At 36.8% G+C, this 58,807-nt stretch overlaps 5 protein-coding genes, 1 long non-coding RNA gene, 1 other non-coding gene and 1 pseudogene across 7 annotated transcripts; 5 read left to right on the top strand and 3 right to left on the bottom strand.

The window, feature by feature from the left end:
• Positions 1 to 208: 208 nt before the first annotated feature.
• Positions 209 to 13,532, top strand: LOC146159092 (uncharacterized). Its single transcript, XM_083384859.1, has 10 exons — positions 209 to 396; positions 1,094 to 1,215; positions 2,136 to 2,243; positions 3,235 to 3,357; positions 4,091 to 4,268; positions 4,663 to 4,765; positions 5,395 to 5,519; positions 6,565 to 6,669; positions 7,576 to 7,678; positions 13,398 to 13,532. Exons 1-10 carry the CDS (start codon positions 209 to 211, stop codon positions 13,530 to 13,532), a joined length of 1,290 nt encoding a protein of 429 aa, XP_083240985.1.
• On the bottom strand, positions 9,213 to 11,077 carry LOC146159093 (uncharacterized). Its single transcript, XR_014494735.1, has 4 exons — positions 10,940 to 11,077; positions 10,607 to 10,669; positions 9,936 to 10,046; positions 9,213 to 9,719 (listed from the first exon to the last, which is right to left on the bottom strand). It is a non-coding gene; the product is annotated as an uncharacterized LOC146159093 (long non-coding RNA).
• Positions 13,533 to 16,456: 2,924 nt separating the features above from the next.
• On the top strand, positions 16,457 to 17,572 carry LOC146159091 (transmembrane protein 230-like). The gene is made up of 2 exons (XM_083385581.1): positions 16,457 to 16,715; positions 17,420 to 17,572. The coding sequence occupies exons 1-2, from the start codon at positions 16,498 to 16,500 to the stop codon at positions 17,553 to 17,555; spliced, it is 354 nt and encodes a 117-aa protein (XP_083241707.1). The 5' UTR covers positions 16,457 to 16,497; the 3' UTR covers positions 17,556 to 17,572.
• Positions 17,573 to 17,677: 105 nt separating this feature from the next.
• On the top strand, positions 17,678 to 19,520 carry LOC146159090 (p53 and DNA damage-regulated protein 1-like). Its single transcript, XM_083385591.1, has 2 exons — positions 17,678 to 17,901; positions 19,281 to 19,520. Exons 1-2 carry the CDS (start codon positions 17,683 to 17,685, stop codon positions 19,458 to 19,460), a joined length of 399 nt encoding a protein of 132 aa, XP_083241717.1. The 5' UTR covers positions 17,678 to 17,682; the 3' UTR covers positions 19,461 to 19,520.
• A 917-nt stretch (positions 19,521 to 20,437) lies between these two features.
• Positions 20,438 to 33,217, bottom strand: LOC146159088 (mitofusin-2-like). The gene is made up of 15 exons (XM_083385906.1): positions 32,989 to 33,217; positions 32,681 to 32,758; positions 32,195 to 32,458; positions 31,853 to 31,956; positions 30,964 to 31,135; positions 30,389 to 30,527; positions 29,353 to 29,534; positions 28,741 to 28,813; positions 27,032 to 27,235; positions 25,506 to 25,670; positions 24,721 to 24,886; positions 23,436 to 23,527; positions 23,045 to 23,185; positions 22,081 to 22,286; positions 20,438 to 21,127 (listed from the first exon to the last, which is right to left on the bottom strand). Exons 1-15 carry the CDS (start codon positions 33,157 to 33,159, stop codon positions 20,894 to 20,896), a joined length of 2,391 nt encoding a protein of 796 aa, XP_083242032.1. The 5' UTR covers positions 33,160 to 33,217; the 3' UTR covers positions 20,438 to 20,893.
• On the top strand, positions 21,407 to 21,481 carry Trnaa-ggc (transfer RNA alanine (anticodon GGC)). Its single transcript has one exon. It is a non-coding gene; the product is annotated as a tRNA-Ala (tRNA).
• A 6,821-nt stretch (positions 33,218 to 40,038) lies between the features above and the next one.
• On the bottom strand, positions 40,039 to 40,689 carry LOC146159087 (uncharacterized; annotated as a pseudogene).
• Positions 40,690 to 42,848: 2,159 nt separating this feature from the next.
• On the top strand, positions 42,849 to 49,563 carry LOC146159086 (transmembrane protein 53-A-like). Its single transcript, XM_083384858.1, has 6 exons — positions 42,849 to 42,854; positions 43,309 to 43,381; positions 47,129 to 47,272; positions 47,902 to 48,047; positions 48,735 to 48,941; positions 49,294 to 49,563. The coding sequence occupies exons 1-6, from the start codon at positions 42,849 to 42,851 to the stop codon at positions 49,561 to 49,563; spliced, it is 846 nt and encodes a 281-aa protein (XP_083240984.1).
• The last annotated feature ends 9,244 nt before the right edge of the window (positions 49,564 to 58,807 follow it).

Here is a 58,807-nt window from a genome sequence, read left to right as displayed (position 1 = left end):
TAAAACATCATCAAAACTAAATTTAACCCTGTAATATTGACCCCTGGGCTAAATATCTCACCTAAAATTAACAGCCACCTCCCACAAGCCTACGTTTTTACACGTATAATGGTGCAAATTCGTTTAATCTTTAAACGGTGATTGTTAATAAAAGCCTGGGTATATTCCAGTTGACTTTTTTAAGCGTTAAAATAACAACCGGCGAGATATGTTTGCCTTGTTGGTCGCGTTTTGTCTGTTCGGAATCGGGCTTGCCAACTCGGTCAGTCCCTTTCCAACCTTCATGTACGACATTGAGCTTGTGAGCGAACCGGCCTTTTGCAGTTTGGTTGAGAAGCGAGGTGAAAACGGAGAGCTGTCCATCGATCTTGCATATTCCTCCTTTACCGGCGACACGTAAGTAAAAGAAGAACGGGTAACGACAATTCACGATTTTTTTTTCTTGGACCGGTAACCCAATGAATTTGTAGAGTTTCCAAAACGTACAAAAATATGTATTTTACAGTTTGTTTTGTTGGTTTAAGCTGTCCTGATGCGTTTGATAACGGCGAAGTTGCACCTTAAGTTTGGAAAGCGTGCTTTACGAGACTAAATAATCCGACATTTAAATTAGGGTTCGGATTGGACGTTCACGGTCGTTTGAGAAATATTTAATAGTTTTTATTTAGTTGCCGATTTTTTAAGGAATTTAGCCGTAAAAAACATAATCGACGTATGTCAACATGCGAAAAATAATGTTTTTAAAAATTGCCGTAAAAACAAAAACCCGGGATTATTAATTAATTCTGAGTTCGCATAGCTTTGTCAAAAACAAAAACTATTGAAGATTTGTTAAAATTTAAATCTTCTTGCAATTTGCATACCCAGGATGATGAACAGCTAGGAACTGAAACCACAATCACTTCATTAAAAAATCGTTGTTTTTTAAAGATACTGATAATGATTATTTTAAGGCGTTGTATATTTTGCAAAAAAAAACATCTCATAAACTTACGGATTTAAATAAGGTTTCATACTATAGCCTTGAGACTAGCTGCCTATCGATTCGCATTGGTATATTTTCGATGCTTGACATTTGCATCTTATTTCGCAGTTCTAGTAAAGACACGGTCTACCAGGTGGAAGGAGTGAACGACTTTCTGGACAAAAATTCATTTCAACCAAAGTTGTTGACCGACGAACTTCAGTGGCCAAACGAGGTCACCCAGGTTCCAGGTAAGTAGGAAACTACCTAACGAAATGTTCAACAAGACGGCGGCGGAAAAAAAGTGATAACGTCACCAGATTTAAACCGTGAAGTAATAGTCTAACATGATGGTGTAAATGCCACCGGGACATTTTAAAGTCTAAATTAGTGATTCCCAAACTGTGTGCCGTGGCACACTACCTTAAGAAATTATCAAGTGTGCCGCGAAACTTTTTGCAATTTTGGGAAAAATTCTATCACAAAAAGTCATACAGGCACGCATTTTAGACTTCAATACGGTCTATTCGTTACAAACTAATAATATTGAGACATTTACATATAGCTTGTCGTGTGTTAAGGCCAGTTGTGAAGTTACCATATTAATGTTCTGTTGAAAGTGTGGCGCGAAATATTTAAGATTTTTTTATTGTGCCGCAACCTAAAAAAGTTTTAGAAACACTGGCCTAAATAAGAAATTTAGCCTCAATTTAAAGCCTTTGTCGCCATTTACTTGAGGGGAGGGGAGTTAGTTTTTTAATTTTTGTTTTTATAATTTTTTTCAGCAAAAAAATTGAGCCACGTTGTGAACCAGGAATAAACTTTTAGCCCGAGTGGTTCTCAAACCTTTTTCTCTTGCGAAAATTTTGGAAAACTTTGTTAGACTTGCGACGCACCGAGCAATGGGAAGTTTACTAAATCTGGTTACAATAATGTTGGTATAAGTTATTATAGTTTGAAGAAAGCGCTTAACCTTTCTTCTCCGCACCGCATTCCTGATTTAGTGTATGGCTGTTCGACTGGATACAGATGTTTTCATTCGGAGAAGTTAAGCAAGCCAACTATTGAATGGTACGAAAACTTTCGATGCCTTAAAAAACGCTTGGAAACGCTCAGAAAAAGTTACACTTAAAAATGATCATTTCAGACACTAATGCTTGTACTTTTTCAGATGGCTTGTTTGATGTGCGTACTTGGGCCGTGGCCAGCTCATTTTTTCTTCCCGGAAAAGACAACGGATCGATCTCGTTACTGGACATGTCTCCGGGTGGCTCAACCGGTAAGAAATATTTTACGTAGTGTAAAAACAGAATCGGATTTGTTGTTTGATACATTTCTCCTTCTCTCAGCCAACTTTCATACTTACAAAATAGACTCCCAGTTAGATTCGTTTTCCTTTTCAATCATTCCACGGTATTTTACCCTTGTAAATTGGGGAAGAGCCAGGCCCTGCATTACGAGCCTTTGTCAATTTTGTTCCGTTGGCTCATCAGTGTGATCACTTCCACAAGAGTTAGCGTCCTGTTTATTTTTGTGACGTTTTACGTTTTGGATTAGTAATTTTCCGTGCTGACTTTTTGAAAACCAGGCTTATACTCTGATACCGTTCTGCTTTACGTGTTTCCAACCTTAAGCTAATAATATCCATGACGGCTTTAAATAGAGCAAAGGCCCCTTCCTAAATTATGCATATTTTACCAATTTTTGGACATTTATCTGAATCACTTGGAATAAAGCAAAGTTCCCTTTTCAGTGATTTTATTTGTTTTAAACAGTTTTGCGCTTTTACGCCTAAATGCTGTTCTCGGCGCAGTATACGTTTTTCTTAAGAAAATATACGCTTACACTGTGCTTAACGATCTGGATATAAAGTCGCAAAGACGTAGGCTACTCCAATTGGCTTAGGTGAGGGTGTACCCATGTTCGCAGTAGGTCTCCGAGGTGAACAGCCTCTGGCCAAGTAAATACTCTAGTTAAAGGAAGTCTGCAAATTAGAACTCTATAACTTCGGGAAAAGGATTGGCTTTAAGGGCCGGGTCTGCTTTAATCTGTGGGCGTGAACCTGGACCTGTGTCGATTGAGGCTCGTGGACCGTCGCAAATACTCGGGCCTCGGATCACACAACGTTTATATAAACCTTTGATAGCTTTAAGTTAAATGTTTGCCATGTGCGCACGCTATAAACAAAAAAAAAACAGGTTGGCAATTTACGCAAGTCTCCTGACTATTATACGTACACGAGTTATAGGATAATTCAAACTTTTCCGCAGACCCCGTGCACATTTCGCCGTTCGAAGACAACCAGAACTGGTTTTACCATCGCGTCGAGTGGATGGACATGAACGGCGACGGACACCTGGATGCAGTCACAGCGAGAGCATACGGCACTGGAGGTGAGAAATGTGAATTCGTTTTATTCGTTGTCTGTAACTCTTGCCTTACGAATGTATACAGTAGGGCAGTGGTCGGTTTTATTAAGTTCAATAATTCCTAGTTAGGAGCATTTTTTTTGCGGAAAAACAAGCTTAAAGTTCGCATTGAAAAAATTTGTAATCAATTTCCTCGACTGAACATTTGCTGTTGTTCTTTAAGGCCGGTCCGCGACAATTTTTTTTTCTTTTAAACCGGTCCGCATTGCAAAAAAGTTCCGACGCCTGCAGTAAGGGGTAGGCAATTATTTTTGAGTAAGGCACATGAGAAACAGGAAATATCTTGGATACGGATTAAACGAGGATCTGAAGTACATATAAATATCAAATGTGTCATTTAAATTAACTGAAGGTGTAAATATCCTTGTTAAGCTGGTTATAGTAGGAATAGGTGAGGATGTCTTACAAGTGTAATTCATTAAATAAAACATTCTGAAAGCATAAAAAGGAAAGATTATAACTCACTTTTAAACAAAAATTTTATGAAGAATGAGCCGCAGGGCAATACAAAGGCCACACAAGTAGGCTTCAAAGATTTATTGATTCGAACAAAAAAACGTCACATAGAAAATGCGAAAACGAGAGTGGGGTGACACATAAACTATTGTGTGCGATCAAATATAAAAAAAACAGGCAGAGGCTAAAAAAGGATCTCCGAAGTACACGTAGGTCACAGCACTGTTTATTTCACTTACAGCGGCCGCAGAAGAGGCTGAGCTTGTTTGGCTCGAAAATCCAGGCCTTAAGACGCTATCGGAAGCCTGGAACTTGCACATCATTCACCAGGGGAAGGTGGACATCGCGTTCCGTATCCACAAAATGGAGATGCCAGACGGCAGCTTATCGCCAGTCATAATTAGCACCGGATTTTGGTGGTGAGTATACATGAAGTGTAATGCTGCAAAGGCATTTGCTAATGGCGGTTTTCAAAGTGCTATATTATGCTATTATTAAAAAACTCGGTAAAGCTAAGATACCAGCAAAATTTAGCATAGCACACCAATACGCTCAGGCGTAAAGAGCAACTTTTTTTTCACAAAAAATTTAAAATAAATAAACCAATTTTTGCGTTTTAACAGTTGGCCAACCAATGAATTGTGTTTACTTGGAATGACGTTGAAAATAGACACCAAAACTGACTACTAATATTCTGTCGCCACTTTACAATTGTAACTTTAAATGCCGTTGGAGGGGCAAAAACATTGGTCGGTTAAAAACCTATTTAATGGCTTTGAATAAACATACTTGACTCGCATGTGGCATATACAGTAAAGAGCTAGCCGTTATCTGGAGTTCAACCAACAACTGGCAAGATACGTCATCCATACAGTACTTGGTCGTCGATACTTTTGGATGGTACTTTGACTTGGAGGTGACATTTTTCATTTTTCTTAGGCTTCATACACGTGTCAAGCTTTTAACAAAATTTAGAACAATCTTTATATAACTTTGACCTTTTCTTGCTAATTTTCTACCTTCTGCTTAATAGTGCAGACGTTTTTAGATTTTTCGAAAATTAGCTTCAGCAGGTCAGTATGGGTTTTAATTTTTTTTTTAGAACGCTGCACGATTTTGCGTGTCATCCTTGCGCATGATACTCTTCTCTGCTTTGGTTATGGGTTTATATTGATAAAATTAAACGCAAAACTACAAGGGGCAATCAAGTTGTTTAAACGGTATTTAGACCAAAAATGCAGCTGCTATATGTTGTACAGTACAAAAAACGAACTTATTCATGGGGATTATATTTTTAATATTTTTTGACTTTTAAATATATATGCGCATTACCAACTTTAACGGAAACACCTTAATTTGAATAACATTTTGAGACTGTCGCACACCGTTGACAGTTTAAAACTCACGCATGCTAACACTACCTTTAATGTTTCCCAATATCCAATTTAGTAAAGCTATACAACCACCTAATTTGAATTTACATTTTCACACAAATCCGGCCTATGCATGCTGAAATCTATGTTCATCATTTTGTTTTCTCTTAAGATTTTTGACTTGAACATGGACGGATCGCTGGACATTCTGTGCACCACCTGGAGTCAGCTTGGTGACCCCGGCGCGCTCTTGGCCTACGAGATCCCTAAGGATTGGCAGACCGAAAAGTGGCCAATGTAAGTTATAGCCTACACAGGGTAATGTTGCGAACAAAAGAAGGGAGTATTCTAAAAATATAGTAGTCAAGCGCCGAAAAGCTTAAAAACAGAGGCTTTTTAAGGAGTGTTGAGGCAGCCGATCGCAAATGGTTTCGCGCGAGGTTTTTTGGTTTGTTGTTTTTTGACGGTCGATGCTTTTTGTTTCGTTGTGTTAGTACGAAACGCGAATATTAAGAGTTAATATGTATTTAAAAGTTGACACGTTGATAACGAATCGCTCAATCAAATAATTCGACAGTCTTCAAGCAAGGTATGGCCCCATTGCCGGTGTTGGCATGCTTTGTGGCTCATTATAAAATATATTCAACCTTTTTTATAATAACGACACATCGACATTGATTAATTCAATAAAAAAACAAATCAAGCAGAAAATCAATGGTAGCCTATAGTCAAATCATGTAAAATAGGATAATATTGATCCAGCGATTACTAAAATGGCGGTTTGTTTACGAAATTTTGCATTAAAACATGAATAACGTTTCGTTAATGACGCAAAACTCAAAAGGTTATAAAATTATAAACCCCGCCATTTTGTAGTAATTACAAATTGAAAATGTATACGTGGCCCTAAGACAGGAAAGGAGTCATCTGAAAATCCGGGGTAATCCAGGGTAAGCCCATCATGTGCTCGTACACACAATATGACACAAATGATAGTCTTACATAAAATTTCAAATTGTCAATGCGTCACCATTCGTTTATATATAAATTGACGGAGAATTTTACCAAGCTATCATAGTGCGCACACCATTATCGTTTAAATCTAACGACAACAAACATCAAATTTCCACAGCGAAGTTTGCCAGAACGAGGCGTTACGTAGCGAGAAATTTTTCCTGAGTTTTCGGAAAACACAAATGTATGTCTTGCGCCAGACTAAGCCACCTTAATCCCCAAACTTTCTAGTTAGTTTGAGTGTTTTGTAACGCATTAATTTTTGCGCATCTTTACTTAGAAAAGCAATATTTAGTTGATTTCGAAATCATATGGAACTTGTTTTCAGGCACGTTCTGGAGGACAACTACCGGTCGTGGAGAATTCCAGGTTTCGGCTCCCCCGGAACCGCACAAGCTTTTTGGCCGACGGTCACAATGCAACTCGAAGGAATGTAAGATGAAGTGCTTACCAGTGTTGTAATGAATACATAAGTCACTGTTTTCAATTGACTTGGCTTGACTTAAGTCATTTGGACAATGACTTGGGTTAAATTAAAGTGCTCTCCTCATTAAGCATTATTCACTGTAAAATTGGGTTACTTATGCTAAGTTTGCTTGCAATGTGTTGTGTTTTGTCTTATTTTGGAGTTACGTTAGTGCTCATTCAGACTAGTTAACCAATTTTACTAGTTCGACGTTTAGTTTTGATGACAAGAACTTGACTTGTTATTATTTAAGACTTAAGTTCTATAAAAAATGACTTGACCTGAACTTGATTTTTTTGACTAGACGTGGACTTACGGAATTTCAAAAAGGACTTATTTACAGCAATGGTATTTCCTGACCGATAAAAATAGTAGTAGTCTATAAGTGTGCATGCTTTGTTTCCGGTAAAAATAATGGAAAATGCATGAACAACTATATAGGCTACAAGCGAGATGCCTTTAGTGGAGAAAATGGCAATCATGATCCAACAACGACAAATAAACTTTTCTTATGCCGGTATGTTTTTACCAATCTAAGTGAGGCGAAAATCCTTCGATGACCCTTTTGTACATTTTTACTGTTCAAAGACACTAATAAATAAATAAATATATATATATATATATGTTTGTGTCTAATTTAAGGCAGACTGTAATAAAAATCGCATATACGGTGATTAAAAAATATTAAGTTTTTTTCGTTACTGTGCAATGAGTAGATTTTTCTTAAATTAATAATACGTAAGTAAAAAAATATTGAAACACCCTCAAACAGCCGTTTATATCGTAATTTGTTTTTTTCTGTAAACTTCCCCGCAATATTATCAGACGTATCAATTTTACGTCACCGCAATTCCACCTTTTTCTTTCTAAAAGGAAGCCATACATAATGGTGACTGGAGACGACGATGGCAAAGTTTTCGTGGTGACTCCTGATGATGATGCAGACAAAACTAATTGGAGCTACACATCAACCATGGTATACATACAAGGGTCCGAAAATGACGGGCCCCGAGGCAATTTTGAGTTGCTCGACCTTTTAAGCTAGTTGCAAACAAAATTGTAAAACATAACTAGCAAAAAGAGGCGGATTTTGTTTGAGGGAAGGGCATCATTTTTTGTTAGTAATGACGTCACTGAGTTACGTCGTAATGTGACGCATTAAACAAAATAATGTAAAAAACAAAAATACTCTTATTCTGTTTAATGGGCCATGTTCTAATGTCCAATCCCTTTGCCATCCAAAGCAGTGATTCTGCTTTTGAAGGTGAATTTATAAAAACAAACAGTATATGAAGCTAGTAAGATTCGCAACGTAAATTGCGCCCAAAAAATAAAAAATAACCTTTAAAACTATCAGTTTTTTATTTATTTTACTTTGCCTAATTGAAAATAATAATGACGTTATTAGGTGTCGCGCTCCTATGTGGTGTAAAATATGTCTTAAAAAAATCATAAAAAAAAATCCTTATGTCTTAACGCAATTCCTCATTTTCTATATTAAAAACATTTGCTTGCCTTGATTGGTATTCAAATACTTGCTATGCGAAATCAAAGTCTCATGTTGTTGCCAGCGACGATCCACTTATTGCCACGGCAATGACTGGAACTGCTAATTGGCTTGGGCAACTGGTGAATTGGAACTGCTATATACTGTAAACAAACAACATATTTCTTTATTTCAAAACAACTTTAAGACACTGCTATATGGCGAACGCAACACCAAATTTAACCGCATCCACCGACAAAATGTCACCCCACGACGACTCAATTTAAACAAACAGGACATTTGGCCACAGATTGAGGCAATACGTTGTTTGATTTAACAACTAAAGTCTAAACCAACCTATCACGAAAAACTTACAAAATACAGGGTAAATTAATGGTGAAAATAACGGCCCAAATAGACGTTAAAAGCGACATGCTTTGTCATATACGGATCTGTTCGTAAGTTTCTTGGTGAAAATAACGGCCCAAAAGACGTTAAAAGCAAATAAAGCATGCCGCTTAAAAGCGTGCTCACGTCTATTTGGGCCGTTATTTTCACCATTAAACTTATGAACAGATCCGTATATAGTGTTACAGGGTAAATTAGAACGAAAGTCGCACTTATTTTAACCGCTACTGGTTTTTGACATACATTACACTGTTAGCAAAATTGGGTATTCAATACCCAAAATCATTGGGTACTTTTTTGTCAAACAGGGTACGCTCGTGGGGATTCCCAATAAATATTTCTGGGTAATTAATACCCAAAATACCTTGGTACCACTGATATCTACCTAATCTAAATTATTGGGTATCACATTATTTTACCTAAATTACATGGGTAACATAAGCCTGTACCTAATTTAATTTCCTGGGTACGCTCGTGGGGATTCCCAATAAATATTTTTGGGTATCGCATTGTTCCACCCAAATGGTATTCTTAGGTAATATTAGGTTGTACCCACTTCACCTTTCTGGGTACGCTCGTGGGGATTCCCAATAATTATTTTTTGGTATCGCTTTGTTCCACCCAAATGCTATATTGGGTAATTTTAGTTCGTGCCATACATAATATTCAAGGTACATTTGTCGAGAAATTCAACATTGTTGGGTAGAAAAATAATTCACCCAAATAATTTTGCGTTCACCACAATTTCTAAGAAGCAAATAAGAAAGTGTATTAGAAAGAACACTGTTGTAACAAATGGAACTCGACAAATAAAAATACAAAAGAAAAAACAACATAAGGAAAAATACTTTAAAATTACAATGAAAATAGCATTATTTTGCAAACAATAATTATAATCAACGTATCACTAACATTTAAGAACGTTTCACCAAAAAGACTATAAAAAATGAAGGGCTAAACGTACATGTGGGGACATCACTCATATTAAACACACAATGGTATATACAGAAGTGGGGTTAGATTTTTACAACAGTAGTTTTTTTCTGCACTGACAAACACTGCTATAAATGGTTATTTGGGAGTCCTGGACAGCCCTCGTAACATGATATGTGGTTGTCTTTTTCTACAAAAACAAAATATGTCCTTCACTTAATGCAAACTAAGTTTTGTGTTCCTTCTCAAAAGCCATTAGACAAATATATTCTACTAATCTAAACATATATGAATTATAAAATAAGTAATGTTAACAGTATCAATTTTAGGCAACATTAGTCTTTATTGTTTGGAGTTATTTTATTGTATATTATCACTTAACAGGAACTATAAACATATTTCTTACCAGGAGAACAGTTCTTTGTTTTTCAATGGCGTTTGGTTAATTTGCTTCACCTGGCCAGATACGGTCCGTTGTTAAGCATAGTGGACACTGCTGATAATAATCCTTGCTTGTCTGTAAAAAAACACATTAAGTTAAAAACAAATTATAGTGCCGTAGTCTGTATGTGCCTATACTTTAAAATAATATCACTTACTACATGCATATTTGTGTTTTTATACTTAAAATTAGGAATGTCTAATACAAGAAAATTTAGGCAAAATGTACCGGGATCTGATCCAATACCAAATTACGTCATTACTATATTAAAATGAGCAAAACAAATTTATAAGTGCATTTACAGGAAAGACTCTTTAGTGATTTTTAATGTAAAATTTTCTCAGAAATTTAACTTCAAATTAGAAAACACTACAGTGGATTGAAAAACATGGCAAAGTGCATAAATTAATATGATGAGAAGTACCGATACTAATGGAATTTGGTTTATCAGTAACCTATAGTTCCAATAAGTGCAATAGTTAATGTTACAAAACTATTTAGGTAAACAAAATTGCCTCATGTAAAGCATTTTACTATATAAAGCACACTTGTACAAATAAAGGTAATATCTAAAAACAACATTGACAATTATTACCATATAAAATAGCAAAATATTGCAAATATTAATTTTGTACCTCTAATGGCTTTTTGTAACTCTTATCCACTGAGACAACTTCATTTTTTGCAGTTTGGGATTGCTGAAAGATGAAAATAAAAACTAAAATAAATGATTTAACAAAAGAGAAATTGTCTTTTTATTTGGATAAGGGTGGGTCAAATAGTATTATATTAATTATTTATTAACATTGCTTAACCTACAAGTTTTTGGTGTGAACTTGACTGGGTCCAACAATAAGATCACCAAAAAAGGTAAAGTAGTAAATATCAGTGGGGTATATTTTCTTGTTTCTTTTTCAACAAAAGTGTTGACGTATAAATTAAATAAAAACAGTAATGTTTTAACTTACCATAAAAGGCTTGACCTAGACATATCCACCTTCCTTTTCTTTTTTATCCTAATCTTTTTAAAGTTGAGAACACGATAACTGCAACTGGCTGATGTTTATCACACTTCTCACATACACATAACTTATGTGGTTCGCAAATTAACTTTTAGACGCGCGCTTGCGGCTTGGCGAGACAAAGGCGTTTTTAGACGCGCGCTTGGCGAAAGAATGCCTCTCGCTTAACGGAGTGTGACGTCTCGCGCCGACTTTCAAAATTTAAAATCGACGCACCAATTTGCCGTTATTTAAATATTTGTACACCTAATAAGCGTTATAACAAACTGGAGTATTTAATGTATGTTAGGCTCTAAGCTTCTGAACTAACTCATAACGGTATGCCTAATAGATCAATAAGTGAAATAGGACGTTATGGTCCGCCGATTTTTCATCTTAAAACAGACGCATTAATCACTGTCATAACTAGTTATATTTCTAACATAACCACTATTGAACAAGTTTTGTGTTGATCATTACGATGAACAATAAAATGTATGATCCATTAATTTGTTTTTTATACCCGGTGCTAAACTTTACCCAAGTTTGTTTTGGGTTAAATCTATGAATACCCAAAGTTCCCAAACCCAATTATGTGAACATTCCTTACCCAACATTCTACCGATATTATTTGGGTGCATGTTGACTATACCCAACTTATTTATTTTGGGTACAAATCTCGGCTCTGAATTTGGGTATAAAATCCTACTACCCAATAATATATTTTTCTTTAATTGGGTAGCATGTTTTTTTACCCAAGAAAAAATCAAAATTATATTGAGTAATTCTACTTGGGTTGTTTTTTAGGGTACCCAAATTATTTTGCCATTTTTCGGGGTAAACTCATGTACTACCCAAACTGAATGAAGTAACCATTATTTTTTTCCACGCCCTTTATGTATAGTATCCCCATTTGGTTCATTTGAGGAATTTGTTTGTCCAAAATTTAGGTTAGAATCCTTGAAACAGTCTGCTTGTGTGTATTTAATTTTTAGGAAGTCATAAGTACCCAATTTGTTAATTAGGTATTTGTTAACTTTACCCAATTCACCGATTTTTGTGTATTTAAGTTGACTTGATTTTGTAAATAAACCAAACTGTACGTTTTAAAATTTGCTTTGGAGTCTTGTTTTATGCTAAGCTGAAACCACTGTTTTTAGGAAGTTAAGAGTACCCATTTTGTTAATTAGGTATTTGTTAACCGTACCCAATTCACCGATTTTGGGTACATGCGTTTTGGGTATAAAAGCTCATACCTAATTCTTTTAGGGTGTTATGATTACCCAATTCGAGAAATTGGAATTGGGTACTTGTGATTAATACCCAATTTTCCTGTTTTGGGTAGAAACGTTCCATGAATAATTGGGTATGAAATCTTACTACCCAAAAAAACATTTTCTTCCAATTGGGTAGCATGTTTTTTACCCAACAAAAAAGGGAAATTTCTTATGAAAAACACGCTACCCAATTCTACTTGGGTAAGTTTTAAGGGTACCCAAATATTTTGGCCCTGTTTCGGGGTAAACTGTTGCACTACCCAAAACTTTTTCAATGAAGTACCCAATATTTTTAACAGTGTAGATTGCCGACAAAAAATCCTCTACAAAAATTAAATCTAAGTAAATAACTCAATTTGTCAAGTGTTTTCGCAACAAAGTCATTTGCCCTGAAAAACTCCTCTTAAGATATAGTATCCTGGTAGCAACAATTTATGAATACACGCAGACCACCCCATCCGTCAGAAATCAGTGCAGTTCTAAGCAAAAAGGTCTACGACAATCAGTGCATTCAAAGGATCAAAAAGTCCGACTTTTAGACTTTGAGGTCTTGGACAATGCACTAATTTGCATTAACAAATGTGCATAAGAAGATTAAGTTTAACAATACTTGACCCAACCAAACCCAAACGCTAACCAGCGCCCTAACCCAAATAATGTGCGATAATTTAATAATTATAACGCTTCAGGCCCCAATACCTCAATTTGTGACGTAATAATCTTAAATACAATGGACGAGAAACCACCCGAGTTTGGGCTTTTTTCCCCAGCATTTAAAGAATTATTAAAATAACGCACATTATTTGGGTTAGGATTCGGGTTAGCGTTAGGGTTTAGGTGGGTCAAGTGTTATTAATCCTATCTCATATTTTTTGTTATCTTTTCTGAACTTTTAATGAATATATTTAATTTATCTTCGCCGGGAGTTTACCTAAAGGTTCAAATCAGTGCATTGCCAGGACCTCAAGGTCTAAAAGTCTAGACTTTTCTGCCATTGGATGCCCTGATTGTCGTAGACCTTTTTGCTTAGAAATGCACTGATTTCTAACGGATCGGGTGCGCAGACCGAATGGTTTATATTTTAAACTCTATACACTGCTATATACATGGCCTTAACCTGATAACGACTAAGTGTTTGCTATTTGCAGATTTACGAGCAAGCAGAGGGAACGGTTGGCGCAATAGCGTTGGCTGACGTCAACGGTGACGGGTACGCTGACGTGTTCATGCCGTCATACGAGTACAAGTTTATTCGCGTCATGACGTACTTGCCGCTAGAATAAAAAAACGCGGGAAAATAAAATCACGGCACGGGATGTGCTTAATTACTCGCGAGAAAATGTTTTGTCAGTATCGGGCAGGTGAACAATGTTAGTTTGTTTCAACTATTTGCAACATCAAGTTGAAAAGTATATTAGCCTGACTTATCTACGACTTTCACAAACAGATCACTAAAATATAGGGTGATAATCTGGTTAAACAGCAATCGACTCACAATGGCGTCATAACTGATATACCCACATAGTAACATTCCACCCTATATTCTATTCTACTTTAAAACAGTAAGAATGTGAGACCATTTTATGGATTCTAACTTGCTTCTACACAAGCGCACGTCGAAATCAGGTACTATGTAGTCTTACTAGAGTCCCGAGTCTGTTCTTCAATATATTTACGCTAAGAGCCTGGTATAGCCGTACTCACTCCGGAGCTATTAAATTTGTATTTATACTCCAATGATTCTCAAACTATGATGAGAGATTATCAAATGTGCCCTAAAATGTACACTATATTATTCAGATTACGGACAGCAATATAAATCCTCGCATTGCTGTGTTCAGGATTGTTTTAGGTTATAATTACCCTCTCGGATAAAATATTTGCCGCAAGCTAAAAAAATATACAGGGAACACTATGATTTAAATTTTAGAGTCTAAGTAATTTCACACCTCTACGACACTTTAAGTCTATTCTACCCATATAAATGTTAAAACATTTCGCCGTTTTTCCGTGACGTCATAATCCATCCGCTTAACAAATTATTTTACATATCAGCATGTCGAAAGTTCTGATTTTCTAGTCTTTCTGTAGTAGTTTTTGCAAAATAAAGTCTGTTTTATTTTTGCTACAAACATTTTTTGAAGTTAATTACGATTAACAAATATATGGTTGGACTAGAGATTTTCGTTTTGAAAAAAATGAGACGTTTGCTTTTCCAAAGAGATTAAAATCTCGTTGTTTTTCTCCCAGGGCCAACGTAAAAACGCTTTTCGCTATAACCGTGTGTTTAAATTTAATTTCAGTTGCACATTGGCACCCGAATTTTAAGGATACTACCAGTATTTACTTTTTTATGATGTAATATTTATGTTAAAAATATTTTTCCCAAAACAAAATATCGTAGATCCGCCCTTGTCAATTAATCACGTGAAAACACACGCAAAAGTGGGTAGATACTTATTAAACCTTTATTCTGAGGTTCCAAATCCAAGCGTTATTGGAACGCTTTCTATTGGCTAAAATTTCAAGACGTCACAGATGACATTTTGAGAAACCAATCCCGACCATACTCGGTGAGAAATTTATTTTCTCATTCGAGAAAAAATACCAGACAGGGAATGACATGCCAAGGTGCCGCGGCAATGCGGTTAGAAAGTTAAAATACAATCGATAATGGTTTACTATAATGTGGTATGTAACATCAACGCATGTCTGTTTGTGCTTGTACAACAAATCCAGAACCGCAACTGGTGCAGCTAATCCCTAACGCAGTCGCGTTTGTGCTATGAAGTTTAACCCGGCTACTAAAAAAACAGAATTAGACAATGATATAAACGTCTTGCTTACTAGACGTGCTTTACTGCGCTGTATAGGCTAGGTTGTTTTATTGAAAGCGGAGCTATGCTAAATTTTTCGAATGTACAATAAATCTAGACGCGACCTGACAATATACACTTTGAAATGCAATGGCAGTTAGTTTAGTTTCGATTTAGTGGGATCAGGAAGCACGGTGGTCATGTACGTCTCCCCTTGTTGAAATATACAGGTGTAGTGACGTAATCTAACTAATTAAGTATATTATCGCCGTGACGTAAACAGAGCCGTGTGCCTTTTTCTATTCCTCGCTGCACAGTATAAGATTTATCTCTCTCCTCTATCTCTCTCTTCTTACTCCCACTCTCTCGCATGTGCTTTCTCGTTATACTTGTGGTCTGTCGAGTTAGTCCCAAATAAACATATTAAGACATCCCTCAGCCTCTTCACAGGTTCGAAGCTAAGCCTAAGGAGTGTTTAACAATTGCTAAGTGGGTTAAGTTGATTTTTACACTAATATAGTTCTATTTACTTAGTCCAACACAATATACTGTACCTAACTGTGTTTAATATATAACAACAAAACGAAGTTACAAGTTGGGTACAAATATCAAGCATAGTTGCATACGGTCAGTCAAGCAGCCTGTCAGTTAAGTGTAAGCCTGTTTTGGCTTTGCACGTCTGCATTTATCTTACAAACAAATCACAACTGGGTTTGGCTAGGGATCTTATTACTTAAGTTTAAACACCCTTCAAATATTTTTGAGACCTATACTTCTAATGCTTGTTCAGTTAATCAGAGCAGTGGTCTGGATATTTTGCGCTTCTATCACGGCGTAAGATGCAAAAGAGTGTCAAAGTCTTTACCCATAAGCCAATTAATTTTCTCTCAATTACCGACGCGGAAATTATAGTTTTTTAAAGGAACGCCTTATGATTTTGCGTGTTGCGCCAATACGGTAACCATTTGCTCTCCGAACCTCCAATCATTTTTCGTCAAGTAGCCTACCGCAGTACAGTTGCGCTGAATAAAAATGCATGGCGTCTTGAAATTTCAGCCAATAGGAAATGTTATAATTTAAGAGTATGGCACTCAGTACTCAGACTCACCACCCCCTTAAAAAATAAAATAATAAAAATAGAAATTAACTATTTCCGATCACCATTACTCATCACAATTCGCAATAAATAAATAATATAATTTTTAGGGATACGTTGTTTTTGCTTACGACCTTGAGAAACAACTGCTTGATTTGTCATATAATAATATTGTCTGTTGTTCTTCATATTCCATTGTGGAGCTTTCTTTGGTATAAGCCCTAGTGTTTCTGTACGTGGTCACGTGTGGTTCTTTGTTAAAACGGTTGTGTTTTAAGCTGCGTATAAACTCTCCTGGCAATATCCAAAGTTTCCTTTTTTATCTATTTCCATAGAATGTCCACTCCTAGTGTACGCTACCAGAAATTCACCAAAACTAGGGCGTTTGGTTCTGGCTCAGACGGGGACGTTTACACTGCTCTGCAGTTCCAGAAATCTGAACCTAAAGTTCCTTGGAAGGCAATAGGAATTGCAGCAGCCCTGTTTCTAATTGGATCTACTCTCATAGTGATTGGGTCTTTGCTGTTAACAGGTTATATTGATGCTCAGTACAGGTTAGTTTCATGTTATTTATGCGAAGTACTATCTTAATCAACTATGTTTTTAAGTAAAATGCTATTTACAAAGAAAACAAAAGTAGTTTTTAGTCCATAAATTTCATGAATGGGTGCATGTGTACAAACCAGGTTAAAAAAATATCCAATAGGCATACTTTCTTGGCCAGTATGGAAACTATGGCAGATCTTGACAAGATCTCGTCGGTGCAAGGCGGAAAAAAATCTGAAAAGTGAAGGGTTAGCTTGTTAAAAAAAACTTGCAGGTGCACTTGCCATAATTTCCACAGTGGTTTCTAGGGGTATAAAAATTAATTTAGATGGATTATGGAATCAAGCATGTAAATAATATAAATATGTGTATACAAACTATACCTGATCTCCGATTTTTTAATCTAATTTGACTTTTGCAAGCAATTTTAAACTGAAATATAAAATCAAGTTTTTAACTGTAAAATCTTATACATCACATGTTTTTGCGTGATTAAACATTTCTGTTACTCTATATAAAAATGGTGTGTAAAATTAAAACAGATCAAATCATACAACTTAAATGCCTATTGAAAATCAATTTTTACATTAGTTTTATCTTTATACTGAAGCCACATTACAAATATTTGAGTAGATAAACTTGTAATTGTCCAAAAATTTTTTCTACATAATTTATATACTTCTTTTGTGTGATATTAAACTTTCAATTTTAGTGATCGTACCTGGCCGGTTTTGATTTTGGGTATATTGACCTTTCTTCCTGGCATCTATCATTTGCGCATTGCTTACTTGGCTTGGATGGGATACGCTGGTTATTCATTTGATGATATTCCAGACTACAACGATTAACAACTAAACTACAATTTAAACAGGTTAAACTAATACACAATATATACAATGTGGTTATGTTTTGGAAAATTTTCCATCTTTCCAATATTAGTTTATTTCATTAAACTTCTGTTTACTTCACCCAGACATGGCAAGAGACCCAGGCTTTGTTTTGAAGTACCTTGAAGAACTTGAAAGTTTGGCCGAAAATGTACTTGCCGACAAAAATCAAATTGTTCAGCTGGACAAGAGGCGCAACACTAACCGTGAGGCTCTTGCGGCCCTGCACAAAAAAGTATTAGCTCCACCAAGTTCCAGCGATAAAGCATGGGTTAATTTTGGAGGAATGTTTATAAAGGTTGAAATGGTAAGTGTTTTTTTCCAAGATAGTTTAATGGGTCAATACAGACAGTATTTTTGACTAATAACAATCTTAACTTAAAACAAAAACACGTTCGATAATCGCTAGATATAATTCTTTACTAGTTGTTTTAGCATTTAACGCCAGAAGTAATTTAGCTTTTTAAAATTAGATTAGAATTCAAATTAGAGCAGTTTAGTTTTTCCTAAATTAGATGAGAATTACCTAATTCCTAAAATTCAAATTTCAACTAGAATCACATTTAATTATTTCAATCAATTTAATTTAATCGCAATTTATTCTCATTATAACGTGACTGGTAAATATGTGTGTGCTAATTTTTATGATTTTTAGACTTTAAAAATTACATATAAGTCAGTCCAACCAAAGAGTTTTAATTTAAATTCTGTGTTTTAACTAAGAGACTAAAAATGCCGTTGGACAAAGTAGCATTTTTGGTAAAATCCAAATTAGTTTAAAACTAGAATTAGAGCAAGGGAACAACACACAATAAGACCTAAAGCAGAAAAACCTATAAAACCACAGTATTAAAACCAATGACATATAATGTTGTATAGGCCTGATTCTGGCCATTTAGGTGTTATTCCGACAGGTCTAGGCCTTAAACCGATGTTTTTTTGTATTATGACTATTAGGTATTAATGCTATTTTGGTCTTATTCCGAAGTGTGTTTTATTCCGACGTTGATGTTGTTCTTATGGCTGGAGTCCTAGAGCACTGAAACAATTCACAAATTAGATTAAAATTTTGCTCTAATTCAATGAATTAGAAAACTAGGATTATTCAATTCTCCAAGTTTTGCCCCATGAAAGTGTTGGTATAGTTTATCACCTGAGACTTCAAATTATTTTAAACGCTTAAACCAGGTTTTGCATTTTAAAAGTTATTTTTTAAGCAAAATTGCGTATTAGCAATTGAGTTAACTACATCTGGTATCAGTATCGGAATAACATACCCAGTATGGATTCCTATTTTAAATCTATCACATTTTTGTCCGGTTCTTTTTAAGCAAGGAAGTTTTCTTAGTAAGCAATTTGAGCAGAAGGTGTTAGATTCTATGTATAACTAATAACAACATTGCTTAAGTTTTACCATTTATTGTTCATTTCACTGTAAGTTTTTAATTGGTCAACAACTGTACTTTGCCCATGATAAAATGGCCGGCAGACTTAAGTTAATTAGACAAGTCTTATTCTGTCTTGGTTTTAATACTAGTGATTCCTTCTTTTATAGAAGTTAAGCAACTTACTTTCTATGTATTTAGTATTTTGTGTTTCTATGATAACGTTAAAGTTTTTTAGATTTATTCTAGACTAGAATTGTTTTTCATATACATTAGCTAAAAAAATTAATTCGTTGCATAGAACAATGCCAAGTCGATGCTTCGCGACGACCAGGCAGAACTGAACAAGACAATAACTGAACTTCGCAACAATCTTCCCGCTAAAGTGAACCGACTGCGTGATGCCGAAGGCAAAATGGCTGTGCAAGGTTTCAACCTAAATCCTCTCAGTTCTAATGAATTGAAAAATCTTACGTATTAATTGTTTTCAATTGCTTTTTATGTATTTTATTGCAACAGTAATATAATAAACGCACTGTGCAATTAATATCAGCCTGTTTGTTTGAGCTAGAGCAGGGGTTCTTAACCAGGGGTACGTGTACCCGGTGGTACGAAGCACCAAAGCAGGGGGTACGACATGCGTGTAAAATTATGCACTCTTTAGGCATATTTGTGAAGAATGCGTAATTTACGAAAAGCAACAACAAAAAAGCCATTAGTAAATTAACTGATTGTTGAAGCCCGTTTTTAATGCATGCATTCAACACGTAATGTATAAATACACTACACTAAGTTTAATGGGAACACACAATAAGACCTACAAAGCAACAATACCTAAAGCAGGAAAATCTACAAAACCACAGTATTAAAACCAACGACATAATACTGCCAAATACGTTGTAATATCTGCAACAGAATACGAACTTAATCGTCTGAATAAGACATAAACCTGTCGGAATAAGCTCTAAATTTATCGGAATAAGGCCTGATAGGCCAAAATAACGCCTCAAACTGTACGGAGAGGGTATAGGACGATCGGGGGCCATGGGTCTGGCATCTGCCGTTTAGGTGTCGACGTTTTGACGCCCTAGTTTGAATGGCGCCGCTGTATTTGCACCAGATTTGGGGGTTATTGGTGGGGTTAAAATTATTAGGGGAGTTAGGCCAAAATGTTGTATAAGCCTGATTCTGTTCATTTAGGTAGGTGTTGTTCCGACGGGTTTAGGTATTCATCCAATTTTTTTTGTATAACGACTATTAGGTATTAGTGCTATTTTAGTCTTATTTCGAAGTGTGGTTTATTCCCACGTTGACGTTGTTCTTATTTTGGTCTTATGGCTGGAATCCAGTTTAATTCCTATTATTAAAATTGTATCTGCTTTCGTCGGCCATCGAACGGTACGAGCACGAAAAAGGTTAAGAAACACTGAGCTAGAGGCAGAAAGGACTATGCACAGCAGTGATTATATTTTATTGAACAACATTTGTTAATGAAATAAACGGTAAGGACAAAAACAGGGTTGCCACATTGTATTTCAAACATAGCAAAGCAGCATAGCGCAAGTAAGTTGGCTTTTAGCATGTAACTGGGTTGGACATAAAAACAAAAGTGTAGCGCTTGAATGAAAAACAGTATAAACATAAGCATTGTTTCTTAAAAGCACGCACCAATATAAGCAAAGGGCGAAGTAAACAATTTTAAATGACTTGCATTTGGGTATTGTTTTAATTTTATTCTTTATTTTCTCTATTGATGTTAAAAGCGCCGAGTTACGATTGAACCATGATTGAAAAATTGCAACGGTCTTTCGAGCCAGGTGCAACAAGTTTGAAACAAAGTGTAAAATGCCACGGTGGACGGTTGTCGCATACATAGCACTCCCTGCGCGATACAAACAGCTTGAAGAAAAAGAATCATGAGCCGTTTTCGTTATAGACGGGCGATGGTAGCAAGTAGGTCTTGGAGAAAGTGTCGAGCTCGGAGGCGAGCCAGCCTGCCTTGTTCCGCAGCGTTTTAGACTTGCCCTGCGCCTTGATCAGGTGCTTATGCTGCGCGAGGAGGCCCTCGCATTCGTTTTTGAGCTCCTCGGAAACTAAATCGACGTCGTTGCAAAGTTGCGTGAGAGTGCCCGAGAGCTCCTGTTGAACCTAGGTTAGAAGAGGTAGACATAGTTTGGTTATTTTGCTCATTAACCAAAGAGGCAGTTGCAAAGACCGTTTGGTCTAACACAGGATTCACCGGCCTGCGGGTCAGACACGACCCGCAGAGTTCATTCTGCCGACCCGCTCGATTCCTTATTATTATGAGAGTCACTTGAAATGTTAGCACAATTGGAAACTAAATCTTGATGAAATTTTAAACCATATATTTTATGAAACTAAACGACAAATTGGCGAATGGTTGTTTCTCGACTCGTTCCCTTCTGAGCCTGCATAGCTCAGTTGGTAGAGCGACGGTCCCGGCTTGACCGGAGGTCGTGAGTTCAAACCTCACTGCAGGCTATTTGTTTTTCTAGTCTGCTCTGCTTGCATCATAGATCAACAGACTCGGTGAGTCTGCAAAGGCTTTCGGTGTACTAAACGACAAATTAATAAGTTTTTGGTGCATTTCGACCAGTTTAACGATATAATCAAGTTAATAAAATTCGACACCAAATTCTATATCAGGCCAGCAATCGCCAATCCGAACATTTACACGGCCAGTTATGCAGAAAGTTTGGTAACCCCTGTGGTCTGAGGTAGTGGTCACTAAACATTTGGATAAATGTAAGTTTTTGAAGGTCGCGGGCCAGGTATAACGATTGGTTATTATTATAAAACAAGGAAACATCATGGATGTTCAACAAAATACGTACAGTCAGCTTGATAAAATTGTCGTTAAGCTACACATTTGCACCCATACTAGTATTAACCGCAGTTTGGTGAACGCAAGTATAAGAAGGAATAAATCAACAGGTGTAAGCGAAGTCAAGTTTCGTGAAACCCCTTTTGCGCAAAAATAAACAACAGCGCTCATTTATCGTGGTTTTAAAGCTGAAAAAAAGTGTTGGGCTTAAACTCCTTCGCAGAATAGTGAGCGAATTCCCGGTTGGGCGACTTACTTGGTGGGAGCAGTTGGTGCTGGTGAAGCTTATGACCAAGTTCAGCTTGTCGGTGGCGTGCTCGACGAACTGCCGCTTGAGGGCGCGCTCCTTGGCGCGAGACGACCACGTGAGGCGCTCGTAAGCGTAGAGAGTCCCGTAGGAAGCGGCAGCGAAGGCCACAGCCCGCCAGCCGATAGTCTTCCAAAACAGGTAGGGGACCATTCCTGGAGATTTTGAATAGAGCGATCATTGTAAACGAGTAAGGATTAAATCAGTGCTTCCCAACCTTTTTCAGTTCGCGAATCACTTTTAATGCCAGTTTTACTGTGCGACCCACAAAGAGATATTCTCTAACGATTAAAGTTACATAAAACCTGAATCTTTACTACTGGCATACATACTGAAGTAGTTAATATCAAATTTTCACGTATTTGTGATATTGTTGCATAAATGTTACGTAATGCTAATGCAATAACATCCCGATCTAATAGAAAACTGTAACATTTAGAAATGCTTCGCGACCCACTGGATTAAATAGTTACTTGGCATTATGTTGGACAACAATAGGAAATCGTTTTAACACAGCGGTCCTTGCTAAAGAGTAGGTATTTTTTCCAACACAGGTAGGAAGCTATCCTTGGTAAACACATTGCTAGAGTAAGGTTCCTAGTATGACAAGTTTTTTTAGCATAGGAAAAGTATAGGAAATCGCCTTGGTAAAGAGTAAGACCGTAGTATGACGATAGGTTCTGTTAAAAATGCTCATAGGGTTATTCTAATCTTACTACAACAACAGATATAGAAAAAACACCCAAGAATTGTACCAACACCCTTAGAACAAGGGCAACCATACTCTCAATTATGAGAATATATTGTTTTCCCAAAATTTTGGTTTTGTGTCCGACAAATTTTGTTTTATCTTGTTTAGGGCATAATGCCACGGGAATTAACAACAACAAAACAAAATAGAGTGCTTGCTTACCAATCCCGGCAACAAACATGGCGGAGTGCGCTTGGGTGAACTTCATGTAGCCGGAAGCCAACGACCAGAGAAAATCCTCAGCGGGGTAAGGTTCCACTTGACCGTGCACGCCCACGTGGTCCAAAGGCAGGCCGGGGTGATCTGAGACAAAGAACGGTTTGAATTTGCAGTTTTTAAAAAATTAAACAGTTTCTTGATGAGTCCAATTAGAAATTTTTCTCTGCAAAAAATTTTTTTTTTAACATGTAAAAACAATTTTCACATGTTTCAGATAATTTATAAAATGTGTTTACGCGTATTTTTTTCGGGCTTCTTAAACGGACAAACAAATGTAGACGTGGTGGTGCGTTTAATGAAAGCAACACACGCCGACATAACTTGTTTCACTTACATACGGTGGCCGGGGTCGGGGGTCTAAGTGCTGTGGAATCGGGGGTGAGACCTCCCAATCGCACACGACGGGCATCTTTTTGACCTATGAACCTGTATAAGAAATAGTAATAATAATTACTCGTGTGTTTTTGGTAAAAATTGCCGTCGTTTGAACAAGTTACTATTTAGGGTTTATAAAAAATAGCTTTGGAATCCCAAAACTGTGGGTCCTGGCCCAGCAGTGGGCCCCAAGACCATTTCCAGGTGGGCTACAAACCGCCACATCTTCGGAAATTAAACTTAAATGTTTCGTGGGGTGCGATGAGACATATGGCGCTAACAGGGAAATATTTCAACATAAAGTAAAAACCGAGTTTAGATTCTCGGTAGGGATGTCCGATACATTTTATTCCGATACCCGATATTTGTGACGATAAGTATCGCGGATCCGACCCGGTACTAAGTGACGTCATTTATATGCTGAAACAAGCAAAAAAGATTAAAGTAAAACGTTTAAACGTATAGTTTCTAGACTTATATACCGCAATTTGCTTTTAAGTTAAAGGTGTTTAGTGACTTAAAATTTCCCTTCTAAATAAAAATCCATTTAAATATTTTGTCGGACCGGATCGCGATACTTTTCGCCGAACAAATTGGGTATCGGAAAAAGTATCGGACAACCTTAGTTTTCGTAACGTGATTTTAAAAAGGAACCCGTAGCTTCCATTCCATTTTATTTAAAGCAGGGGTTCTTAAACTGGGGGCCGTGTACCCCTCGAGGATTCACACCAGGTAAACCGTAAACACGAGGATTTCTAAGTATACTTGCATTGTGACGTTAATTTATGAAGTCATCTCTAAAAATTGCCGACCCTATGGTCAAAGTGAACCAAAACGAAATGTTAGGAGGGTTTGTGTTAAAAAAAGGTAAGGAACCATTGATTTAAGCGGCGGCGTTCGTGAACCCTGATTGAAAATATTAGTGTAATTAAGAAGTAATCAATTTATTAATGAAAACAGTTTAATTAAAAATAAAGCGGTTTTGCACTGAATGAATGAAGGCTCCGTTCCACTTTCAAATTTTAAAGCAAAATCGGCAGATTTATGAAGTCTATTTTTATTGTGAGTTGTGACGTAAATCTATGACGTATGTTTTGATATTTTTGCCTAACTTGGTCCACCCAAGCCAAAAAAAAATTTAGGGGTCCTTATTAAAAAAATTCCTTGGTTTAGAGCTGTTGTTTGAACAAGCTTCAATTCCAATTTATTTGTACTCTGGCGCTTTGACCAAAAATAACTTTCACCTCGACACGAGCTGGTTGAATCCGAGCGAGAACTTGAATTCAATGTCCTCCTGAAAATCGCCGCACAAGTTCGCGCAGTCGATGTCGTACGAGATGTCGAAGCTGGGCAGTTGGGAAGCAGATCGCACCAGGGAACGAAAGCGGGCCAGGTCTTCTGCGGGGCTTACTGCGTTTAAGGTATTATTACGTTATAGCGATTTGGTTTTAAAAACAGAGGGAACTAGACGATTGAAAAAAATAATTAAAAACTCTAAAAATTAAAAATGAATAAAGAGTTATTCGATACGTTCAAAATTTGTAAGCAAACATTGGTTTTATTGTTTGTTCGACAAAAAATTAGGTTCCTAAAATGAAAGTATAACCGACGTTATGGCGTTTTTTTTCACAAACAGGACTTTTAAAAATACTAAAAGCGATTTTCTTTTCGAGAAGCAAACAACAAATTTGCATGGAGTATTATGCTTTCTACAAAAAAAGTGATGAAAATTTAATCGAGAAAAAATGGAAATTTGACAGTGAGAGCAAAAACATTATGTTAATGACCTTTGAAAAGCATTATTTACAGTTTGTTTTTCGAAAAAAAAATTATTTAAAGTTGTAGAGCTAAATTTTTGCAAAAGGAGTCATAAAAGACGCAAAAGGCAATAAAAATGGTCAAAAAAGTAAGGGTAAAAGCGCCCTCTAAAAGAAAAAAATTCAAAAAACCAAAGCAGTGTCACAGCAATGTAAACTTTTTACCAAAAAAATCACAAATATCCACAAAAAAAAGACGTGAAAAAACGCACCTCTGCCAGGCGTGAGTCCATCCACGGCGCTTGAACCGTCGTCATCGCCCGGCGCGTCCTGTAATGCGAGCAGGGGCCGGACCGTGTCGATCATGTCGCCCCTGTTGCGGTCAATTTGGCGCTGAAGTGCGGCGCTGCAGCGAGCCGAAAGGTTGCGGCCCAAACCTGCGCGGGAAAACGAAGCCGGTTTTGCCGCGGAATTTCACGGGTGCCCCTGCTTTAAAACTCTGGCCTGGAAATTGCGTTTTTTCGCGGCTTTTTGGTTGAGAGTTTGAAAGCATTGGGTCGATACCGGATGCCAAGTGGTAGTTTTGATAGAATTCTATACTTGTGCAGGGTTGTCACAAGAAAAAAAATTAACAACTTTTAAGGAAAATTTGTAGCTTTCAAGACCTAAAATTGGATCGGTTTTTGATTTTTGAAAATAATTCGAAAACAAAACGGAATAAATGTCATGTTCAACACAGTTAAAAGTGTACTTTAATTGTTTTGTTGACGGCATTTTCTGAACACATAACTTAAGCTGGACATTAAATAAATTGATAATAGACTATTCATGGACTTTTCGGAAAAAACATTTCGGAAAAGCGTTCTTTCAAGACTTTTCAAAACGTAAATTCAAGACTTCCAAAGAGATTCAAATACTTTGTGGCAACCCTGTTGTGGCAAGTATTCGGGTGAGGTTTTAGTAACTGTTTGGAATGTTGTATTCATGCCGAGTCAAAATATTCGTGTAAATCGAGTTAAACTAATCGCGTTTCCAGCGTAAACGCCAATTTTCCGTAAAAAAAATGTAGCTTGCGAGCTACATTTCAAATTGAGTAGTTTAATGTTAAGTGTTTTAATATAGGTAATGTGGAGTTTTAGGTAATTTGTAGTTTTAACAAACTGCGCTTTTCGAAACCATTATAACAGCTGAACACTATTCTGGTTTGCTAAGCAATGTGTATTATAATTAAGGTGATTTTAAGCATTAAAGTAGTTTAGTGATAGACTAGTCCAGTGGTTCTCAACCTTTTATGCTTCGTGGCCCCCTTTGAAAGGCTCTCAACGCTCGTGGCCCCCGCTTAAAAAAATAACTAGCCTTTTATTTAGCCTACGTGTAAACACTTGTTTTACTTTCTTTATTACGTTGGGAGTTGTGCGAAAATGTACAACTGAAGTCGATTTAAAGGGGGAGACATCGCGCGAGGCGCGAAAAATTGCCAATATTTGATATAAAACAAAAACTTTAATTTGGATTTAAAGGAAGACGTGACAGATTAAGAACAGATAAAATATATGTATATTACTTGATATTTGGGGTGGTAATCCAATAAGCCCAAGGGTAAAATACTTATTTTGCCCAGGACTGCGTTACTTGCTCGCCCAACAACGCTGATTGACACTTAATAATTAGGCGAAGAGGGGGGGACACGGCACAGAGTATTTGGTGTCAATAGAAGAAGGCCACGAACCCACGACTAGCAAAAGGTTTAGAACCTCTGGCCTAAACTAACCAAATAACGCCAAAAATCATTCCATACCTTCCTCTACGTGCCGGTAGAGCTCGGCCTTGTAAACGCGCAGCACCATCGGGTTGGAGTGGAAGGGCCGCTGGAACTCGTCGACCAGCAGCGGCAGTCGTCGTATCTCGTCGCTCATCGCAGCGCGAACCTGGCGTTCGGCCTCGCCCGACAGACGCGTAATGTTTTGCTTGGCGCCCTCCACGATAACGCGTATCTGGGCGTCTGTGAAAAAAATAGGGATGTCCGGCGATAAAACATTCATACAAAATGGTGCACAAGTAGTACACCGAAATTCATCGGAGACTCACTGAATCTGTCGATCAATGATGTTAGCAAGGCAGGCTAGAAAAACAACCGGCCTGTAGTGAGGTTCGAACTCACAACCTCCGGTTATACCGGGACCGTCTTTCTACCAACTGAGTTACACAGGCTCAGAGAGAAGCGAGTCCGGAAACAACCATACGCCAATGCTGTTAGCACGAGCAACTTGAAGGGGATCTACAGTACCATATCATAATTTAACGAAATTGCGCAAGCCGTAATCGTTGGTCAAAAAGCAGCTTCACAGTTGTTTAACACATGTGTGTGTTATTTTGTGTATCTTTCATCAAGTATGTACGTTCTACAACTGTAATCTGGCACCTCAGAAGTTGTACTGACCAACGATTACGGCAAACATATCATCATACACTGGAAGCCTTTAGAGGGGGTAACCGACATCATCATTTGGTCAATCAAGGATTTTGTGCAAGCAAGGCCAGGTCAGTAAAAACAAACATCCTCCAGTGAGGTTCGGAATAAAACGCCAAGTATCGGACATATCTAGTTGTGAAATAGTTACCCTGCCCTTCATAAAAAAACAAGTTTGGACAAAGTTTCAATTGGACAACTATAGACTTGTACTAACGGTTTAATAGTAGTCGAAAGATAATATAAGTATCCAGTATAGGCTGCAGCCTGATGACATATGCCTTGCGTTATCTATCTGGGTCGAGTCGCATTGACACAAGATTAGCATTGGTGTTATGGTGAGAATGTCAGTTTTAAATTTACTTTGTTATACACAGAGATTTCGGCTCATGTGACCAAAACAAGGTTCGTTGAATGATGTCGCACCTCATTAAACTCAACTGAAAGTCTCTGAGAGGATTATTGTAAGTGCTAATCCCTGTTGTCAGACAAATATGCCGGATTAGGGTCAACACTAGGCTGACATTGTGGTTGCTGGTAATCAATACTCGATTACGTTGGCGGTGAATTTTTCCACGCGCCTATGACGTAACTATATGCTCACAAACGAGCCAACGTGTTATGTTTAGAAGGGAGATTTCCCGTTAAAGACGCTTCCGTTTGGTCTTATTCGTTTCATTTCAAAATTTTTATTTATGACGTCAATTTATCAAACCAATGACGATTGGATATTTTGCAATTTCATAACAACATTTATACCTCACTGCTTTGTTCCATATTATGGTCTATTGATTGTGTCAAAAAAGCAACCAATTTCTAATACAACCAAAAGCCAATAGATTATAAATGTGGGTTTGTTTTGGCTGCAATACTACAGGTAATTTACATCTGCATGAGTGCATTAAGACTACAACTATTCGTGGTAGACAAATAGAAATATTTGCGACAATGTTTTGATCGTTAATAGTTCCAGTATAAGTAGCATTTTTTTGCTTATGAATAAAAAATCGTCAATTCTGATCAATGGAGACTCTTACCAATGTAATTCAGTCGTTCCTGCAAAAACTTCTGTCGTTCGATGCAACTTGCAAGCAAATCTCCAGCGTGATTCTGTGAATAAACGAACAAGAATTGATTTTTTTATTTCTCTCACAAAATTCGATGTTACCAACTTACTGCGAAACAACAAATCTACTAGGAGATTATTACCTAATGTTGGCCTAAGTTAGTGAGGTACAAGGGATGCAATTTTTGTTAAATAGCAAACAGTGGCGTCAGTTATAGTATTTGACAAGAAACTTATAGAAGTGGACGTTGAATACAGATTTTTTTTATACCGACAACAGATGGAAATAAAAGTTTCCAAATCTACATCTAACATGCGAAAATCATAACTGTTCTTAACTGCTGGCAATTGATCAGAAACAGAAGTGGTTAGACGCTGTTAGTTTGGGTTGATTAAACAACATGAGTTTATTGCTACTCAGCAAAGTATTTGTTTAAAAGAAACGTAGACGTAAGACCTTTGAAAATTCCTGCATGTATTGTTAGGGGTCTATATACCCCACTTTAGAAAACTAGCAATGTAGCATCTGACACAAAACGCCGTTTGCGAATTTTCCAAATCCACCGCTGCATAGGAAACTCACGTGCAGCCATTCGGCCCTCGAGTAGAGCATGTCGATGATCTTGGAAGCCCTCTGAGCGTGATATTCAAACTTGGTTCTGGTCGCCGACTGCGAGATGCACTCTTCGAACTCGTGCTCGAAGTGAGTGAATTCCATGAGTCGCGCCTGATGCCCGTCAGCCATGTAGCCATTGTCCGCTTTGCCTGTAAGTAGTAACCTAGTTTACTTGTGGAAATATAGAGGAATCAGGTGGCACTGTATAAAGAAAAATTGTTTTCAATTCTCGACAAGCTTTCGCACAACCGTGCTTCATCAGGTCAAAGTAGAAATCTTTACAAAGAGTACACCGAAAGCCATTGCAGACTCACCGAATATGTTGATATATAATGCAAGCAGGACAGGCTAGAAAAACAACTAGCCTGCAGTGAGGTTCGAACTCACACGACCTCCGGTCAAGCCGGTACCGTCGCTTTACCAACTGAGCCACACAAGCTCAGAGAGAAGCGAGTCAAGAAACAACCATACGCCAATGCTTGATACATTCTGTTAGTACTTACGCAAGTTCATATTGAAGGGGATTCACAGTACCATATCATTTATTCAATGAAACATGCGCACTCTTTAAAAAGTTTGGTGAAATATGATCGTTGGTGTCGCATTTAGAACACATGTTCCTGTTTCAACACTGACGATGTTTTGTTTATCGTCTATTTCAGCAGCTTTTCTCTAAGAGCTGATTTAGTTTTTTGGAAGCTCAGGCTGTTCGGTGTAACTCCTTTAGTAAACCATTAATATTGATTGATAACCAGTATAATTTATGACGTTTTTGTAGTGTTTTTAACAACAGTTCACCTCTTTAACACAAAGGCAGCCAGCTAACTATTTTCAAGCTCGAAATGACAAAACTTACTATATCTATCTATATATTATATATATCGTCATACAAATCGGCCCTGACAGACAAAAAAAGTTTATCTTGCCACAATTTGATTCACAAACTCGTAACAGTCGCATTACATCTGCCAATTCTGTATTACATATACACTATTCATCTTACCTTGGAGCTTGTTTATTCTATATTGCAATGTTTCCTTGGCTGAGACGAAAAACACCCTGTCTTTGGCTTGTTGCTTGGAAACCACTTTTAATTCGTCGGAAAGAAATGCGATTCCTCTTTCAAGATGCTGTTGCCGGACCTGCAATAACATTTCAATTATAGCTCCTGCAAAAAAATAACTCACAGTCCATTACATATATCAATCTATGGGAGTTTATAGGTTGTATGAAACATCCAGCAAATTAAACAGTTGGGAAAGTTCATTTTTGGCAAAGTAAGCACTCAAGCAGTAACTTTTGGGTTAAGGGGTCATCTATATGATTGTATCAGTTTTAGTTAGTAGGTCGAACACAAAACATGCTATGATTAAAATAACCAACATTAAAATATGTTTCAGTATTAATCAGATTTTATTCTGTTTGGCACTTTTTTCCAAATCAGCACAAAGCATGTAAAATATAGCAAAAACATGATTTCCCCTTTTTTGATGACTATGAGAACTCACATGTTTATTTGAGTTAAATATTTTTACATTTGTACCGTGATAGTGCGTAAAGTAAAAAATCGCGCCAAACCTCTTCCATTGTTTCTGGTTCCGAAGCAGATGCATCCCATCTGTTGTTCAGGATAAAAATATTAGGCTTGGAGAGCTTCTCGTTCACACGATGGAAGAAGTTCTTCTCGGCAAGCATAAGGGTAGATTCGGCATTTGCGACTAGGATGAAGACATCAGCATCCAAGCAGTAACTGAGGGGGAAAACAAGTTTTGTTTAGTGAATTAGAAAACAGGTGTAACTTCTTTCTTTAGTAACAAGCTGTTAGCTTGCTTGAATATGTTGCCAGTAAAGTGCTATGTGTTATTAACAAATATAATGTTGCTTTGGCCTAGGTTGCAAATGTATATTTCCGTCAATATCCTCTTTAATAATGTTTTGTTGAAGTTTACAGTGATTTCATATAATTTGGCCACAAGAATCATACATTTAAATTAGGAAGTCAGATATTTTATTCTGATACCAATATCTAATATTTTGGACAAAAAGGGTTGCAATCTGATCTGACAGCAAATGGTGTCATTGCTATGTTTAAAAAAGAAACAAAATAGGTGCAATAGGAAAAAAAAATCTGTATCCATATAAAATGTAACTTTTTAAGTTTTTATGCCAAAATTTGTTTTTGTGTTATGAATTTTAGGTAACCTAGTTGTTTACCAAAAAAATTATATAAACATTCTTTCAAGGTAGAAATCGCTGTGTTGTGCAACAAATCATGACATAATTTTTGTTATAATAATTTGGTATTGTATCAGCTTCAATACCACCCTAGCAAAATAGGACAAGAACTGATATTACCACTTGACATTGGGTATCGGCTCCAATCAGATATTAATCGATATTCCTAATTCAAATGATACTGTATTACAGAACTCAGCTGAATGAAAATCAAAACTCCATTTAAACTTACTTGTCTATCCATTGATCAAGATCATTACTAACGTCTATGCCGGGACTATCCAATAAAACCAACTCATCTTTCAGCAACGCACACTTCTTTTTTGGCCAAAAAACCTAAAAATTTGATACAACAACTTATTTTGTGCAATATATATATATATCAGGTATTTGGCTGTATGAAGACTTCATAAATAATGGAAAGAAAGTTTTTAGAAAAATAAAATTATTTTATATAAGAACTGACTACATAATTTAAGTAACATACATATTACATTAAAAATATTTGTGTGTGTAACTATAATTCTGTACAGAATGAAAAATCTCTGCTAGAAAACAAACAAGGATATCCAACCTGAATGAGACTATCACAGGACATGCTCTCTTGGCTTAACGCATGGCCTAACTGTGTTACGGTCTGTATGCTTCTTCTTTCATTCGTTGGGCCGCACAACAAATATGCGCCTCCATCTTCTTCGCCGGACTGGTCATCGTTTGAACCTGCCACCGACAGAAAACAATTTGTTGTGTGACCGATACCGCTGGGTAGAATTTTGTTCCACAACATGGCGTTGATCACTGAGCTTTTGCCGTTGCTTGTACGTCCAAAGAACACCACCTAAAAGTGATATTTTAAGTTGGGTTTCTACAAAACTTTGAAGTTTTCTGTTTTCTAAGCTTACTTAAAAAATCAGAAAATGAGGACTTAAAAAGCAGTCAAAAGTTGTTCAAAAGAAAAACAGAGTTAAAAAAAAAAGAAAAACAGAGTTAAAAACAGGAGGATATTTAAACAAAATTACTGTAACTAGTATAGAAAAGTTGTTCACATTTTCTACATTACCTTCATGTGGTTCCTTGATATCATATCCTTGATGCCATTCACTTTGCTCAGGGCACCTACTATTTCGTCTTCCAATTCCTACAAAGCATATGGGATATTTAATTGACAAACCAACTATATATATATATATATATATTGATGAAAATCAAATTAAAACCATTAGAGCTTGGTATTCAAAAGCCTCTTTTTACACTAACAAATTTACTTTGGTACACCAACTTTAAACACTGGGTCTGCTTCAGTTATATTATTGAATAATACTCGAAAATCCAGCACCAGGTTTTTGGTAAACACAGTTTCAATACTACCTCATCAATGATGATGTTTTCTTCGCTATTTCCGACATCGTCAATGAACTCGCCGAATTCTTCGATGTACGAGGCGATGTCCGTGAAAATGTTGTTGATCTTCTTTTTGGCGTTGGTAAAATGCTTGAGTGGAGACATGTCACCTGCAGGACCTACTCTTTCCATCTTCATGGCAGTGTAAACATTGGTGTGGGTATGATAAGCCACAAACGCTTTTTTGAACTACTGCACAAACTGCAAAACGTAACAGAGTTTATTTGTGTTTTAATATTCTTTCTATCCTATTTTTTTAAGAAGTCTCTTTGGTATTTTAATATCTTCACCATAAGTGGTGTCAAACCCTTAGTGATTCTCAACCTTTTATGGCTTACGGCACCCCTCAAAAATAATGAATAGATTTTTGGCACCCCAACTGGAATTTTTGTTGAGTATTTTACTAAAATGTCGCTATATATAAATGAAACTGGATCAATACAATCAACTCTTTCACCTTCATGGCAGTTTTAACATTGGTGTGGGTATGATAAGCCACACATGCTTTTTTTAGAACTACTGCACATAGTGTAAAGCATAACTAAGTTTATTTCAGATTTAATGTTTTTTCCATTGCACCCTTTCCAGCATTTAAAAAAAAATTGCACCCTCACTAGCATTTTCAGATTGCCAAGGCCTTTGCCTAAAGTGGCGTTTTTGAGTTGGTGGGCAATACAGCAGCTGGCAAGTGGACAACAGTTCATTCTGAAAAGTATGAAATATATTGCAAGATCTTCCGATGAACAGCAAAAAATTATGGGGACTGGGTCAACAATGTAACTTCTCAGGCCAAATAAATTCAAGCCCCAGTAGAACTTTTCAAGCATCAAGCAAACATATTTTTAATGTGGGTAAGAAATGGCGCTGGTCAAGAACCCTACCACAGTGTTTTACAATTATCAAAGCAATGCACAATGTTTGGGTTAGGGCATCGGTTACTGTTTGGATGAGGGAGTGTCAAGTAATATTGTTTAATAATAATGCTTAACCTACCAAAACGCTTACACACATCCTAACAATAGTTGTTGTAGTAAGATTCTAGACCAGCTCCTAATAAACTCCCTTGGTTTTCCAAACAATTAGTTATGAGTGTTTAAAGTGGCTCACAATCCCAACTGTTTGCATTTCATAGCGCTTCATACCGAAATTCTATAACGTTGGGTTGAAAATTCTATCAATTTAGCTTTTTTAAAAATTTAAGTGCATTATATACCAATTCATTTGTGAACACGAAATATTTCTTTGGAAAACATATTGTGAATACAGACTGAGAGTTTAAAGTGTTTTGTTGTCCGTCTTCTAACGTTTGTGGTTTTAGGCAGCAAGCAAAACAGATTAATAATAAATTTGTTAATGGACTGCTGTTTTAAATTGTCTTACGAACAGCAGTGCTTTTAGTTTTCTTTTTTTTTGTTCTTTTTAAGTTCTCTATCTGGGTCACTTAAAAACATATGCTGCACATTTCGTTAACAAGTATAGCAACCAATTTTTGTACAAAAATGGAATTTAAATAAAATACACAACATGCCTTGTCTATTCTTTTTGCAGTATATATAATAGTTCCGTTTTTGCAAATCAAGTATAAAAGATAAAACAGTCTATAAATTAATACTGCAAGTGCTTAATTTAGTTATAATTGCACACAAAATAGCCTAACAATTCGGAGTACATAAGGTAAGTTGTTTCGATCTATCAGACTTGATGTGTCCAGCAAAGTGACATTAATATTCCTCAACATAATAATATATTTTCGAGAAAAGCAAGGTCACTTATTGCAGAAACACCGCTTACGTCAAACCCCAATGGAGTTTGACGAATTTAAAGTTTTATCTTACAAAATAATCTCTTTAGTCTCACTTATAAAACAAATAACTAGAAGATTTTTTTAAAGATTATATTTCAAAACTTTGTTTCGCCAGGCTATTGGTAAAAAACTACAACAAAATAACTCTTACTATTCTGTTTCATTCTAAAACAGAAACAATTGTTTGTCGTCAATGAAGCGTGGCACTTTCATTGTCTAACTCTAATAAATTTGCACAAATATTTTTAAATTTTAAAAGATAAAACAAAACCATCTTTTCGGATCATATGGTATACTGAAATCTCCTCTAGAATAGACTTTTACACTTTTTCTATTTTTGTATAGTACTATTTGTGATTATTAAACTGATCAACTCATTTTGCTTTTGACGTATTATAATCACCAAGAAGAATTTTTTATCTAAATTCAATATTACCCTTTTTAATATTTTATTCTATCTTGTGCATGGTCTTACCCAAAGAGACTTTAACAAATCTCTTTAAATCTCTTTGGTCTTACCCCTATTGAGATTTGTTGTAATAATATAGGGTTGTTGTAAAATCGAAAACTCCTGTAAAGCAACGTGTAATTTATTTGTGGGAACGTACACCTTTCAGTTTTCTTAAAAAGCTTCCCTAAGCGTGTGTAAACCGTATACAAGTTGGCAATCACGAAATTCAATTAGCATTAATTTACCACTAGGCTAATTTATATAGCCTACATCAACGTCGTATTAATTTATTGGATTTTACTTAGCTCGTCTCTAAAGTTTTATTTTCGAAAGTGCAAGTAGACAGACGACGTCTTAGGGTTAAAACTAATGTATAAAATTCTGGTAGAAACACTATAACATAACCACCCTAAGCATTATCCTTGCGTAGCAGAAAAATGTTCACACTAAAGATCGCAGTTCGACGAAGTATGCCGATATTTTTTATAACTCAAGCAATAAGACCGAGATAAGAACAAAAACAACGTCAGAATAAAGCACAATTCATAATAAGGCCAAAATAGGACTAATACCCAATGGTATTAGTACCGTCTAAACAGGACCAAAATTCCGGTACCAAAACAGCGGCGCCCTGGCGGCGCCGGTCAGACTAGGGCGTCCAAACGTAGTCGCCATAAAGGCAGGTGCCAGACTGATAGCCCCCGATCGTCCCATATCCTCTACCCACAGGTTCGTAGGTTATTTTGGCCATTTAGACCTTCTTCTAATGAAGTTAGGCCTTATTTCGATGAATTTGGGATTCATTCCGACAGATTTAGGTCTTATTCAGGCGATTTTGATCTTATGCAGTACTGGACATGCCAGCGTATTTGCCTGTTATGTCGTTGGTCTTAATACTATGGTTTTATAATTTTTCAGCATTAGGCATTGTTGCTTTGTAGGTCTTATTGTGGGTTCCCATTAAAACAGAGGAAATTGGATTAAAACTACAATTAGGGAAAACGAACAAAATTCCAACATATCGCTTATTACAGTAAGAGAGATATGATTTCTGGTTGTCAAATCTGGTCAACCTACGCACTGTAAAATGTTTACTCGACACCTTTAACCTAACCATTTGTTTTGCCCTTAGGCCATTTATCTGACCATATTTTAGCGCATATTGCGGGCGCCTTTAGCAGTATCTGTTAAACTACTGAGACTAATTGGCCAAAAGTTTAAAAACGTTGCAGACATAGCTTAGTTAACGCCAAAGCGTACATTTAAAACAAACAATCTGTATAGACTCGACTTCGAGTTTGTTGTCAGTGCTCAGTTGACTCACACCCATTTATATTTATAAGGCGACGAAGAAGGACTTTTTAATACACCAGTGGCTCTCAACCGCCGGTCAGCGAGATTTTTTGCATTGCCAGTCTGTTAAAAAGTATTTTTCATTTGTACGGTTGGCAAACCTTGCATGTTAAGGGAATTTGTAACTAGGGTCAATATGCGAAAAATGTTGCACGCGGAAATGTGTTTATTCAAAATGTCGCACATTTTGAAGTGCCTTTAAACATTTTTGGAATGTGCACATGACAAAATAAGCAGTTAGAAGAGAGTTTGAAAAGTTGTAGTGACAAGAGTTAGAGTCAGGAGAGTTAATGCTAGATAAGGTATTGTTAAGAAAGATAGAGTTAAAGAGTTGTAGTTAGAATTAAACGCGTTTCAGAAGAAGATTCGGAGAAAGATTTAAAGGAAGAGTTCAAAAAATAGTTGAAAGGAAGAGTAAAAGAAGTTCGAGGGAAAGTTGGGACAAAACTTGAACGAAAAGTTGTAAGAAGATGTGGACGCAGAAATGTAAAGAAGTTGGTAGAAGATTTAAAAGAAGAGTTGAAACAAGGACATTATAAAGAGTTGGATAAAAGTAAATAAATAATTATAGAAGAGGGGTTCTAGAAGAAAAGTTAGTTTTTTGTTAGATTTAGAAAAAGGCGAGTTGAAGGCGAAGAGATAAAATAATTAGGCCTTGAGATATGCCCATATTCCTATTTCAAAATGTCAATAAGAAAAATGTGCACATATTTCCGCTTGCATATTTTGCGCACATAGTTTGGCGAACACTGTTTCTAAAATCACATACTTTGGTGTTTTGTAAGTTTTAATAATCTTTTCATTGCATAATAATTTGCAAAACTGCATTGTTTTGGCAAACCTACTTATTGCCACTTTGGCAAGCACTGTTCTGGATACAAGTGTACTAAATGGTAAACAACAACGTTTTACAATTGGGATTTAGGCTGTATCTTGGAAAACACTTTAGCAAATTTTATACATATTTAACAATAAACTTATATCTAGGTTCTGGACCAAAATTAAATTGTCTAGTAAAACAATGCGGGAAGTGTTTCTAAGAGGCAAGGGTGCTAAAGCCTTATCCGGACTGGTATGCAAAGCTTTAGACGAGAAATGTTTGCCCGAAATCAACAAACTAATTGCGAGAAATTATCCCAACAATCCGTTTCGGGAAATTTTTAAGATTACAAACGAAGATACAGGAAATTCGGACGTCGAGGAAACTATAAAATATCTAAAAGGTAAAGCTTCGTGGGGAGTTTTCGAAAAGCAGACGGACAGACTTGTAGCTCTAAGGATGAACACTGTACACAGCAAAGCAGATGGTGACCCGCCTCACAGTATGCCAGCCAATACCAGCCAGCGAAACGCGGTGAGACTTCGGTTTCTCAATCACTTCTTTGGCGACATGTTTAACGAACTTAACACCGCTTGCTACATGCGCGGGAGGTACGCCTGCACAAGTCCGGAGTACCGTTCCAGGGGCTTGGCCACCGCGTTTGAAGACGTGACGACCGAACTTGCGAGGGCGAGAGGCTGCGAGTATTTCGTGGCAATTCTTGGATCGGTTTATCTGCAACAAGCCGCAAAATCTGAAGGCTATACTGTCCTAAGGGAAGTTAAGTTGGCCGACTACGTTGACCCTGAAACCGGATTAAAACCTGACCTGCAGCTCCATCCTAAACTGAAATCGATCCAGCTCGCGTACCAAAGGTTCCAAGTGGATTAAATGTGGACCGAGATGAACAAACTGCAAAACAAACAACTGCGAACTATGTTTATGGTTGTTTCACAACACTAAAAATCGAAATAATTGGTGTTGCTTTAATTAAGTCTTATCGAATAGTTAAAGCAGTTTGTTTTTTTACAAATAAAATGTGTTTGTTTTACGAATAATACTATAACGTTCGTTGTACGCGCCCCGGTCTATGCGCAGAACGCTATATGAGGATAGACATACTTGTAGTGAAACGCGAAAAACAATCACACATAGTTTGAATTGCAAGCTCGTTGGCGAATTCAAGAAAAGGCAAAGATATTGGCATAGTACACGAATGAGACGGATTTTACACAAAAGGCAATGTGTCAAATACAATTAACTGGTGAAGCAATTAGTGCCAGGTACATTCCCAACGTTAAAATAACTCGAGCAATTTAACAAACCATGGGTCATTATGACGTCGCGAGCATAAACGTAAACTTACCAAAAGATTAGGCAAATGTAGTTAAGAAAGAGCGATATTTACACGCTCTAAGAGTTTACAAGCCAAGGCGCTGCAAAACAAGAGCAGTGTAAATAATATATATTAAGACATTTTTATATACATTAGGCTGTTAATGCTGGGCGAATGTACTACTTGTCCATAGTAGTAAGTTTAGCAAAGGTTACATTTTACACATTGTCTTACAGTATTTCCAGGGCTGCAAACCCATATTCGCAACTCACCAAGAATAATATTTCGTGTCTAAAATATTTCCTTTTACACAAAAAATAGAAGTACAACTTGCACCACGACAGTCAATTCACATCGATTACAGCACCAGTTAATTCACAACGATTACAGCTCCATTTGTCTCAGAAATCGGTAATTGCTGGCAAATTCAATGTAACATACCACAAGCAATGTACGAATCCAAGAAGTACATTCACAGCAAACACAAACATCGGACAGTAATGGCAAATACAACATACACGCGATTAATCACGCTTCGTGTCATCACGGAATAACAAGCACAATTTCGCGATTGGGCGTTTGAATTAACCGGTGTGAGTCTTGGCGATAACTTGATGCACGAATCACTTGCTATTATAAAGTACACCGATCACACGACCCATAGGAGCGATTTGCTCCGGGGCTGGTTGTCATCTGCCACCAGCAGGATGTCGCCGGCTTTGAAATTAGCATATCCTTTCATTCATTTGGAAGGGGCCATAAGCGTCGGCAAGTAGTCCTCGCCTCAAAAACTGGCAAGCTGGGTATTGTACCTGCCGCCAACGATTGCAATGGTAACAGTCCTTTTCTGTAAACAGCTCGGATGGCATGTTTTGCGCTGCACGTTGCAGCAGTAGTTGATTAGGTGTTCGGGGGGTCGAACGTCACAGGAACTAAGGGACGAGAGTTCAGAACCGCCTCGACCTATAACATCAGAGTTTATAGCTTCTCCTCAGATATGATCTGCTATGCGAGCATTGCATTGTGAATTTTGCGTACGGAGCGTATGATACGCTCCCAAACAACATCCATGTGGCTGGCAATAGGAGGGTTGAAGTTCCACGCAATTCACGTTGCTCAAGATATTTGTAAATCTGCTGTTGATTCCACTTCTGTAGCTCTTTGCGCATAATTCTCTAACCACCAACGAAGGTGCTGTAGTCATTGAGGATTTCGTCTGTACGTCAGCGACGACCGATAAAACGTTGTAGCGCTCAAATGAACGAGTCCGTCGATAAGGAACGTGATATCTCGATGCAAACGGCCCTGGTGGAAAAAACAAGTAAAGATACGTAACTCTTTACCTCACTGCGCCCTTGTTTAACAAAAAAGGGTCCGAAGTAGTCGACACCAACCGCTGAGAACGGTGGCCCTTTGGCCTACAGCCTCGCAGCAGGCAGGTCCGCTATCAGCTGCTTTCCGAAGGAACCGTTTCGTCGTCGGCAAGAGACGAACTTGCCCAGAACACGTCGTACCGCTACACCACCTTTAATGATCCAGTAGCGTTGCCTGAGGAACGACCACGTGTGCCCCATCCCAGCATGTCCAAATCATCAGGTTGTTGCATGATTACCAGGTTCGTCACTCGGTGGTTTTATGGATGCTTTGCATCAAAGTCGATCACGCACGTTCGAGTCTTCCTCCAACTCTCAAAATTCCGTCCACCGAAATTGGACTTAGCTTTCTCAGAGCCCCCGTCTTTCTTTGTAGACAAACAGTTTTGTTCTTTGTCTTAGACACGGCAGCAATTTCTTTGCCGAAAATTCTTTGCTGAACGTAATTCACTATTTCGAGCTCAGTTCGACAACAGTCAGGCGACTTGTCGCAGATTGATATTTTGACGGACATAGCTTTGACAGTAACATCAACTTGTATTGAAATAACCAAGCCAGCAGCCCTTTTCAGTCGATTCAAGGATTAAAGCACCATTTTCAAATACATCGGTAATTACTGACAAATACGATGTAACACAAACAATAGTGTAAAAAACACCAACGCCGACACTGGGTGATTGTAGTAACACGAATCAAAAACTGTCGTAATAGGTGGTTACACGAATCAAAAAAGTCGTAATAGGTGGTTGTTTTACTTAGACGAAACATAATATTAAAGCAAAATGTGGTGTTTGTTGAACTGTTTTCGTAGCTATAAGTTGTTTCGCCATTTTTGCACTGTCGTTTTGCTGTTCGGTGATTGAAAGTCCTGGTCGGCTTATGCAAATATATAGGTTAACATGAAATGCACTAAAAGAGGTAAGCAACTTTATCTCTTCGCAAACCACACCAAAGATATCCCGAGATTGAATTATTGTATATAGTTCTCTTTTCGCCGCTATTATATAGATATAATGAAATGAGTTGCGAGCGGCAGGAAAATAAGTAAAAATGCTTAAAAAGTAAACTTCTAATTTTACATAACATGTTTATTTAGATCGCATTCCTATAGTTGCATAAAGGATGAGCTGTACAATGCAATTGAGAGTTGAAGCCACCCAAACTCCTGTTTTCTTGGAGAAGGGAGTTTCTGCGTTGGTAATCTTGGTACAGAACCTGAAACTATGATAGGCCTAGGTCCTAGAAAGAAACCAGTCAGTGGTTGTCAGGCCTCATTTAAAGCAGCCATTTGGTCAAGCTAAACCTCGATGAACGTTTATAACACTTAAAACTATTAAAGAATTCCAGTTGTTGTGTAACCATCGGAAAACAGGAAAAAGTAAATTTCAGCTTGATTTCCTTTACGCGGTTCATGCGTATTTTAGAAAAATAATAAGTTTCATTTTTTAGAAAATATTTTTGGGGGCAATTAAAAATCTTCCACATTTCCCAATACATAATAGCAGGATATGTTTTACGTTCAAAACTTCCGTTTTAACCTCTTTAGACAAGTCACATTTTATCACCAGCCATTTTTGTGGCGTTAATACTCAGTATATGCTTTGAAAACAAATTTTACAAACAACTTTAATTGCTAAATTCTCATTTAATTCGCGGGCCACTTAAAACGTACAGGAAATTGCTGGCATATGTTACTTTCCGCATTAATAAGAATGGAAACCGTTTTGAAAGATATACAGACAAAACGGCTTCGTATAGCTTTAGCCGGCAGTTATTCAGCATGATTTGTGAAGTAATTTCCTAGTTTATGCTGACCCATGATTGAGATAGACGTTAGAAAATTTGACCATAACGTAAAAATAAGACTATGCGAATTAGATGTTAAATAAGGTAAATTAATGGTTTTAAATGCATTCTAGATTCGAAAACTGAAAAACCCGCCGTTGTGAGACTTTGTGATTACCCCCAGGGGCGGATCCAAGATTTTCGTTTGGGGCACGGGGCACGAAAACTTTGAAAAATGGCGTCACAAGTTACGCGATAAGCCAATTAGTCTTAAAAAGCCTAAATGCAGTCCAATCGCACGAAGCGCGAAAAAAACGTTCAAAGTGGCGACAAAACGTTTAATTCAAATATAAAGGGATCCGCATATTGCTCGATTTATTGGAATTTACAGTCTAACTCCTAATGAACAGAAAATGCACTTTGTAGTAGAGTTTAAGAGTCCAAACGGCACAAAATGATATAGAGCCTTGTCCAAACGGCGCCTTTTAATTAAATATGCTCCCTGAACCGGACAAAATATATCAACAACAAGAGTTAGTTCTTGGTCTTCCCCCTTTTCTACAAGCTTTGTTTTTAAATAACTGAAAATAGCGGTTTAATTACAAAACTACTTAAGCTGAGTAACGTACGCCGAATTAGGTTCGCAAAAACGGTAATTTTATTAACAGTAAAGTAAAACCACGTTTATGATTTTGTAGATATCACGCAATCGTTATAGTAACCAAACGCGTTCTTTTCGCAGATAAAGGCCCAACAATATGTTGGCTTTTAGAAAATTTTATCGCTTAAGAAATAACGTAGTCAGCCTTCTAGCAAAAGCTGATAAACTTGACATCTTAAACTGCACCTCGTTATCTCGTTATAAGTTCAGCTGCCGTTTATATGCAAACCAAGATGTTGCAAAAATGAAGGTAAATGTACAAAAAAAGTTTTTCATTTAGGATTTTTGCTATTGCCTTTAGCAGGGGCGGATCACATTACTTGTTCAAAAGAGGTGATAAAGTTTTAGAGATGACGTCACAAAGTTACGTCATAGAAAATTGGTCTTTAAAATTTCGCAAAGCAATTAAAATGTTCAATTGGAATTTTTTTTTTGAAAATGTTACCTTTCGCGTTATAATCGTTGCGTTGAACGGTATATCATGACTGAAATTTTTAATTAATTTCGTATCGAATCGGTATCGATGACGCCCTAGGATCGGATGAATACCGATACTACCACTTGACATCCGGTTTCGGTCCGATATTATCGGACATCCCTATGCTTATTGGTGTAACAAAAGTGCCAAGAAAAGACAAATTTTGAAGCGCACTGCTTTGTGTCCAATACTAAAAGAGCAGAAAAACTCACAGTGTTTCATTTAGAGAATCTCGAAAGCTGAGCCAGTGAAGAAGAAACTTTCCTTTGGCAAAAGTTATGTGATCACTTATCCTGAAGGTAACAAAAGCGCATATTGCTTAACAGTACTTCGCTATAATGTATTCTACAGATTATTGTTTAGTTTTCCGGAAATTATTTTCTTTAAAATCGACAGAAAATACATGAAACGAACAAAAATAACTATATTTTACATCAAACAAAAAAACAAACTTAATTTTAATAAATCATTGAAACCCAATAGTTGGTGGCAGAATTCGCTTTTTGCTTCGGCGTGTATTACAATTTTCCGGCAAATTTACGTTACTAACTAATGTCATAACTCGATGTTAGCTCTGTTTCGCCCAAGATTTTGCTCCTAGAAACAAACGTGCTTTGTTTTAATCCTGTAAAGAACTTTATTTCGGAGTTTTTGTAATTGTTAGAAATAAGACAAAATAAAGACTTGAGTCAAAACAAAGGACATTACCTTTAAAAATAAGGAGAAATGTTAGAAATAAGCACTATGTGGCAACCCTGCTTACCGTTAGAACTAGGTATGATTACCCAACTTACCATCTGCTGAGACGGGAAAATAAGCATTATGTTCTGTGGTGAGGAAGTAGTTATAACATCGGGTTGATTTTCCCTAACATGTCCAGGAAATCAGTGTTGAAATCTGCGGCAGGGAGAAACGCCAAAATGCGTTTTAAAGTCAGGGATTGGAAATATATCGGCAATAATTCCACACATACTGTTTCCCATTTTTTAAAATCAGAAACTTTGTTTGAAATAGTGCAATACTTTATTTGGAACTCAATTTTAAGAACCATAACTCTATTTTAGTTCTTCTTTATGCTCCGGTCCGCTACAACATATTTTGTTTCTCATGCGGGCCCTAGTCAAACATAATTGCCCATCACTCTTTTTGAGTAAAGTGCGAAACGTTCTTGCGCGATGGACGATGGTCCCCAAAAACATCAATTTTGTTTGTCAGGGATTGTGCTTAATCAAATGTGGCAACCCTATTATAACACTCGTAATTCTTTAGTGCTTGTATTTATGTGGTTTTAGGGTATGAAAATGTATTTTTTTGCCAAACTTTTGAATAATGGTTTATAATGGCCGTACAAGTATAGTTACTCTAAAAATAATTTAAGTTACAAAAAATTAGTAGGCCTATAGGTTAGTTCTCATTTTGATTTGATATTTGCAAATAGCCTACCTTTTTTACATCATTACAAAAGTATACCGGTACTTAGGGTACACTTTTTCTCAATTTACTGACCAACAACAAGTTTTAAACGGAGATATGATCGGTGATTATTAAAATATTTTCTGCCCTGATTCTGAAAGTGCCCACATTTTTTTAGCACAACGTTTTTTTGAAATAATCGCATCTCAATTTTTTCAAATGTATTGCTATGGTATTAATACAGGCACATTGCGCACAGTGACATAATCCAACTTTCATGTGATTCGCGAATCATTCTATATGGGTTTACTGACATCTGTAAAAACAGTATAGGAATGATCTTTTATCAACGTTTTTTGTAATTAAAGCGTTAATTTCCAGACGTAAAAACAGCTTTCAAGCTGAGTATAAATGTTGTTTGAACAACTAGGCTACTCTGTAGCACTACAATAGAAAAAAAATCAAAATAAATAAATATTCGACAATGTCAGATTTTAATCAGTAATATTGTTACTTATCGTTTTTAAATTTGCGTGGCCAAAAACAAGCAATAAAGTGTCACTTCAGATATCATTAAGTTGTACAATTGTACTTAAGCTGTTCGAGTTAGCAAGGAGACCTGTAGGCTACCACATATTGCCCCATCGCGTGCTTCACTTCCTATACTTATGGAAGTTTTCAAATCTCCCTGATAAAGTTGAAGATGTTGGTGAATTGAGTTAATAATAACAAAACGAAATTCCAAAACCAATTCTGTTTTCCAGACAGATTTAAACGGCCTTACTAGAGATGTGTCTCTTTTAAAAGAAAAGTCAGAACTGCTTCTATTAGGATTAAAATAAAACAACTGACTGGAGATGGATGTATATAAGGCATATTGGACCTACAGTACCTTATTAAATACAACAGCCGTTCTATTAAATGCATTACTTCAGAGGCGACTTTAAGCCTACAAGTATAAGATATCCTTAAGTGGCTGATATCACAAACGTTACGCCCCTTGGAAAATTTTTATTCTCAAGGAATAGGAAAGTGGAGTTCTGTGTTTAACATTTCTCTGCAAAAAGGTATGACTACTAAGCTAAGCAAAATGAAAGGAATCTTGATAGGCCAAATAATTAGTAAAATTTCAAAGGATGCACACAGTACAAAGGTGGAATTACGCACTTGACTGGCATTTAGTGACTCTGTGCTAACATTTTAGAAAATGAAAATTGTATTCTTTTTCCGTAGATGTTGATGATCTACTTAGGGTTATATGTTGATGGGTTATGCATGTCACTTTTTTCGGCACTCTTACTTGAACTTTCTTTTAGAATCTAGAGAATCTTGCTTCAGTTAGTTACAAAAAATAATGTTCGATGTTTTTAAGGGCCATGTGTCATGGCTGTGCGTTGTTTACAATGTGTTTTTTGAAAAAATAAAAATTTAAGTCGATTTTGAAAATGTGTTACTAAAAAAAAATTCTAAAGGTAAATTCAAAATCAGCACAAAAACTACAAGTATCCTTACACTCTCGTTTAAAACAAAGTTTAATTTTGTTGACCAGTGTTATTATGTTTAGTCGATAATAAAAGGCAAGAGTTCTTCAAGGGGAGAACAGTCCGCCAAATCATGCCCGCCTTGGTCCATATTGCACTGTGCAAAGAGCAAAGAGTTGTCTGACCTTTTTCTTGCAGTACTGGTCAGTTGTAGCAAACCAGCAGAAGTAGGCCTAGGCCTACTTGTGTGGTGTGAAATCACTATAAGATTAGGGGTTCTATCTTCGTTAATTCAATAACGATGTAATGATGCGTCTGTACAACCTTTGACTGTGCGACGAAGGTTTTCTGTTATAGTTTCTGCATTTCAATATATTCGTGTAATTTTTCCTTTAAAATTAAACACCTGTCGCGCTTTCCGACAAAGCCCTTTTTTATTTGACAGTGCATTCTTGCCAATCCGAACAGGTGTTAAATGTGGATGGATGTTAGGGCATTTATTCCGTAACATTCAAAACCGACCAGCAGTCGTACTTTTATGTATGCGTCATCCTTTTAGAATCCGATCACTAGCCGTCCTTCATCAAATCAGGTATTTTTCTCGATACGCTGCCTTAAAAACTGACTATCATTTTCCCTTGAACTTTTTTTGGTGGTAGACGAACAGTACTAAAACTTTTTGCGGCACTACTGCAAAATTTACTCGAAACGAGGCAGAGGCGAAACTACCATTTAACGGTCGAATGCACCGAAGGCGCCAAAATAACGTAGCATATTGCTATCTCTTATATTTTAGTTTTATAGTTTGACTTTTCGTATATGTTTGAGCTTAGGAAAAGTTACCTTTGACACAAATTTGGAAACCATTGATAATGTTTAGTCCATTTTTTTAGTTGAGTTAGTTAAAAACGAAATATGGTGTATTGGTTTAAAAAAGCTTATAATATCAAGGAAAAGTTTGTGAAGTTACATCTTGACTATCGCATACCCTCAACATGTCTGCCTTAGTGCATTTTTTGTGTTAATTACAATCACTATTAGACAATACGTTGGGGAAAACGCAAGCCAAAAATTTGAGTGAACACCATTTGTGGAGCACTGCCTTAAAGGTTAATTTAAAAACTGACAAGCATGCGTTCTTTTTACCGGTAGCTGGCCACAACACCTCGACACCAGTGGTGCTTATTCTCGGCTGGGCGGGGTCAACTCATAAGCAGCTTCTCAACTACGGGGACCTTTACAAGAACTGCATCGTTCTCTGCTATACCCATCCCGTGTTATCGGTGTACTTCAGACGTAAGGCGACGGTTTGTCTTTTGTATATTTAGTGGTAAAACCAACGATTAATCGTATACAACACAAGATGATCAATATACCTTCGAGACGCAACTCAAAATAACAACTACCAAAGTCATAAGAGAAACAAATTTATTTAACTATTAATATTATTATTATTATTATTCATGAACATTTATACCGGAATAAAACACTATTACACATATCGTGGAGCATGACATATCTACGGGAATAACATTTACAATAGAGAAACGTCTATAGCTGTTATATTACCTTTATAGTTGGGGCGCCCGACATTGGTTGAGCCCGGGGTATGGGTTAAACGTGGATTAGGAGTCGATATTATTGCATAGTAGGTTTCTCTTATAAGCCGTTAACACCAGAATAACAAAGCTTTTAACTTGGTCTTTTTAGTTTATTTAAAAACAAATACTTTTTTCTTTATTTAGAACAATATTTTACGGAAACGTAGGTTTACCAATTAGCATTCTAAAAATAACGAACTTATTTGGTAAGTTACAGGTAGTTTTTTAGTCCTATGAATTTTTGTCTCCCGCAAACTAAGGCTTCCGTTTAAACAATCCCCACGAAGCAAAGAAGCAGCACTTATAGACTTTGCAAATTTGCAGACCCGAACGCAAAAATACACCAGAAAACCTCTGAACGTTTGGTTGAAGTCCTCGAAGAAAGCCGACTCGGTTCTAATCCTCTTCTAATTCATCTGTTTTGCAATGGAGGATTTTTTATCTACAAAGATCTTGCGCTGCTCCTCGAGGTTTTGCATAATTGTTTGATTTATTATATTTATTGAAAACAACAGCTTATTAGAAATAAGATGTGGACGCGGAGAGAAATGTTCACATTATGATTTAACCGTTAACGAAATGTCTCTTCGGTTTAACACAACGACAGGCATTTGACATTTTTGATTCAGTAAAACATAGACTTGTTATATGTAAAAAACCCCTAATTTATTTGTTTGGTCTAGTATTTTTTGTTCAGCATAATTGGAGTACAACACTATGGTGTTTGGGACATTTAAGTACGTATTGAAATCATCGTAATTTAAGTAAAAATAAACGTAAATTTGGTAAAACGTAAAATATGACTTTACATATTGCTTTTCTCTGGGCCTTGTTTTTTTCAATAGCTTTCTGTGGCCGCTACACGTATCATGCTTGTTCTTTTTTACTGCAGTGGTTGGCGTTAAAAACGCAGCTTGTCTTTGTCCATGTTAGCCTTGGATGTATTCTACTTTTTATTTTACATTATTTGTATTTTAATATTTTTTACTACTTATTTGTACAGATAAACTGATGATGCTATTCATTTATATGGAAAAAGCATATACATATATCATATCAAAATTTTCACACCAGATTTTTGTTCGAAGCGGTGCGCTTCTCAATCTATTGTCGATTTTTGTTGTTAGAATTACGGTATGTGACTTGTGTTTTTTTAGGGTGACAAAAATCGTGTGCTGGGGGCTATTTTTGACAGCAGCCCGGTATACATCACTTTCTACCTGGGTTATAACGCCATATTCGGCATTCCGGCATTGACCAACTCCGTTTTGAAAGCCTTGGCTGTGCTCATTTATCTGCCAATCTATGCCAAGGCGACAATTCAGCGACTGACTGGACAAAGTGAGCTTAACAAAGGCTACAGAGTAAGTCGTTAAAAGGATTGGCTTTGGAATGTCGATAACTCAAAAATGCAATGATGTCAACAAACAGCCATATGAGAGGTTGCTTACCTCTAAAATCAGGCTGTATAATTATAATTAAAAAGTAAATCTTACTATATTTTAAACTCTATACCTGTTTGTCTACATGAATTACAATATTGCTCATGTACTGCATCAAGCTATTTAAAACAGTGAAAGTATTTATTTAAACTTTATTAAGTCAAAGTTTATTCAAACCAATGTTAAGTTTATTCATCTTCAAGAAATTTCGATTTGAAATATCTGACAAATAGCCGGAAACTTTTGACTATATTCGAGCTTTGCTTTTTTCCAGATTCTAACAGAGTCACAAGAACATACCTGGCCTCACTTGTTCCTCTATTCCGACGCCGACGTCGTAGCCCCTCCCCAATACGTCACGGCATTTGCCGAAAAAAGAAAAAAGGCAAACACGAGGCTGGTGCAGACGCACAACTTCGGTGACTCCCCGCACGTGCAACACTTTCTACGGTACCCTGAAGCCTACAGCGAAAATGTGCAAAACTTTTTCAGGGAATGTCTGGCCATAAAGGAGCGTTTGAATTCCTCCGACCAAGCAAGTTGAACCTTCACGCACGCAGAATTTGTGTTCAGGACGTACGCTTCTTTTCAATCGCAGTAAAACTCCGGAATTATGTTCCTTGATGCAATATAAATGCAAATATCTTTCTAGTGCAACTCAAAATAAAACCTGTCCTGGTCAATGCATTATTACAAATGCTAACTATTCCCCAGTTAAATTAGATTTAAAAAAATTGTTCGTAGCATAGTTTAGTTAAATATTGAATATATTTGTTCCTCAAGACAATATGAATCAACAAATCTACGACAAATAGATGCCTTTTTCATGATAGACGAAGTTATCTTTTCGGCAAAATTATATTATCTTGTTTCGCAATTAAAAAAGAACAGCAGAATACTCTACCAAAGCTAGCGATTCAGGTCAGACACAATTAAAAGATCTTAAAAGAGAGAAAAATCACCAAAAAGACATCTTCAGTATAACTTCATTCGACTTAAGATATAATGACGATACCTTTGTTGGCCAAATATATATATCTTTTAAGATTGTTTAATTGTGTCGGGCCTGAATAGCTAGCTTTGCTAGAGTATTCTGCTGTTACTGATCAGGAATTAAGGTCGACATTTATCTTGCAAGGCTAAACGTGATTTCTATTATCACATATTCAATGCATCAACTAAAAAAGAAAAACAAAAAGGGGCCTGTGAAAAGGAACAACTGTACAATGCAATTGAAAGTTGAAGCTACCAAAATTTCCTTGGAGTATGGGGTTCCTGCGTTGGTATCTTGGGACAGAACCCAAAACTTGGACAGGCCTATAGGTCCTAGAAAAATCCACTCTTTGGGCGAAAAGGTGTTTATTTGAGTCAGTGGTTGCCAGGCCACATTAAAAGCATCCATTTGACCTAAACATGTATTACCGTTCATAACACTTAAAACTATTAGAGCATTCCAGTTTAGAAAACAGGAAAAACAAAATGGTTTAATTACGTCTAAGTAAATTTCAGTTTGATTTCCTTTACGCGGTTCATACGTATTTTTGAAAAATAATGAGTTTCATTTTGTAGAAAATCTTTTCGGAAGCAATTCAAATTCTTATGAATTTCCTTATGCTTTGAAAACAAATTTTACGACCAACTTTAATTGCTAAGATCTAATTTAATTCGCGGGCCACTTAAAACGTGCAGGAAAGGGCTGGCATATGTTTCTTTTCGCAATAATATGAATTGACTACGTTTTGAACGAAATATAGACAAAACGGCATCGTATCGCTTCAGACGGCAGTTATTCAGCATTTGTGAAGTAATTTCCCAGTTTATGCTGACCCATGGCTCAGTTAGACTTTAGAAAAATTGACCATAACGTAAAATAAAGACTGTGTGGTTTAGATTTTAAAAGAAGTAGATTAATTGTTTTAAATGCTTTCCAGCTTCAAAAACCGAACCCGCCGTTGTGAGACTTCGTGATTACTCCCAGGGGCGGATCCGGTATTTTTCGAAATGGCGTCACAAGTTACGCGATAAGACGATTAGTCTTAAAAAAGGTCTATAGTAACGAATTTGTATACACACAGATACGCAGCCGAGATCTCATCGTGCAAAGCACAAAAAATATAAATTGCTTATAATTTGTTTAAATTGGCAAAACATTTAATGTAAAGATAGCTTAAAGCAGCGTTTCTCAACCGGTGCGCCGCGTGGAAGGTTGCCAGGTGCGCCGCGAGAAAATCAGAGAAAAAATGCTACAAAAAATCTGTATTATTTTTAGAATTTACGACTGATAGTGGATTCCAGTAATAAGACCAAAATTAGGAATAACATCAACGTCGGAATATAACACAGTTCGGAATAAGATCGAAAGAAGACCAATAGCTAACAAACCCAAACCCCTGTCGGACCAACAGTCCAGTGTCAAAACAGCGTCTACAAACGCCGCCGTTTAAAAAACATTTCCCTTATAAGGCGGTGGCGGCGCCTAATCGTCTTATACCAATTTCCTAGGGATCAAGATGTTATTTAGGCCACTTAGGTCTTATACCAAAAATGTATTGGGTTTTATTATGGCGTCGGTCAATTTTGGAATTCAAAGTTAAATATTTAAATGACATATTCCAACATTTGAATAGTTTAAAATTGTCAATGCGGAATCAAATTGGAAACACTCATCCACAGATATAATTAAAGCTTTTCTTAAAACATAGGAGAGGGAAAGTTAAATTAGGCTGTTTAGAGATGATTCTTCAATCAAAAATGACCATTCAGATTTTTTTTTTAATAAAAGACTATGTCTGTAATTAAACTCTAGTCACTATTTTCTGTGAATAAACACTGAGCAATAGGACTGGACTCGTAGCCCTTATTGAAGTCTCAATGTTTGATGTTGGCTCTTCGCTAACAAAGAAAGAGGAACTATTGCAACATGTATCTAGCGGGGCTTTTGTGGGTGATGAGATATATATGACACCCCTATGAGGAGATAGTTGAAAATCTACCTTAATTTAGTTGCGTACATGGGTGAAATAAAGGCTGTAGAGTGGCAGCCGGACTCAGAATTTGACGAAATCGCACATTTGGCCGGAGTCGGACTCGGGAGTTGGAGTCGGGTTATTTTTAACCGACTCCGCAGGCTTCTTTATAGATAATAAAATTAGGAGCCTGATGTAATAAAAACTGCCAGCAAAAAACAAAATACCCAAACAAAGTTTGCAGTCGACTCGCTCGTCAGGTGCGCCGCCAGGTTTTGAAAGGTTTACAAGTGCGCCCTGGGGTAAAAAAGGTTGAGAAACACTGGCTTAAAGGAATCCGCATATTGTTCAAAGGCTCGAATGCGCTGTGGCCACCTAATCACTAATCCACGTGTTACCAGCATTGTGCGAGCTTGCTTAAGCCGCATGTTATAGCATAGCCGATGATTTAAAAACATATTTGGGTATTCAACATCAAACCAAATTACAACGTTGTGGGTTTTTCAAATGGAGCTACTAAACATACAAGCTGGGCTAAAACGCTTCGCATATTTTACGCAACGAAAAGTCGTGACATATATCGATCAAAAATCACTAACAAACAAGTCGTACAAGCAGTTGTTCAAATTGCGCTAAATTCAAGCAAATACGTAATCCCGGTGGGTACCATAATGCATCTAACAAAAAAAAAGTCTTTTTTTAACAATATGCGAAAAATGCTGCACGCGGAAATGTCTGGGCGCCGTTTATTTAGAATGTGCGCTGGCAAAATAAGCAGTGCTGTAAAAAGAGTTTAAAAAGTTAGAGTGAGAAGAGTTAGAGTCAGGAGAGTTAGGGTTAGATAGGATATTGGTAAGCAAGATAGAATTAGCGAATTCCAGTAGGAATCAAACAAGTTTTAGAAGAAGAGTTGTAGGAAGATTTGGAGAAAAAGTTTACGGGAGAGTTGAAAAAATAGTTTGAAGGAAGAATAAAAAGGAGTTGGAGGGAAAGTTGGGTGTAAAGTTGAATGAAAAGTTGGAAGAAGGCGTGGAAGCACAGTTGCAAAAAAGTTGGTAATAGGTTTAAAAGAAGAGTTGAAACTAGGAAACAAGATAAAAAATTAGAGAAATGCAGCAAAAAAGACTTATAGAAGAAGTGTTATAGGAGAAAATGTAAAAAAGGGCGAGTTGAAGGCAAAGAGTTGGAAAACGAGGCCTCAAGAAACGAGGCCTCAAGAAACGAGGCCTCAAGAAACGAGGCCTCAAGAAACGAGGCCTCAAGAAGAAGGCCATATTCCTATTTTAAAATGTAAATAAGAAAAATGTGCACACATTTCCGCTTTCATACTTTCAAGCACATAGTTTGGCGGCCCCTGTTTTTTATAGAATCATAGACTTTGGTGTTTTCCAGAGTTTTTTGTAAACTTTTTATTTGCATGATACTTGCAACAATATATTGTTGTAAATTAGTACTATAAAATAACGCTCTGTTAACGCATATATAGATGTACTTCTTCACCTGACTTCATTAATTTGTTTATCAAGTCAGAATACTATCTTTCGTAGGCCTCTAAAGTTACTTTAGGACCCCACTTTGGCAAGCACTGCCCTAGATACAAGTGTATACTACGTGGGAAACAACAACCTTTCGCAATATGAGTTTTAATCTTGAAATGATTAAGGCTGTATCTTGGCAAACACTTCAGCAAATTTTCTACCATTTAACAATACGGTACATTTATATCTAGGTTCGGGACCAAAGTGAATTGCCGAGTAAAATAATGCGGGAAGTGTTTTTAAAAGGCAAGGGTGGTGAAGCGATATCTGGACTGGTATGCAAAGCTTTAGACGAGAAATGTTTGCCCGAAGTCAATAAACTGATGGTGAAATCTTATCCCAACAATCCGTTTCGGGAAATGTTTAAGGTTACAAACGAAGACACAGGAAATTCTGACGTCAAGGAAACCACGAAATATCTAAAATCCAAAGCTTCGTGGGGAGTTTTCGAAAAGCAGACGGACAGACTTGTAGCTCTAAGGATGAACACTGTACACAGCAAAGCAGATGGTGACCCGCCTCACGACATCCCTGCCAATACCAGCCAACGAAACGCGGTGAGACTTCGGTTTCTCAATCACTTCTTTGGCGACGTTTTTAGCGAACTTAACACCGCTTGCTACATGCGCGGGAGGTACGCCTGCACAAGTCCGGAGTACCGTTCCAGGGGCTTGGCCACCGCGTTTGAAGACGTGACGACCGAACTTGCGAGGGCGAGAGGTTGCAAGTATTTCGTGGCAATTCTTGGATCGGTTTATCTGCAACAAGCCGCAAAATCTGAAGGCTATACTGTCCTAAGGGAAGTTAAGTTGGCCGACTACGTTGACCCTGAAACCGGATTGAAACCTGACCTGCAGCTCCATCCTAAACTGAAATCGATCCAGCTTGCGTACAGAAAGTTCCAAGTGGATTAAATGTGGACCGTGATCAACAAACTGCAAAACAAACAACTGCGAACTATGTTGATGGTTGTTTCACAACACTAAAAATCGAAATAACTTGTGTTGCTTTAATTAAGGCTTATCGAATATTTAAAGCAGTTAAGTTGTTTTTCCAATAAAATGTGGTTGTTTTACGTAAAAAAATTATCTTCGTTGTACGCTCCCCGGTCTGTGCGTAGAACGCTATAGGAAGCTATAGATATACTTGTAGTAAAACGCGTCTCCGTTTTCAGCCACAAAACACAATCACACATAATTTGAATTTGAAGCTTGTTGCCGAAATAAAAAAGGAAAAAATGTTGGCACAGTACACGAATGAGACGGTTTCTAGACAAAAGGCAATGTTTCAAATACAATTAACTTGTACAATTTCAAAAATTAATCTCACCAGCTATTTAGGGAAACAGGAGAATCCGAAGCAATTAGCGCCATTTACACTCCCAACGCTTAAATAAAATAAGCAATTTACCAAACAATGGGCCATTATGACGCCACGAGCATAAACGTAAACTTGTCAAGAGTTTAGGCAAATGTAAAAAGAAAAGAGCGATATTTATTTACCTTGCAGCAGGTAGGTCCGCCATCAGCTGCTTTTCCAAAGAACCGTTTCGACGTCGGCAAGAGACGCACTTGCCCCAAATACGTCGTATTGTTACCAGACTTGGACAACTAGATAATTCTAGTTTTCTAATTCATTGAATTAGAGCAAAATGCGGCTAATTCTAATTCTAATCTAATTTTTGAATTGCTTGTGTGCTTTGATTCTAGTTCTAATCTAATTCGGATTTTTCCGAAACTGCTACTTGTCCAACGGCATTTTTAGTCACTCAGTTGAAACACAGAATTTCAATTAAAACTCTTTGGTTGGAATGAGTTGTTTTACAGTGTAAAAAGTATAAAAACGTATAAAAAATAACACACACATTTTACCATTCACATTCTTATAAGAATAAATTGCGATTAAATTAAATTGGTTGTATGTGATTCTAGTTCAAATTCTAGCTGAAATTTGTTTTTTTAGGAATTCGGTAATTCTAATTCTAATCTATTTCTAATTACAGCACCATTTTCTTAATGCCCCCCCCCCAAAAAAAAAAATATATATATAAAAATTTTACTCTTAATAATGTGTTTTGTAGCTTTAATGATCAATACCACCATAGATATTCTACGGTACCACAACAGTCGATCACAGGCAAACCACACCTTCAATTGTCATGCACCATTACGTTACAAACGATGTATAGTAATATTACGTTTGCTATACAGTGATGTAGTTTTACTTGGTACTTTTAGTCAGTTTTTGCTCTTTGAATGGTTTTTGAGTGTTGGGTTAACACTCAGTCAGTTGCTGCTCGAAATGGTTTACTAGCTTTGTTATTTGTGTTCATTACGGCAGTTAATACAATGGCAAAATCTAACTTTTTGCCCCCCTTCCCCCAAAAAATAAAAATAAAAATTCGGCTGGCTGTTCCCGCGTTGGTAATTTTGGGGCAGAACCTGAAACTTGGATAGGCCTGGGTCCTAGAAAAGCCACCTTTTGGGTGAAAGGCAGTTTATTTGAGTCAATGGTTGCCACATTTAAAGCAGCCATTTGGACAACCTAAACATGTTTTTACCGTTTATAACACTTAAAACTATTAAAGCATCCAGTTGTTGTATAACCACCGGAAAACAGGAAAAATAAATGGTTTAATTACATCTAAGTAAATTTCAGTTCGCAGTTCATGCGTATTTTTGGAAAATAATAAGCTTCATTTTTTAGAAATTCTCTTTGGAGGCAATTTAAAATCTTCCACATTTCCCAATACATAATAACAGGATATGTTTTACGTTCAAAACTTCCGTTTCAACCTCTTCAGACAAGTCGCGTTTTATCACCAGCAATTTTCGTCGCCTTAATTTTCAGTATATGCTTTGAAAACAAATTTTACGACCGACTTTAATTGCTAAGATCTAATTTAATTCGCGGGCCACTTAAAGCGTACAGGAAAGGGCTGGTATATGTTACTTTCCGCAATAATGAGTATTGACCTCCGTTTTGAAAGATATATAGACAAAACAGCTTCGTATCGCTTTAGACGGCGGTTATATTAAGCATGGTTGGGGAAGTAATTTCCTAGTTTATGCGGATCCATGGCTGGGATAGACGTTAGAAAAATTGACCATAACGTGAAAAGAAGGCTGCCGTTGTGAGACTTTTTGATTACCCCCAGGGGCGGATCCAGGATTTTCGTTTGGGGCACGGGGCACGAAAACTTTGAAAAATGGCGTCACAAGTTACGCGAGAAGCCAATTAGTCTTAAAAAGGTCTATAGTAACGAGTTTGTACATAAATACGCATCCAGTCCAATCCCACGAAGCGCGAAAAAAATAAATTGTGGTGTGCTGCAGCCAGTATTGCACAAAAAAAAATAAAAAGTTCAAACTGGGTGCAAAACGTTTAATTCAAATATAAAGGGATCCGCATATTGCTCAATTTATTGGAATTTACAGTCTAACTCCTAATGAACAGAAAATGCACTTTGTATAGGGTTTAAGAGTCCAAACGACGTAAAATGACATAATGCCTATGGCGCCTTTTGATTATATATACTCCCTGAACCGGACAAAATACATCAACAACAGGAGTTAGTTGTTGGTCTGTCCCATTTTTAGTTGTTGGTTTGTAACCATTGTTTGTAAAAAACTGAAAACTGCCGTTTAATTAAAACAAAAAAAAAATTGAGCTGAGTAACGCAAATTAGGTTCGCAAAAACAGCAATTTTATTAACAGTAAAATAAAAAGTTCATGATTTTGTAAATATCTCGCAATCGCTGTAGTGACCAAACGCGTTCTTTTTACAGATAAAAGCCCGACAAAATGTTGGCTGTAAGAAAATATGGTCAGCTAAGAAATAGCGCAGTCAGCGTTCTAGCAAAACCCGGTAAACTTGACATCTCAAAATGCACGTCGTTATCTCGCTATAAGTTCAACTTTCGTTTATATGCAAACCAAAGTGTTACAAAGATGGAGGTAAATGTACAAAAAAAGTTTTTTGATTTAAGATTTTTGCTATTGCCTTAAGCAGGGGCGAATCACATATTTTGTTGAAAAGAGGCGCTAAAAGTTTTAGAGATGACGTCACAAAGTTACGTCATAAACAATTGGTCTTTAAAATTTGGCAAAGCAATTGAAATATTCAATTGGAAAATTTTTTTTTGAAAATGTTACCTTTCGCGTTATAATCGTTGCGTTGAACGGCATATCATGACTGAAATTTTTTAATTAATTTCGTATCGAATCGTTATCGATGCCGCCCTAGGATCGGACGAATACCGATACTACCACTTGACATCCAGTTTCGGTCCGATATTATCGGACATCGTCAAAACATAAATGCCCATCACTCTCAGTGCCGGATTGACTAAGTGCGGGGCCTGTGGCAGATTGATCTGATGTACAAAAATAATCACCGGAAGTAATTAAATATTTTATGAATTAAAACTACATTCAACAACAAAAAAGTCCGATGTAATATTTCATTTGCAAGAAATATAAAACTGCAACAATATTATTTAAATGTCTTTTCGACGCATTTTAATTTCTGCAAATTTGGCAATTATTTCGAATGAGTTTAGGGACTTTAGAACGTCAGTTTCTATATTCAAAAGGGTTAAATAGTGTATCCGCTCTTCCCCCATTGTGTTTCGCAGATAGTTTTTAATTAACTTCAATTATAAAAACGATCTTTATCCAGTACAATTAGTTACCATAATACATAGATAAATACGTAACAAATTGCCAATGTTAGGAAACGTGGTGTCAATATTGTTTTCTTTGATCAAAGTGAAATAGTTGAGTTCTGGAGAGGAGCAATCAATACCAATGTGCTGTACGAATTCTGAAAACTGAGGTAGTTCATCTTTTAATCCGTCTTCCAAATCCTGAGGATATGCTTGTAAAAGTCGGTCAGCACTTTCTTGGATCTGCGCAGGTGTTTAGGTCATGCAGATTTCGCCAAAAACTAAACCGTGTGTTCAATTGGGTGTATGCTTCGCGACGTTTCTCTAGCGCAGATAATAGGCTGTCAAATACTGCAAGAAAAACTTCTACCCAAAATCTGTCCTTAGGTGATTGATTATCCATTGCATCTGGAACTAAACGGCCACTGCCTACATCCTCAACATCGCGTCTTCGATTTCGGACAATTCATCTTGCTCTTGTTGGTCGGTAATCGGCACTTGAGTCAGCTTCTGCGCCTCTGACTCAAACTTAGCGAATTGTTCTCTATAAGTCTGTAGGGATTTTGCCAAAGGAGCAATGTTGAGGTTTTGCTGCTTTTATTGAAGAGAAGCTTGAG

Source organism: Ascidiella aspersa, chromosome 3 (assembly GCF_963924565.1).
Source record: "Ascidiella aspersa chromosome 3, kaAscAspe10.2, whole genome shotgun sequence".
In the NCBI taxonomy this organism is placed as follows: Eukaryota; Metazoa; Chordata; class Ascidiacea; order Phlebobranchia; family Ascidiidae; genus Ascidiella; species Ascidiella aspersa.
The sequence above is the reverse complement of the archived record's forward strand: the minus strand, read 5'-3'. Positions and strand labels throughout refer to the sequence as shown.

Coding starts and splice junctions, on each gene's coding strand:
- LOC146159092 (XM_083384859.1), top strand. CDS start 209: ATGTTTGCCTTGTTGGTCGCGTTTTGTCTGTTCGGAATCGGGCTTGCC. Junction 5,520..6,564: donor CAGACCGAAAAGTGGCCAAT/GTAAGTTATAGC, acceptor ACTTGTTTTCAG/GCACGTTCTGGAGGACAACT. Junction 6,670..7,575: donor ACAATGCAACTCGAAGGAAT/GTAAGATGAAGT, acceptor TCTTTCTAAAAG/GAAGCCATACATAATGGTGA.
- LOC146159091 (XM_083385581.1), top strand. CDS start 16,498: ATGTCCACTCCTAGTGTACGCTACCAGAAATTCACCAAAACTAGGGCG. Junction 16,716..17,419: donor TATATTGATGCTCAGTACAG/GTTAGTTTCATG, acceptor TTTCAATTTTAG/TGATCGTACCTGGCCGGTTT.
- LOC146159090 (XM_083385591.1), top strand. CDS start 17,683: ATGGCAAGAGACCCAGGCTTTGTTTTGAAGTACCTTGAAGAACTTGAA. Junction 17,902..19,280: donor TGTTTATAAAGGTTGAAATG/GTAAGTGTTTTT, acceptor TTCGTTGCATAG/AACAATGCCAAGTCGATGCT.
- LOC146159088 (XM_083385906.1), bottom strand. CDS start 33,159: ATGAAGATGGAAAGAGTAGGTCCTGCAGGTGACATGTCTCCACTCAAG. Junction 29,535..30,388: donor TAGAATAAACAAGCTCCAAG/GTAAGATGAATA, acceptor TACTACTTACAG/GCAAAGCGGACAATGGCTAC. Junction 28,814..29,352: donor CGAGGGCCGAATGGCTGCAC/GTGAGTTTCCTA, acceptor GTTTATTCACAG/AATCACGCTGGAGATTTGCT.
- LOC146159086 (XM_083384858.1), top strand. Junction 43,382..47,128: donor TGTGATCACTTATCCTGAAG/GTAACAAAAGCG, acceptor TTTTACCGGTAG/CTGGCCACAACACCTCGACA. Junction 47,273..47,901: donor GTTATCGGTGTACTTCAGAC/GTAAGGCGACGG, acceptor GCAAATTTGCAG/ACCCGAACGCAAAAATACAC.